Here is a 72,089-nt window from a genome sequence, read left to right as displayed (position 1 = left end):
ACTACTTGCAATAGTGCTTTTTGGAAATAGAAAAAGAAAAGCTGGTAGACTGAAAGGCATTTGTTAACAAATCACTGCCTTAACCATGGTATAATTCCATTCTTCCTCAGCAAGGAATGCTTCTACAAAGCAGGCTGACTTAAGTGGAATTTAAGTGTGTGCTTAATGATAGACAGTTATAAGCAACTTTGTGAACACTAATAGATTTAAGCATGAGAGTATACTTTGCTTTCCAAAATGATCCCACAAATTAGCTAGACATACCCAAAACGGAGAGTCAAAATGCAGCACCGTCCCTTTTGGTTCTGAATTAGAGCAAGGACAATGTCTGGATCTTCACCAGCAAGGAAATAATTTAGTAGAGGTGATAAACAAAACTGTGATCCATAAATGTACTACGTGAATAAGTGGCTCCATGTGCCTTCATTTCAAACATTTAAAAAGAATATGCTGAAATTCTATTTTTGCCACTGGTGTAAACATATATTTATAGCACTATATCATGAAGTAGTGATTCTTGGAACTTTCACCCATTATCTCTTACAGATTAGTCTATGATGCACATATACAAAAGATGATATCATTATGGAAAATATCAGTATCTCAGAAAACTGACCTTCTTAAGGAAATTTGAACCATTTTCTCTCTCCTGTGAAAAAATATTAAGTTAAGTGAACCTGATGTACTAAGGTGATCAACTTGACAAGAAAAGAATAGGAGGGGGTGGAGAAAAAGGCAAACTATGACTATCCCACTCCCTCACTTCTGATCATCCCTCTGATTGCTAATTACAAAACTATCCTTACAAAGGAGAATGGAAAATTATACTTATCTCAAAATTGGGACCTTTATTGTGTAAACTACTGTAGAACAAATATTGTATAATAAAACTATATATTTCTCTAAAAAATAATTTTATTTCACATTGCCATTTAATTGTTGTTGACTAAGCAAAACTCAGAATAAAGCATGGATTAATTAAGGATCCTTAAGCATTTGGCTAAAACAGCATTAGCTTCTCTCAGGCTACTAATTTTTACTGTAAAACAGGTCTGTACAATACCATAAGTAAAGCAAATATTTCTCTGTATCCTATTTTGCACTCTTGAAGGACTTTCTTCAACCAGCATAATTTTGTCTTCATCTGTGAAGGAAGGGTAGATTGGAAAGAAAGGTGAAAATATTTGAAATGGCAATTATTTTTTTTTCTTCATGGTCAAACTTTCCTGTCCAGGAGTGAATGGGTTGATCTGAAGGAAAAGCCTTTGCATATACATATAATCTTTGGCTGAGGCTACATTCTATGTGTTGACAGAATATCTCCTTTCTATTCTCTATGACTTGTGGTATCACATTGTTTATTATCTGCCTACTTGTGGATCAAATAAAAAAGGTCACTTACATTAGTCAAGAGGTCTGTAATGTCCTCAGGAGTCAAAAGTGATTTGAAATTATATATTTGTTCTTTATAAAACTACTTCTTAACAGGCAGAAACAGTGGATGCAAAATATCATTTATGCATTCCTGCTTTGTATGCTATTCAGAGTTTCAATGCACTGCCGTGCCAAATGACTTGGAAATTCTTATCATAATTCTTGGAATTACAATAAAACACACACCTTCATGAGTGAGCCTATTTGGCCTGAATTTTATAAGATGTGCTACATAATTTTAATTTGGCTTTCAAGTAATGCAGCTGGTCTAGCTACACAAAGGTCATTCTCCTGGAAACAGTTTCTCTAAGCTGTACTACCACTTAGATATCTTTCATGGATTCTTTACAAGTAGTCCCCTGAATACTCTCTTATGCCTAAAATTTACTGAGTTAATGAGACATCAGACTAAAGCAGATGCAGGATGGTGATGTACCTGGTCTGGTGATGGAGACTTCTGTCTTTGGATTTCCAGTTCTCCCCCAAATTTTCCAGCTGACCTCAGCAAATGCTAGAGTCAAATTTCTTCCCTGCTGTAAGTTGCAGGTAATAATTCTTCCTTTTCCTATTTACTGTGCCTAAACTGAGCAACAATGGGTGTACATTGCCTGGTGTGGGACAAGATGTGGGGTTACCGTCCCATCTGCTATTCCACATGCACAAGAACTGCTTAGAGGCCTGTGTAGCAGCCTGGAAGAGACTTCTGGTATGCTCCTTGTCACAACTCTGGTTGATGACTGGTCTTTGTGTCTTTAATTTCTGTTGACTGATGGAAAGGTACATTACTAACCCTGCTTTGCTGAGAGGGCTGCATTATTTGTGTTAACCCAAGTATTACTCTTTTCTCTGTATAAATAGAAACAATGCATCTATATTGTCTGCACCCTGGAAGCATTCTTTGAACAGAATTTGGAAATTTAGATTAAAGGAAAAAGACGTTATCTTAAAAAGCAAGCCTACAGTTAACAGCCGTCTCCTATGGCATGGGACTTCAAGACACAAAGTTCTAACAATAGAATACAGCACCACAACATTTACAGTTTCTTTAGGGGGTTGCAGTGTATAATGCAAACAGGTCATCCAAAAAAAGCATTGCTACAGGTATTCTTTATTATTACTATTATTATTGTTATTACTGTGAATCTGTAATGAGTGCTTTACTGCTGTATATTTCCTCCTCTGGCTCACAGGTACAGAAATGACAAAATACTTCAACAGATGAAAGGCTGTCCTTAGGGCATTTCCATCTCAGAAAGAAGTGGGAAGTACAAGACATCTCACAAGAAAGCCTATCTTTTAGCAATTTATAGCTGTATTGTGCACAGCCTGAATCTTTTGAGCAGGATCTTTGGGGCACTCTCCTTTTGTCCATTCTGAGTATATCTCCTTCATCATCCTCCTTCTTTCGTCTTTTTTCTTTATTCTTTAAACAAGGGTTGCTGCAGGCTGCTCCTCTTGTTTCACTAGGGCTTTAAACTTCAGTATTAGGTCAGGTCTGTGAACTCTCCTGTTATGTTAAAAATCCTGAGACAAATCCTAGTTCCCTTGTGGTCCATGAGACTTTTGCCTTTGACTTCAATGGGACAAGATCATACACAGATGCTTTGTGCTTAGATCCAGGAAAGGAAGGCTTTGTTTTCCTTCCCATTTAACTATTTCATGAAAGACACTGAAGGGTTTGCCATCGTTAGTCCTTGGATAAATAACCTCTTTAAAAAAATAAATTTATCTATCTCTGCAGTGTAGACTCTCTCACATATGTTTGCCACTCCACAGAAGAGGGTGAAAGTTATTATTAAACATTAAAACTAAAGGACAGAAGCATTTACTAAAGTTGATCGTAGTGACTGCTAACAGGAAAAGGAGCTAAGTTCAGGCTATGTAATTTCAAGTCCAGCACCTTGCCCTCAGGAGCCAGCCTAGAAGCCGGAGAAAGATGTATTTACTGAGGGTATTTTTATTGTGTTAATCTAGTTTCTGAAAAAACGAATTGGTTTATGGTCTGAAATAGGAGTCAAACTACTACTGCATCCAGTTCTCATGAAACACTGTAGGATAGAACCTCATATTGCAATAACCAAGGGCTACACCTATCTAAACCTGATTGGGATGACCATTGAATTCAAAAGGTAATAATTTCTCAGACGCAATGAATGCAGGATAGCCTTTAATAACATTCAGTCTGAAGTTTTCTTATGGCTCAGAAGTGGGTTAATGAGTCAAGTTCAGAGCTCTCTAAACACCACTGGGGAAAAAAAAAAGATGCTGTGGTACACCCTGTGTCTAGTGGAAGCTCTTAATCTAGTAGCTTCAGTAACAGACCCTCCAAAGTTAAATATCTGTGGGTTCATCAACATCAGAAGTATTTCAAGTGGTAGACGTGACTATGCACTAGGAAACACCAGGACTGGAAGCTAAATAGTGTGACCACAATAATAAAGAACTCATGGCAAGCAGACATTGCATCTTTCTGCAACAAACAGTATGGAGCTGCTTTGTACTACTAGAGTTCTGCACTTCTCTTTCCTCAATTTTTCACTATGTTGTGAAAAAGTATCTGCTGAAGATGCTAGGGCTTTTAGTTTTCCAGTCCAATGCTGCAGAGCAGAAGATCCTGTAGTTTAAATACGCATAAGGATTAGAGGGAGTTCCTGAGAGACACCAAAACTGCAAAAGGAGCAGAAAGGCTTTTTTTTTTTTTTTTTTTTTTTTAAAAAAAGCAAGCATATTACTTCTGGTTTCTTTTTATATTACTTTTATATCTAGTGAATAACAGTATGCTTTTCATTGTTTTCTGTGAATTTCATATTACGGAAGAGTGCATGAATTTGGGAGTATAAGATATGCATTGACAGAAGTACAGGAGAGTAAGCAGCATAGTGGCTGTGATGTTAAAAACTATAATTTACAGTATTGATTGACTGTTGCCCTGACTCATCACTGCTATGCTAGCTGCATGCAGTATTTTGCTGCTAATATCAGACTATCCTACATTCCTATGAGCACCTAGCATTAATGCAACGCTATATTGAGACATTAGGAAAAGAAGAGTAAGCACACATATATTATGAACACAGATATAGATTTTACAGAGAGGGTGAGTTAATGAGTGAAATTTTGCCATTGGCTATTCACCTGTAACAACCACAGAAAGCAAAGAGGCTGCATAGCTGAGATTGCTGAATCTCATAACAATCATAATTTAGCTTGCTTATCCGTACATAAAATTTTACATTGCTGTTACATTTTCAGCCTGCACATTTCCACCCATAAACAAACAAGCCAGTCTGAGTGTCAAAGTTAATTTCTTAAATCCATACCTGGGCTTGTAAATTTGGTCCCTGTTTTTTGTAAGTTTGTTGGAAATACAGTTCCCACTCTTTTTAATAAGACATCACCATTTTTACTGAAAAAGCTGTGAGATAAGACAACCTAGGAAGAGATATCTATAATTTCATATTCTTAGATGCAGTTGTACAATTTCTTTAAAAATTCTGAAGTTCCCCTGGTTTTCCCAGTTGGATGAAAATTTAATGTCCTTGAAATCATAAGTCACGGCATATTCCCATAGTGGGTACACCCTGTTACACAGCATATCGAAGGACAAGGAGAGACTTGGCATAACACAACACAATGCAGGCTGCTTTGCAACCCCGCAGATTCCCTCTGGCTTTGGGGAAACCAAAAAGAAATAAGGCAGGTATGTGTAAGTTCCCTATACCTGGATTAAAGACTAAAGGAGCACCTAGAAGAGTAGGACACTAAAATTACTGTAGTCCAGCTAATCAACCTGTATTTACTTTTTTTTTTTTGGTCTCCAAATTCTATTTGAGTAAGCCTAGTAAAATATTTCAACCAAAAATCTTAATGTTTGACTAAGCTTCAATTCCATTTGGTGATAGTCAAGACCAAGAGTTGTATGAAACTGGTTTAATGACTCTGTAATGGACGTAGACCAGATTTTCCATGCTAATTAAGAATGATTAAGAAAACTTTTATGATACTGTGGACCTCTGAAGTCTTGAAGAAGTGCCTGCAGACTTTCAAGGGAACAAAGTGATAACAAGAAGCTGAGTAAGGCTCGAGAATAATTGGTAAAGGCAGGCCTGTACCATAAGATGATGAGTAAAGGAGAAGAAAACACTGAAAATATTACGTAACATTTTCAGTTTTAAAATTTCTAGTCTTCAGCTATTTTTGCTTTATTTCAAAAGGAAGGAGTTCCGCTTGTGTCTTTGATTGCAAAAATCAGATTTTTCAATCTTATTCACTGCCAATGAAGGAATTGCACATGGCAGTCAAACGTTCATAGGTATAGTGGCAAGAAGCATCAAAACCAAACACAAATTTCTGTGAACAACTTGTGCATTACTCTAAAAACAATCAGTCATGATGTTTATATACTGAGTTTGCAGGTTGTATTATGACGGTTATATCACTATGCAGTAATGGCATCATAATTGATGGGGTTTTTTTAAATAATAATTAAACTCTTAAAGTAGTTGGGATAAATTAGGGGACACATGGAAGATATCAGCACCAGGTAATATTGGTAGAAAACCAAACAAAATAAGAAAATCTCCCCAATTTGGAAGTATATTTATGCCTCATTTCAACTTTACGATGAAATCATCCTGCCATGGTTCAGCCCCATTGGGCAGCTGAGTATTAGGCGCTGCTCACTCCCCCCTCCATCCCGGGGCAGAGGCAAACCGTGGGGTGGGGGAAGGGTGGTGTGCTGGGACAGCCCAGGGAGAGGGGAACTACAACAAGATTTATGACAGAATATACACAATGGTGATAACATAAGGCACTTCACCTACCCAAGAACTGACCAAACACTCAGCCCACAAGCAGACTGTCTCAGAGTCACCCTGAACTTCCCCTTCCTGCCTAACTCCCTTTTATGGTAAACACGACATCATACTCCCTTAGCCAGCTTGGCTCACCTGCCCTGGCTCCTTGTGAAAATTAACTTTGCCCTAGTTCAAACCAGCATACACCCCACAGGTTTTTACTGGCTACTCAATACCAGTCTGAATCTATACCTTCAGAAGTAATCAGAGTCCTGACATTTTCTTCTTGTGTTATCCCCTTCCCAGCCCTTTATGTCTGTCGAATATTTTCAGGCTCCATCTCATTCTTACAACGTGAAGAGCTTTGTGAAACAGCTTTTCAAGTAACAGTTCTGAGAACAGAGCTCTAATGATTTCATTAACATAATGGCTGTTCACAGATTTAACTGTAACTGAGCCAATGCATTGCCATTTTAGTAATGTTTAACAAAGTTCATTAACCCAAGATGTTTTATTTATTACTGCTGCACTTCAATTTTAATGTAAGAAATGCAAAGAACACACATTTACTGGTAAATTTGGCAATTTTCATATGTAAACATTTTCAGAAGTATTTTATGTATTTCTATTTTTATAAAAAATATCTTTAAAGAGAATTGGACATTATTTCATACAGGTCTTTGAACAAATTCTTTATAATAACATGTAAATGTCTAACAAAGGTGAGGATCTTGATCAGTAAAATTACCTTTATTTTCTGTATCAAGTCTGTCAAATGAACAGCAAAGTATTATGCTGACTTCTATTTTATCAACAAGCAGATGTTAGTCACTCATTCACTCATGTATTTTATGAATATTAACAGGAGTGATTAAATTAAAAAAAAAACCCAACTTACAAAACAGACCCATCAAGTTGTTTAAAAGGACTTCACTGCTTTATGATTCAGATTGGATTTTTATTTGGGGTAAATATCATATCAACTGTGGTAAAGAAACCCATTTAATGTTACTGCAGTAGTTGTAACTATAGAGTAGATAAGAACTTCAATTGAAGGATTTAAATTGCTTCAGATGCACTTTGCATTATAATTGCTTGCATAGGTGGCTGGCAGAAACATCGCCCCTATTCTGTGCTCCTTTCTTTATCTTAATGTAGGAATAAACCTTTCCAGATTGTACCAGCTTCTAATAATTATTCGTTCACAAATTGGTCTCATTCACAACCTTTAGAAAAGCCCTAGAAACAAGCTTTAACATGCAGAAAAATGTTAAAGAATGTAAGGATAGCCCCTGATAGCACAACACTTTCAAGTTCCATGTCGCTCTCTTTCTGTAAAGTCAAAATACAGTATTTGATATTTCAGTTGTTATAAAGACTAATCTTCCCAATTTTAAGATTTCTTCTTTCTGTTGTGTCCAAGAAGACAACTTCGCCCCCACCCCCTCCCCAATTGGGAATTAATCATATTATTAAGAGAAAAAGAAACCACAAAATAGGTAAGATCAGATCAAAGAAATTTTAGCACACGTTCTCTGAATTTTGTCCTTTTCAGATGCATCTATGGGCCCACAGACAGCCATCAGCAACCTACAGCAGCTGCTGCATGTCAGTCTCCTTCAGCTGCTGGATGTAATGTGCCACTTCTTGCTGTGCAATATCATTGCTGAGCAAGCCAGCAACACACTGAAAGGGACTTGAGTCCTCCCTTTGCTGATAGTGCACACTGCAGCTGTTTAATACCTCTTGCCATCTTCTCACTGCACCATCTCTTCATCCATAAATGTCCGTTTTAACATTTTCCCTTCTGCAGACATCCAGGACTCCCCGTTTTGCAAAATCCTGCTGATACTGTTGGCCAATAGGAGAAGAAAACAAACCCATTTTCTCCTTTATGAAATTCATTTTATAAGTGCCTGTCACAGCGATGTAATAGTTTTCTCTTTTGAGCTCAGAATCAGATCTTACATAGGGTAGATCAATGTTTAAAAAGCTAAAGCACTCTTTAAAATCCCATCTGGCTTTAATGTAACTTTATCAATTCAGGGCCTTACATTTCCCACATCTTTTCAACACACCTTCACAGGTAAGAAGTTCCTTCATGTTCAAGCTATTGACAATCGTTGTACAGTCTCATTTGCAGTGTGGCATGGATGACTGGAGCTAATACTGTGCGATCTGTGAAACGAGAAGCTCAGCAGCTAGAGAAGAAAACAGAAATCAGCTTCTTATAGCGTTACGTCTCATTGCAACCTACTCAATATTTATACATTTCTGAAAATCTCAGATAGAAGCTCAATATCCTCATTATTCTAGATGTCAGTAGTCCAAGTGACCCAAGTAATCAAACACCATCCTGCTGCTAACACTCCTGGTCCTTCTGCCATTGCTATCACTGGCACCGCTGGGAGGGACTTGCAGCTGTATAGCCCAGTAAATCAGTACTGCCAGGTTAGGGGCAGCCACTGGCACTGGAAGTCCTCATGGCTGACAGCCCTCAGGAATGCTTTGTACAAACTTAGTTTTTGCCTGTCTAGACCTTGGCTTTGGCACATTTAGCAACAACAGCATTTTTTCCAATGACCAGTGGCTATGCCTAATTTATTTTATATCTTTTTATGGTGAAACCATAATTTTTATATGCACAGTAGTAACAAAGAGCAATTCTATATAAACTAGAATATTCAAAAGCGCAGCATAGTGATGCAATGCAAAGAAACACAAACCTGGTATGACAGCAGAGCCCTTCAAAGGGAGCAGAAGGGGAGCCATGTAGGGGAGTGTAAGCATAAAATGGTAATGGTAAGAGAATGGATGACATGGAAGATTGCAGGGATAGAAACAACTCACCAAAAGAAAGTAAAGAAATGCAACTGTGGGAGCCGTGTAAAACCAATTTCAGAGAACAGTGAATGAGTATTCAACATATCTAAAACAGATCTAGGAAATTTGAGTGTGACATCTTCAAGGTCCTTTCCAACCTAAATCATTCAGTGATTCTATGTACTTAGAGACCAAGGAAGATCAGGATATAAAACATGGTAGAAAATATATAAAATTTCCCCAAGTAGACACTAGAGTAAGGAAAATGTTGCCATTGTGATCAATTTCATGCTTTTTCTTACAAGAAAGAGAAAGAAATCCCATCAATAGCATCACTGTCTTCTTGGTGAAGAGTATGGGACACAGTCAGCTCCTTGTAAATCCCCTCTTCCACCTCCAGCCAGACTGATTCACTCACTATATGACTCAGAGGGCTCTGGATCGGTGAGTGTAATGGCAGAGAAAAGGTGTAGTGTTGTGGTTTAACCTGGCAGGCAGCTAAAACAACCATACAGTTGTTCACCTGTCCCCAGTGGGATGAGGGAGAGAACTGAAAAGAAAAAAGGTAAAACTTGTTGGTTGAGAAAACAGCATTTTCAGAGGACAGCAAAGTCACAATCTTAATCTATAAAAAATATTCAAAACAACTGTTGCACATCCAAAGTTTCTGAGCTGCAACACCTCCTGGCCCAGTCCCCAATTATATTCAGAGCATGACATCATATAGGTCAGTTTGGGTCAGCTGTCCTGACGATGTCCCCTCCCAGCTTCTTGGTTGCCCACCGCCTTCTCAGTGGCAGGCCAGTATGAGAAGCTAAATAGTCCTTGACGGCTCTGGCAATGACTAAAAGCATCAGTGTGTTATCTACATTATTCTTGTCCTAAATCTAAACCACAGCACCATACCAGCTGCTAGGAAGAAAACTTACTCTATCCCTACTGAAACCAGGACAGATGGGTATGGACAAATTGTGCATGTAACAATTTTAACTGTATTGTTCATATTTATGTTTGTTAAGCCTTTTTCTGTAATAATTTCTTTACTTACTTTCTCTTTTTATTCCCCAGGCACTAATTAGATCTGTATTAATAATTACTTGATTAAGCTTCTAAGATTTCAATTACATTAACAATAAATTTTTAGCTTCGAATTTAAGGTCTGTTTCTGTTTTGTCAATGCAACATTTTGAGAGTAACATGCTATCTGAATAATGTAGGAATATTCAACCAAAGGTCTATATCTGAACTACTCACCTTAAGCTTCCTTTATAGTCAATAAAAATCTGTCTGTGATCAATGGAGTCAAAAATGTAATTCTTCTTTAAGGAAATATTTAAATCATATCCTTTGTTTCCAGTGTTTATAAAAGGATCTTCAGTTCATAATTTTGATACAACATCTATGCTCAGTACATCTGAAGCTAGATTGATGAGTTTCATTGTGTTTAGTACATGAAAAGTTAGCATGGTTTTTGGTTTTGTATCATCCTAGAAGCTTATATTTTGGTGTGCATTCAGTCCACCTAAAAGAATATAGCTTTGAACTAGCAAATATCATGTTGCAGGGATTCAAGTAATCATACCGCTTCAGTATTTGGATCATTGGGAATGATTCCACTCAGTGTAGCAGCAGAAAAATCAACAGACTGAGCCTCTGTCTGCCCCATACATCATCAGAGTCTTTTGAAACCATGGAAATATACTAACAAATAGGGGAAGGCTGTTTTTTAACATGTTCATGACACCCTTTTCTCTCAAACTTTACTGCAGTTATTGAATTCTTATAGAAGTGTGCCTCATAAGGCAGCACAAGTTAAATCTCGTATGTAATCAGAGTAGGACTGTTAACTGTAATGCTATGTGAGTATTTACTAGTGAAAGATCTAGTCTAGTGTTCAATATAATACACACCAACAAAGGAAAACATAATTACAGGTCACCCAGTCTGGATTATCTTCTCCCTCTTCCAGGCTCCTTAGCAGCAGATCTAAGAAGCAGTCTTATGGTTCCTCCATTTACAAAACACACAAAAATTAATCATTCAGTTGAGTGTGACACTGCTCATCTCACCCCTTTCTATTTCAATAAACGAGGCTTCCAAATCCAAAAAAATAAATAAGAAACAGCAATCTCAAAAAAACCCCACCCTGTGGAATATACCAAATATTTTCAAAAACCTAATTGGTAATTTTGCTCAGGTCTCAAAAAATAAATTAATCTTAATCCTGTATGTACTAAGGCAATCAGCATCCTTTACAAACAGGCCCATTAAGAGAACACTGTAATTATTAAGTGTGGTCACAGCCTTAATTTATAATGAATCATGAAAAAAATACTTTATATATATGAATACAAAACATTTTTGCATACTTACAGTGACTTCAACTTTGCTGCTTCTGAGCAAGTAGCTCAGGTGTTTGACTGAAAGAGTTGCTGGTATTCAAAAAACTTTGCTTATTTTCACTATCTTGCTTTAAGGAGCCAATAAATGTTTCTTGCTTTCATTAACTAATGAAGACTAATTTAAAAATATTGGCAAGGATATTTATTTTACCATTTTGATTAAATTTTAAAACTGCTTACAAGTTGGAAATACCTAGCCTCGTAAGAATTTTATTATCAATTTGTTGCACTAAGTTACAGAGGGTGCTTTATTTTTTACTAGTTTATTAGACTCAAAATCTCCTTATGAGGAAAAGGAACATCCCCAAGAATTATATTGTTAGTCCAATTAAATCTTAACAGACTAACCGGAGAATTGTTACTATTGTTCTTTACTGTGATCCTAAAACTTATAGTTCAAGCCAAATATAGTAAAAACGACACACACAAATCTTCTAGTGCCTACCACTGTTCTTTGCTATTGCTCATCCTTCCACTGCCCCTTTGGTTCCCTGATGAATAATGGCATGATGCCAAGTGTCCCATGACCTGTGCTGGGAGGAGGATGACATTGATCCTGATGATTTTTTCTTTCGCATTATAGGGTCCACTTGTGGTAACTTCTACGTCTTTTCTTGTATCGTATAACCATAGAAACATAAAATGGCCTGGTTTGGAAGGGATCTTAAAGATCATCTAATTCAACACTCCCCCACACCCAGGCAGGGACACCCTCTACTAGCCCAGGCTGTCCAAAGCCCCATCTAATCTGGCCTTGAACACTGCCAGGGAGGGGGCAGCCACTGCCTCTCCGGGCAGTCTGTACTGGGGCCTTACAACCCTCACAGGGAAGAATTTCTTCATTATATCTTATATAAATCTTGGTTCACTTTGTCCTACCTCTACATGTGCTTGTAAACACCCCCTCTCCAACTTTCCTGTAGGACTCTTCAGGTACTGGAATACTGTTAGTAGGTCTCCCCGAAACCTTTTCTTCTCCAGGCTGAGCAAGTCCAACTATTTCAGCCTGTCTTTATAGGAGAGACGCTCCAGCCCTCTGCTTGTCTTTTTGGTTCCTCTGGAGCTGCTCCAACAATTCCATGTCTTTCTTGCACTGTGGCCCCCACAGCTGGATCTGGTATTGCTGGTGTGTATCTCATGAGGATGGCATAAACATGCAGAATCACCTCCCCTGACCTGCTGGTCATGCTGGTTTTGATGCAGTCCAGGATACTGTTGGTATTCTGAAATACAAGTGCACACTGTTTATTTGTGTCTTGGATAGCTCATTTATACAGAATAACTACTTATTATTGCAACCTTTTTCATATAACTATATATATATATTAAAAAAGTATGTAGCTTGTGTGTGTTTATGAGATATATGCACCATAGATTTGTACAAAAGCTTAAACATAGGAGATAACACTTCTCTGATCATTACATAGTTGTTTTTAGCTGTACAAGCTAAAACACAGTTCCAGAAAGGCCAAGAGAAGTCCGAATATAGTCCAACAGCAACTGAAGAATATGCTGTGAGCTTAACCCACAGCCTGTGGTCTATAACTGGCAATGGCAACATCGTATTTGCTGCACTGCAAGCTTATAAATTATTTTTAAATAAAAGCAAAAATTAGTTATGAGAAGGTAATTTCAAAGAATTTTTGGGGGCTGTATTCAGGCCATGTTAAAAAGAAAGCACATTTATAGAGTTCTAAAGTATAACTATCCAATAACAAAAAGAAGAGCTGTGCATGAATAAGAGAAGAGCCAAGGACAGATCAGTATTCTAAGCAGTCACTGATGAAAGAGCTGGTCTTGTATTAGATGGGATGGAAAAATGCGAAGGGGTAGATGTGGAACACCAGTACTTTCCATTGATGAAGAGGATGGACTAAATACTTCCTTCATATCACTAGGGACAGGGCACAACATAGCAGGCATCATTCAAAGAAAGAGAGTTAGATTAGAATTCATATACATATTTAAGTAATATGTCTGCACACATTTAATTCTCATAATGAAGGTTGGGAAGCAGAATACATTGCCTCAGAAGGTTGTAAAATGAAATTCCCAGGTAGACAAGCCATCCAGAATAGGCTGGAGACACATAATTAGATACAGAACAGCATGATCCTCCTTGGAGATAATAGCTGGATTTAGTAATCTTCAGGAATCCTCCTAGTTTTTCTCTCCGTAATTTCTCAGGTAGGCTCTTGTGAATACAAAAAGTGAATTATAATAAAATTAAGAATAATTGTGGACAGTAATAATGATGATAAAGAATGTGAGAACCTGCAATACACCCACAGACCTCTCATTTTCAGGAAACATAATAGATGATTTGTTGATGACCTACAAAGAGGCTACAAAGGCTTTGATTGGTATTGCACATTTTCTCAGATACATTGACCTAAATGGGTGAGCAGTCTTGCTATATTCAGAAGATGACAGCACAAAAGTACTATACTCTTTGTGGTTCATCACTACAGCTCTGCACAATCACCATATGCCCAGTTCTTATTTCACCAGCAGTGCATTAGTTCTAGTTACAGGACTAATTCCAGCGGATATATTCTTGGCACCCTGTAAGCAGATCCTGTAATTTTAAGGATACATAAAGATTCAGTCCCCTCTGAAATAAAATTCACAGACTTTACTAGCAAATAAATTTTTATTATGAAAATGCATTGCTGCAAAGTTTATGTTCCTCAATGTGAATTCTACACCATTATCCACAAACAAGTATGAAGTGGATGTTTAGTGGACAGTCACTTAAAGAACAAGTGACCTTGTTCTCTTGATAAATTCTTGAAAACATGTTGACTAGACTTATGCTTTTCAGTGAATTATTACATTCAAAACATAATTAAGTTACAAAAGCATACAAAGCACGCAGGGTTTTTTCTAAGCAAATTGATGCTAACGAAACTACCATACATAAGAACACACATGAACATCTGCTTATACTAGGCAGGAATACACATCTACTCTTCACTGAAAAATAAATCTAAGGCTAAGAAAATGTATCTTAGTATGTCATATATATGTACTAGCGTTATGACAAAATACACTGAACCATGGCATACTTCTAGAATTTCAGAGCACGTGTTTTCTTTTTCTGCATATCAACGTGGTTACAATGTCAAATTTGCACTCTAAATATAATTTCAAGAGCACCATTATTTCTTTCTTAATTAAGGAGAAGGTGGTTTGAAGTTCAGTGGCTAGAAATGCTTACCCCAGGCAGAGGGTGGGTGGTTAGCTGCTGACAATGTTTGTTGGAGCACTTAGTTTATTACGTCAGGGTTTGAATGTGATCCTCTCCTTTATGGCAAAGCTGGGTGTGTTAATGTATCCTGCGGTGATGTTAAAAGGCTTAAAGTAGTGATGCTGTCAAACTAGCTGTGTCACCACATTCAAAGCTTTAAAGTGCAGTTACAGATTGAAAAATGGTTATGAAAAATACTATATTCTTACCCCAGTGATATAATCCCCATATGCACTTGATGTATATCTGCTTACTTTACTGACTAAAACAAACGTTTTGTACTGTTAACACTGCAAAACCAAGACAGCTCTGAAAGGTTGTACAGGATTTCACTCTGGCTCATATATCACCAACAAACCTGTCAGATGAATTCCAGCTGCAGAATATTTATTACTGGTGACGATATAACAGAGAGGAAGAGCAGATTTCTAGTTGAATTTGCACAGTAGGCATTTAAACAATTCATCTTTTGACTCACATGCAGAAAATGAAAAACAAAAAATCATTACAAGGCAACAGAGAATATTTATCCCAGTTATTTTGGTCTTGAACATTGGTATCATTCGGAAGAACAAAAGTGGGCAGCTCAAGTCCTCTGTCAGTCATCGAGCTCAGGTTTTAGTCTCCCTGAGAAATAAGGAATGTGTGTGTTTTGTGCATGTAAGGTTTCAAGATAGATATTTAAAACAGCCTAAAACTAATGGTGAGGACTAACATTTTTTCCAGTGTACTTAATGACATCAGTTTCTGAAGGCTTTCTTTTAGGGAGTAGGACATGTTATTTTAATAACTACCTAATTACTTATCTACCTGTAATTTGCAATTCCTTCTTAGTACATGTATCAAGAAGTCACATTGCCATAATAAAGACACTTTTATCAGAGTCAGAACAATCTACCAGTGTTCCCTGGCCAATTCTGCATTTCCATATTTCTTCCCACTAAAGGAAAATAAAGGCTATGGAGGCTGTGTATGCCACCTGCAACTATTTTTGAGACTGTTCTCACTGTCTGCAATGCAAGTATCCATACCTGTTCCATTAGATTCTTTGAATCTGGTGCCTCAACGCACTTCACACTGGCTTTTGTCCTTTTTGAACCAAAGGCCTGGAATTCATAGGTCTGTGCCTTAAAGGAGCCTTGACACACCTCATTATAAGGAACAGTGGCAAACCAGTAGCTCACTGTAGAAAAAAAAAACCCTCAAGATATATGTATTTAGTCTACTTCTAAACTCTCCTTAATGTGAGTGTTGTGGTTTAGCCCCAGCCAGCAACTAAGCACTGTGCAGCTGCTCACTCACCTCTGCCACGATAGTGAGGTGGGAAGGAGTCAGAAGGAAAAGGTAAAACTCGTGGGTTGGGATAAGGACAATTTAGTAGGACAGCAAAGGAAGAGGAAAATAACAGCAACATTACTTATAACAATATACAAAACAGGTGATACATAATGCAATTTGCTCACGCAACCCAATGCCCAGCCTGTCCCTGAGCAGTGGCCTCTCTTCCCTAGCTGGCTCCCTTTATATGCTGAGCATGACATCATATGGTATGGAATACCTATTTGTCTTGTTTGAGTGGCATGTCCCAGCTGTGTTCTGTCCCACCTTCAGGTGAAAATTAACTGTATCTTAGCCAAAAAATAAGGCAGTGAAAAAATGAAGCAAACTTTTCCCAGGCTGATGCAATCCACAGCTGAGATCTGAGGGCTTTTTTTTCTTCAAGCTTCTTAATTTCTAACCAGTACCATGAGATATATAATGAAATGAAATTGGATATGTAAGCTACATACAGCAAGAGCTTTTCTTTCTCTCTGGTCAGAAAAGAGATAAACTTGTTCAGTGTCTAAAGTATGAGTTTCTGTCTTAAAAACTGTTAAATTTCATGTTTAAGAGAAAAATAAAGCACACAAAAATGTTATAGACAGCTGAAAACAAGTCTTATGAAGAAATGTATGTGTATTCCTAATCAGCATCAGTTAATCTGCCTTATACTGCTTCTGTGAAGATACAATTCCAGCATCTGGAATTTTCAGTTTAAGACCAATCTGCTGATTTTTGAAGGCCTCCCCGAGATCAGATCTAGCTGCCAGGCACCGGCTCTCACACTGTGACCACAAGATTCTGGCAATAATGTCTTCTCACTGGAATCAATAAATTTGCTGTGCTGCAGAAGGTTTGTGAATATGGGACACAGAATTTTCACAGGTGCTTAGCTGAGAAATGACCCTTTATTGCTTTCAGCACTAAATACAAAATTAATTTATTTCAGCTGAGCTTTCTTCCATCAATTCTTCACACAGGTAATTCCAATATCCCTTACCCCTTACCCCCAAAAAGAATCAATCTGTTTCTCCCAAAGGGTATAAAATAGGTTGTTCATTTCTGGTTTAAAATATTAGGGAGGTTTTACAGGGATCAGAATTTAGAAAGCCTGAAGATTAAAAAAAGACAGAGGCAAAAAGCTAGAATCATCCACAAAATTTAGATGGAACCATATGTTTTCACAAAGAATAGCAGAAGAAATATGTGGCTGACAGTTATTCAATGATTTTCATTCCTTCCTTTCCTTGTTCTTCATTTAGTAGGGAACTTACTTTGCTACTACCATTTTACAAATAGGCAATGTACGATGTGATACACAAGGGAACTTTAGTAGTTTATCTGTGGAAACATGTTAGCTCACACTAGACCAGAAGTCTAGTAAAAGTTTTAAAATCCAACTTTAATAATGTAAAGACTATTTCTTGCTCTAACTGGATGCCTATCAGGGTAATACAGAATCTTATATATATGAGTATGCGCTAGATATAAAGAAAACATGAATAGTGCTCAAACAGTTCAATTTTGAGAAAAAAAAAAAAAGTCTTCAGCAAGCTGACATACCTGACAAAATTTGTTCTAAATTCTATATACAAGCTACATCCCCCTTTTCAAGTCATCACAACTATTCAAGTTTCCGATTCATCTTCCCAAAGCTTCCATTTTTGTATGGTATCATTTTTCGGATGAAAAGGCATAATTGTTTTGCTGTGGGTATCCTAATTCCTCTTTAGAAACATATTCTGAGGCTACAGAAGTGCTAATCTGGAAAACATCAGGCAATCTATAGAAAAAATCAGGAGCACATTCCCCTGACTTTGATGGTGGCACTGAAACTAATGGAGTGCCCCCCTCAAGAATCTTTGACAGATGGCTAGTGACACCAGGTGACTCTGGAGTCCTATCGCCTCTGGCAGACACCATATCATTTGTTGTTCCTAAAATCAGCTGTTAGCAGCTTGGTCCTCAGATTACAAATTACCTTGTCTTTCAATAGAATCAGCAAGGAAAAAAATAAATAAATAAGGTTGCTGATTTTTTCGAAAGTTGAGAGTTTTATGAGTACAGCTAACCTCATTTTCATATTAGCTTGAATGTATATTGCACACATATGCCATCTTAAAAAACACCCTCAGTGACAGAAAATAAAAGCAAATGTCAGACATGAAGAAAAAGTCACCTCTGTAATGTAAATTTATTCTTGGGTTTTTATTACTTGGTCAGATACTTACACATGACCCCTGCCTTACTCAGTGCAAGAATGGATTACATTTGGGAAAATAACGAGGTGTTCAATTTTTTTTTTTATCTTCTTTATTGTAAAGGTCTTGTTGGCCTTAGGTCTTGTTTGTACTGCATTATTCAAATTCTCCTTTGAAGCCATTTGTTTAGACTTCTCTGTGGAGCCCATGACTATATTTCACGAACAGCAATGACTTTACTTTTACAACTGCCTATAAAGTATGACTGTAATATTATCCTCATTTTACACTGGGTAGCTAAAACACCAAGATTAAGAACTACTGATTTGGGGAGCAAGCCATCTAAGATGACTCAGACTAGAGTGCTCTGCCTGCTCCACCCTGCTTAAACAATAGCTCCCAAAGACTGCTGCCTCCTCACCAGCCCATCAGCATCAGCTTCCTTCCCATTTGAGGAATTCCAACCACCTAGTATCAAAGGCAGGTCTTAGAGAAATGGGAAAGGTTATTAGTCAGAACTCTGAAAAATGTGTTTTAAGCAGCTTACCTAGCATCAGGCAAAAATTCTGCAGCAGTGTCAGGGACAGAAATAGAAACCAGCTTTTCAATGACCTCACCATGAGGTAACCTTTGTAGCCTTGCCTCATGCACGGTACAAGTTCCAACTTCTTTAAGAGGGAGGTGGGGGGCCCTCAGGAAGCAGCCTCCCTCATGCTCCATGGCATTTCATTCCCACAGCCCAGGCCATCCTCTCCGAGATTGAAGTTAGGCCCTATGGTATAAAAGAGTGCAGAGATGTGTCATTAAGAACATAATGGGAACTATGCTGGAACAGACCAAAGGTCACTCAGTATCATTTCTGACAATGGTTAGCAGAGGTTGCTTAAATAAGAAAAATTATATATGGATTGACACCACTTTCTGCCTTGCAGAAACAAGTCACCAGTTGCATCAAGGACAGTGCATTTAACACCAATGTGCATTGATGAAGTAAAGCCATCTTATTCATTTCTGAACTTTATCCCCCACTCCACACACACCCCCCTGCCAACAATATATGATGGTAAAAAGCTTCACATTCAAGGACTGAAAGAAATATATTTATCCAAAATAGCATACAGTCCGGTTTAGGACACTCTTCTTGCAGGGTGGGGCTGTATGTATTCAAAATTCTTGGGGTCAGAGGAGAAATTATCATGAACCCTCAACATGAAAGAATGAGTGCTTTAACCCAAAGGCACAAAACAAAATATTGATCACTGTGTGGAACCCAGTGAAACAATGAATGTCAGGCAAATGTTTTTGAATGCTTAGACCCTTCTGGCACCCTAACTCATGTCCATCATTCCTGGTAGCAGTTTCTCTGACATACACCATATACAGGAATGGTTTTTACAACTCCTAACATGAACACAAAATATTCATGTATAGTCAAGAGGCATTATGCACTTGAAAACACCTGGCATAGAGAAACCTTCACTGATAAATACAGACAAATGCCCAGTAGAAAGAGCCCTGCTTTCATTCTTCCCATGTATAAATGTACACATGCACGTGCAAAGAAGATGCAGTCATTTTAATGTTAAAGAAATCATGAATTTATCTCTAGAATAAATTTGGGAAATGTTAACACTATTTTAATTTTTTTTTATTTAAATTGAATCTGGATTCAAGCCAGATGCCTTTTCATCATATGGTGAAACGCTCAACATTAAATACTTTACCAAAGTCAATGGAGGTTGCTAAAATATCAAACCCCAAATGGTTTAGCAAACCAGTAAGGCATTACCCAGCTCACATGATTGGAAAGTTTCTACTGTGTAACCTTGGTACAATTAAATTTTACCAGGAGATCAGGCTAGTAGACATACACCAAAATCATACTGTTAGATATCCATTAAATAAACCACCATTCAAGGAAATTATAAATGAGTAACCTTTATCAGGTAGTCATAAAAAGGAGGAGCAACTATACATCACCCCTGAAAGCTTTCTTCTTAAATCTCAGGCACTGTTCAGCCCATTATAATTATCTTAACTTATAAGCAGTAAAATGTTTAGTGGGACAACTTAGGGAAGCAGAATGTATGAGAGAAATTATGCTGTTAATGGGGAATTGCTCAAGTTGTAATTTACTAAATATTGCAGGTTCCTTGTGTCAGGTTGCAATAAAAGGAAGATCTTCCTAAATTAATTTATACTGGTTAATTAACTCTGAGATAATAAGTAACTATATATCTGTGCAACATGAATCCAGCATTCTAAGCTGGACACCTGATACTAGACCAAAAATCTCGCAGTACTAGTTACTGAACAGAACTTTAGTCTACGTAAGGGCTTAGATCACTGAAAACTGGCAGCTGCAGATGAATATTGATCTGCCACAATACTACTGTGTTGGTTCAACAATTAGCATAATTTGTTACTTCGTTCTGATCAGCCCCTGTACATTTGAGACATTTGCTAAAAATTTGTTTCCTGAAAAAATGAAATTATGGATTATTCCAAACACTGCCCAGAAATACAGTAGGTAGTTATTTATTTGAGTGGCAAGTATTTACTTGAGAGCTCCGGACAGTCTTCAATAATGCATATCACCTCAAGCTAAGAAAGTGTGACTAAGTAAAGGCAGGGATGTAAATGTTGCTGTGTAAGCTTTTTCCTTCCTTTCTTCAGTCTTTTATTTGCAGTGGAGGGGGGGGGGGTGGGGGCAGAGGGGAAAGGATGGAAAGAAATTATAAGAAAGGACCTGGTGTGCTACATTTGCTTCCTGGGCTTGCTCCTGCTGTTTGCCTTTAAGGAGGTCTTACATGGCTGTTGCTTGAAGAATAAATAAATAAAAATAAGCGGAAAAGCCATGTCTTCAAAGAATGTGTTTTGTGAAAAGTCTTGACAGGTTTTTATAACTAATTACGGAAAAGCAGCTTGAGAAAAAGTCACACCTGAACCCCAGATTCAAAGAGAATCCAAACCAAGGCATACTTAATAACTGAAAAGGTTAGCTTTGCTTTTTTGGGGAATCCATTTTCCTGTTCATTATCCTCCCAAAGTACAGAAGAGAAAAGAACATAATAAAAATATTTTTAAAACCTACAGGCAACTGCCTATCTCTGTGCATTTTTAATACTAAGAATCCACAAGATACAAACTGGGGCAACCCACCAAAGCTAACAGGGCTGAGGATTTGACTTGCAGTCTTTTCTGTTTGTTCCTCTGGCATACGACATTTCCATAAAGGGCAGTACCACAGCAGAAAAACTCGGTCAAGCCTTGGCACTACAACACCACCCTCAGAGGAACTGGGCACGACAAGTAATGATACTCTGCTGCCGTAATGGGCAGGTTTAGCAAGAGGCCACTAACAAATTTAACTCGGGACCAATACATCAGCTTTCCTCTGGGACTTCCAGAGGTCTTCAGAGTTATTGTCCTTAACTGAAGCTGGGAAAAAGGACTTCTAATTATATGCAGTGCTCCAAACAAAGCAGAGAAAGACAATGCCAGAACAAGGATCAGAGCTGAGCTCCTTAGAATGCATGCCTGATGGGATTTAAAAAGCAGGCTGAACTGTAGCTTTTAGTAAAAAAAAAAATTACAAAACTGTATTTTGACACCTAGATAGATCACTGGAGGTAATAGCTTCATACTGTGGGTTTGTGTCTCCCCGATACTTCATGGGCACTTCAGGCCACTGTATGAACTTATCACGTGGAGAGGGAGGGAGCCTGGTCCTGTGTTTTATTTGTTGGCAGTTCTCTGGAATTAACTGAGTCTAGCTGTACCCAGTGCTGAGAAAGCCACACAACTGTAGGGGGGAGCCAGTGATTGCTTTGGGACAGTGGCAGAGAGCAAAATCTGTACAATTTCAGAAAAGCACCCAGTAGGCATGGTGTGAAATTTACAAAGCTCTCTGTCTACACACTTTCCCATGGGCTGTGGGGAAAGGCAGTGCACTGTAAACCTCACTTTGCACTTTTCAAGGCCAAGGATGGAGCCATCTTCTTGCACTAATTGCAAGAAATGCTGCGTGAAACTTAACTTCCTTACTGCTTTTCTAAGTACTTTCAGGTACCAGACCAGTGTATTCTGAAAGAAAGTCTATCTTTCTTTGCTTGGTACTTTCACAGACTGTTACAATTTACTAAATGCTCTCCAGGGGTCAACTTGTGTAGTAGGTCTGTGCATTATGCAGTAACTACTATTGCAGTACTCACACCAGCACTGGAGAGAATTATACCTGTAAAGCTCCCTTTGATTCTATAGTATAGAACAGATCCTCTGCAATGCCTCCAACTTTACAGTATAAAGAACAAGAATGACTCACTACTTCAGATTCAAGAAAAGATAAAATTTTCCCTTCCTATTAAAGGGGAAAAAAAAAAAAAACAACCACTTTCAGGCATCTGTTCCAGCTGTAAAGACGTGGCAGGCAATGTAAATTGAGCATTCTTGGCAGGTAGCTTCTTCCTAATGTTTATGGTTGGGTTGTCAGACATGAACAGCAGGGTCAGCCAACCTCTTTTCTACAATAAGTGACATGCATTTTTACTTGTAAAGATCTAAGTGTTTTTGTGCTCTGGTCATTTTATCCCCATGTTTGTCTTCTAAACAAAATTTAAATGAACTTTCAAAATTACGTTCATTCCAACTGGAATTTCCTATATCTAGGAGGAAAATTTGTTTTATTTCTTTGTACCAATAATTCAGGTTTTCTGTACTTTGTACCACACTACTTTGTAGTAATACAGGCTAGCCACCCCTGTCCATATTTCCTTCTACTAGGTGTCAATGAACACAATTAAATGCAAAAACCTTATATAGATGGAAGTTTCCAAATGCCAAAGGAGCCTGTATAGAGGTATGAACGTAGTTCTATTTTTTTTCTCAGGCTCAAATTTTTTTCTTTAGCTATTTACAGAATACTGATAAGAAATTATAGAATCCAGGAGCACAAGGTGCCACTTGAATTCCGGGTGAAACACAAATTGACTTGACATGTCTCTTGGCACCAAGAGGTGAAGCTGTTAGAGGTTGGAGAGATAAATATTTCTACCAAAAACCTACCAAAACTTTCCTGAGGCATATATTAATCTATGAGAGACAGAAGGCAGGATCTCTCGATCTCAGCATCAGAAGAATAATTTTCCCCAAACTTTCCTTTGTTGCTAAAGCTTGATCTGATGGATTTAAGAAGAGAACCAGCACCTTTCTCAGAAAACGTTATTTTCCATCAGGATTTCTTTTGATTTTTTAATGGATTTCAATAGCCCTATTCCATCTGTCATTTCATTAAGTGATTATATGAGTATACATAATTGTTAATTTATTTCTCATGGACTCCTGTTTTCTGGAAGAATTAAGGAAATTATGAGAGTATTGTCTGTCTAAACACAAGCACCTGGTGCCTAAATGGCATCTTAGGATGTCCTTATTTGGGTCTAGCTGCACTCTTGAAAAAGTATAGGATCACTCTAGGTTCTGTTCTGCATCTGCCAACTGATTCCCCCCCCACCCCCTTTTCAATGCAGTGCTAGAAATCCAACTAGCTCCAGTAAAGTCTGGGTTAGAGATGCTACTTTCATAAGCCCTGTACCTAGAATGCAATGGCAGTAGCAGGAGTGAAGTTCAAATACCTCTGGTTCTCCTTTTAAAATACATCTCATGTAGTGAGAGGAAAAACTGACTGTCACTCAAGATATGTCCCAGAATTAGAGAATTACCTTGGACAGCCATTTTTTCACTCTTTCAAATGCTGTATTAATTAAACTGCCTTGTATTCTGCAGCAGTGGCAGCAAAAGGCTGCTTTTGTGGCAACCCTAGATCTGTCCCTCATGAACAAGCTCATGCTGAAATCCTCAGCTTACAATATCGTCTTCTGAACAACCTAGAAACTTGGCTTTAACTGTCATGTGTTGCACTTTTTGGAGTCATTGTGACATTTTATTTGTGTGACTACAGAGAAAACCATAAATATTTCAACAGAGGGACAGAGCCAGTTTCCATTTATATCAATGAAAAATCTTACATTCTTCAGAAATTGTAGCAAGCCCTTAATAAATAAAACTTTATTTTATTTAAATAAAATATGGAATGGAACTATTCTGCAGAAGGTAAAAATAGTCTTTTTCTTTGAAATGCCTGTATCTGCAGGTTCCTTCCATTTCCAACAGACGCATTAGCGTCACATTTCAATTTTGTACTTAATGTCAAAATATGATATTAAAAAAACCCGACCCTGGTTCCTCATTATGCTGAGCTGTACTTGCATAATTATTCTTCAGGCTTCACTTAATTATATGCCCCACCATGTGTTACTTTTCAACATCCTAAGTGGTACCACCTTACTGCTAGGAATATTAAACAATGAAAGGCAACACTCTTTTGTTTGGTTACACAGCATGCTGTGTCTGAATTCAGTCTCTGCTCACAGGTCCCCCCTCCTGGCTTCTGAATTATATCCTTTACAAGTGTTTCAAAGAAGGGCACTTACAGTCATGCTTGCTCTACAATGTTAGGGTTGGTGTGTGGCTTTTTCTATTTCCTGTATCCCAGAATTTTCCCAGTTAGAATGAAATAAAAAAAAAAATTAAAAATTAAAAAAAAAGAAAGAAAGAAAAAAGAGAAGGATGGCAAGAACAGAAAAAGCAAAAGAAACTGCAGAGATTCAGTTTTATTTCAGGTCATTTTTTTCTTACACTGTCAAGATCACAAGGCAGTAATTGGAGTGAGGAAAGAAGCATTGGAAAAACTACTTATGTGCAAACGGTATTACTTAGATGCCTAACACTGTCTTACCCTAAAAGAAGAAGAGCTCTTTAGAATAAGTGAAGAAAAAATAGGCAGTGACTTAAAAGATACAGTGTTCCAGTTCAATTGGATGGGAGTTCGGATCAAACCTTGTATATCCTGAAAGTTTTTTCATCATAGTCCAAAAACATGGGACCTCTTGACCTGACAAATGTCAGACATTGGCAGACTGTCTAACCAACCTCAAAATGTTATTTTTATGTAAGAATGCTTTTTCTGAGAATAATTTAGAAGGGTTTGATTCTGAGAAGCACACTAGCAATATCCAAGTGAGTGAGATAGATGGGATTTCTATATGGTCAACACTATTCTTTATCAGCCAGAGAAGCTGTGAATCTTAGGACAATGGAGTTAAATAAAAGATTCCCATTGATTTAAATCAGCTTTGTGTCAAACTGCAAATGAGGATACAGTAAGATTGTCCCCAAGACTGGAAGGCTAATTTAATAGTTTAGCCCACTAAAAGTTTGCTTTGCATTATTCTATGGCTTGTTTGTTCAACATTATTACAAATTATAGTTCTAACAAACAACCAATCAACCAAGTAAAAAAAAAAAACCCACACCCATGATCAAATTTAATCTTACTGATAAATCATCCTGAAAAACAAAGCAACTTATCAATCATTTCCAATCAACAAATTCTAACATTTAATCACAGGCATTTTCACACTTCAACATGGATCCACTTCTGTCTTTAAGCTTCTAATTAATAAGTGTGTTGTTAAAATGCAGAATCATGAATAGTCCTTAAAGCTTTTCCTGTACAGAAGATGATGAATACTTGTACTTTGGCAATCAAAATTTTATTTACTTGTTAAAGAATATGTCCCTTTAAAGTATGTTCAAACAATCAAAATTGCAGGCTTTGTGCCATTTTAAATCCCATTTTGAATGTTGTAGAAATTGAATAACTGATAAATAATTACTGAAAAGGATAGTTCCCCCTGGGTTGTGCACTGCTGTTCTGTGGATGCTCCCTAGGATAATGGACTGTCTATACCATGATAAGTACCATGGGGTAAATTTTTCACCCTTACACTTCATTCCAAGGATGTAACTTCCTGCACATTGTGGAGTTGAGCACAGAAATGCTGGAACCTACTCTTACTGATTCACTGGACAAAGAAGACTTAGCAAAATGTTTTTTTAAAAAAATTAAGAAAAAGATCATATTGTTTCTAAGGTATGTCAAAGATTGGGTAATTTCTTTTTAACAAAGCTCAGATGAAAACTAGGCTCTGTTGGGCTTCTGCCTGCCAGCCACCTTTGTAACCAAAAGTTCCAGTATCCCTTGTCTTCTTGGTCTGCATTGTGAAGATAGTCTTACTGCTATGGAGTCAACTTGAAAACTACTTCTCATAGGTGGCAAATGTGGTAAATAATGACTTCTTTCCCAAGAAAATAAATCCTTTTCACTGGCTGAAACTGCTATGGCAGCTGTTTCACTGAACTACACAAAAATTAGTACAAAAAGAATACCTGTAGTTAAAATGATGAAAGTGGATTTATCTACTGAAAAAAGAAAAAAAAATGTATCCAAACAGCTGGAGCTATCCCAGTATTTTTCAACATCTCCCCTATGAAGCTTTCCAGTATGTTGAAAGGGCATTATACTAGGCACTCTGTATTGTCACTGGCTTACCTCAAAGGGATATGCAATATTGCATTGTTGACACAAACAGTTTGCTCTATTTTTAAATTCTTATACTTGCTCTCATCAGCAGCATAATGAAAGATTACAGTTTTATGAAATCAGAAAGCTCTCCCTTTTCAAGCTAGTGTACTTCATTGCATGCTTTTGTGAAGGACACTTTTCTCTGGGTTTGTTTTTTGTTGGGATTTTGTTGTTTTGGGAGTAATAAAAAGGCACAAAGGCATTTGGGGAATAGCTGAAATGAATTGAATTCTGAAGATGAGAAGTTTTGTAAATGCCTCATGCTTTTCTGGATTAATAATCCACACAAATAATGTCCAGTCATCTTTTCTTAGTTGACCACAGTCAATGATCAAATGGAACTTTTCAGAGTCAGGCTTGTCTGTGACTGTCCCAGTTTCCCAGGTTCTGACCTTGCTGGGAAAAGTTGCAGACACCTGTCCCTATCCTTAGCTGTTCCTCACCATCTCTTTCCCTAAAGAACTGTCCATAACAGTGCTAGACAGAGCACATCTTAAAAAAAAAAAAAAAAAAAATCCACAAAAAACTTAATCCACAAAAACTTAATGCAGATTCTGATGTCATGCTGGATTTTCATATAGACTGAGATTTTTCTGAAATGGCACAGCTATGGTAGGTAAAAATAATAAAGCTGCAAGACATTTAAATTTGTACAATTTGTGCACATCCACAAGGCTTAATTGACAAGTAGAAATTGCAAGTTAAAAAAATGACCACAGAGCTGTGTTCCTCCTAAGAACTTGTGAGAGTAAGTAGATTTTGTTTCAAAAACCAAATGAACAGATAACACCTACCATGCAACAACAGAAAAAGTATTTTCAAGTGCTAAATAAGGAACTTGTCTTGCAAGAAAACATTTTTTCCCTAAGGCTACTCTCTACCTTCATGATTCATTGTAAAACTTCAAGCTAAAAAAAACCCAACAAAAAAACACGTAATACCTCTTCTGCTTTCTTTGCTGCTATTTCAGTGTGCAGTTGCACCCAATATGCCCATGCCAGTGAAGGCAGGATAAAAAGAAAAACTATAAAAGTGAAAAAGATACATTCTTCAGGAATTTCTTTGTTGTTCCATTAAGAAAAATAAATATGCTCCTTGAGCACTGAGAATATTTTCCCTTCATCAAACTGACAGTAAAGTACTCCAATCAAGTAAATTTGGAGCTACCTCCACAAAAAAAATATTAATTATTTCATGAACAGAGTGTGATTTGCCTTATCATGGTTCAAAGAAAGGAATGAAGTCTTTTATCTGACCAGTCTGACGGCTGTCTCCAGCCCTCCCCATTTTTTTGAAGCTGTTGAGCACACCCCTTACTAACATCACACTAAATAGTGTGGGCAAAACAGCCCTTGAATTTAGAAAAGATGCAGTCAGTCTCCACAGTTTAGACAGTACAAAACCCTACAATAGAATTTTTACATCTTATTTATTTGTTTTGCTAAAAAAACCACAACCCTGACTATATGATCCTAAGCAATTTAGAAACTCAAGCTTATTAAAACTCACTTAAGCCAGAAATATGCAGATACTTGCAAGCTGTCCTGTGTATGAACCAACTGGGAAGAAGGAAAAAAAAAAAGAGAGAGAAGGATGCTTGTAAGAAGAGTAATGCAGCATCAAGTGTCTTTCTGCATAGATTGTTGCTTCTTGTTTTCCATAAACCCAAGGTACAGACTGTGCTTAAAACAGATTTCTTTTTTGTTTTGCGCTTTTTTTTTTCCTTTTTTTTTTTTTTCTAAGAAAACCAAAGAGAAAACCAAGAAAAAAAGCACTTGGATCCATGCCCAAAATCCCATTTTAAGGTTGTGTGAGTTCTTCTCCCAGTTAACCTAATGGTAGAAAGAGACAATAGTAAAGAGAGAGCTATAAAATTTTCACTATACCTAAAAAGCTGTACTGAAAGAGCATTCTTAAAGTTGCAAAATCAAACACTAAAGAGACAGAAAAGCAAGAATAAACCTATCCTCCCTTCATATGCAACATCATGTAGTTTTTAAATACACCATGACATGGGGGTATTTTGTAGAGGTTCCCCCTACCTCGTTCAGTGTATGTGAAGAACAGAGTTCAGGTAATGAGCAGGTCTGTGATATTTTGGTAATTTGTATTGTTCAGTGTGTACTCAGGCCTCACTGATGCACATGACTCAAACCCTGAGCTGAAGACAGAATTATTCATTTCCTTATGGGCTTCCCTATGGTGCTCATCATGCAAAGCTCTGTGAGATTCATGAAGGTTAATTTATCTTAACAAAACCCCTTCAAAGTGACAGGATAGTATATCCCACTTTACAGACAGGTAGCAAAGGCACACAGGCAACAGGCAATGCTGAGCTACCTAGGACCCAGGCTGGGGCTGCGGGAGAGGGGGCTGTTACTTTGCAATAATTTGCCCCTTCAAGCACAGCACCCATTCACTTTAATTGCAGCTGTGACTGCTCAGTGCTTCTCCATCTCAGCCCTCAGGATCTTGAGGTGGGCATTCAGAAATGTGAAGCACACCATTGCTGACCATCTGTGAAATACCTGATGTAAGGGACTGTACAATATCACTCAGGAACTCTGGCAGTCAGAGGTGGACTCTGCTTCTCCAAACCAGAACTTATCTGCCCTGAGGGCAAGGCATCATTTCTCTTCCAATACTTTTAAGAAATAAGGAAGAAGGACCACGTTCAATGGCGTATTTTACTTCCTGGGCCTAAGCAGGAAGCCATTCTTACATTAGGACAATTTTGTCTACTGAATGAAATGTGAGCCCGGTTTAAAAATGTGAGGGCTTCACCTGAAGTAGAACTTTCTCATAATTGCATGCCAATAAAAGGAATGAAATAAGATAATGGACAAACTTAATTATGACATTTTCTAACTTTCAACCCCTTCATTGGTGCTTCAGCTCCTTATCACATATTACTTTTCTCTTGCCTTTCTCCTGGGTTTTTTTTCCACAATCTAATTATAGGGGCATTTGTGCAGCTAGTCCCTTTGTATGTCTGTTCACTCTGTGAAGATGTCGTATATGCTCTTAGTCAACATTCAAGGCTGTGAGGATTTTAGGCATGATGAAAAAATGCAGACATGAAAAAAAAGGATATGAGCTGTTATGGACTATACATTAAGTTTTTTCGGAATTTTGAATATGGCCAAATGTGCAGGAATTTTCCCAAGAGTGGCAAAGGTGCAATGTCCAAACACAAATGGTAACTCTGTAAATATCATGTCCCTGACCCCAAGAGTAAGAATATGAATGTATTTCAAATAAAAGATCCTAAAGATAAAACAGTCCTTAGTTCAACCATTCTTTTAATTATCTCCTCTTCCACCATAGGTTTCATAGATGGTTCATATATGTTTGAATAAAAGTGAGGGGAAAAAACCCACAAACATAACTATCACCTGAAATGCTGAATGACATAGCTAACATAGAAACATCACAGCCCAAATGTTTAGTTTCACAGAATTACACATTTACAAACTAGGAACATGGAGTATAGGGCTTATGTTTATGCAGAACTGTGATTGGAACAGGCAATCCCTCTGAAATAACAGAAAGCATCATTTGGCAAGTATTCCTCAGACTGGTAAGTGTTCCAAATGCTCCTAATTTTGAAAGGTCATACCTTTATTCTCTTTAGTGAATAATGATACGGTATTAGTTTTATTATGAAATAGCTATCACTTGCACTGCCATTTCTGGAAGCCCATGGTGACATCATACATAGATATGAAAAATTCTTGTCCCAGAAGTACAAGAGCTTAACTTTTCTTTCTTCTTCAAAGATTACAAATTCTCTGAGCATAGCCAAGGTTTTCACTGGTCTGGATATTGATAATTCCGTGCATGTGTTATCGACTTAAACTGAATAAATATGTAATTCTGTAAGAAGTCCCACTGATATTCTCAGGTTTGATATTCACACAGTTTTGCAGAATTACTTCCAAAGTAATTGCTACTGAGTTATGGTACTACTAGCTCTACTAAACTTGCAGGTGTAGAAACCCTGAAAAGTGATTGGGTCTTGCTTGGTTTGTTTTCCCCATTACAAATCAAGCTTGTTCATGGACCTCTTGCATATTTTATCTACTTATAGCAAAGATACAGTGACAGTGCTGCAGACAAGCAACAGTGATATATTAGAAGAGGCTTATATGAGCCGTTGGTTAACAAAGCAAAACGGTAGTCCTCAGATAAGAAAACCAACCTCCTTTTTAACTGTTATAAATCAGAAATTTCATCTCAAAATACAAAATTTCTCACAAAATAGTAAACAACCCTTTGAGATAAGGGGAGCAATGAAAAAAAAAGATTAAAATATCAAAAAGAATATGAAAAAACCCACATCTTTTTGGTTTTCATTTTTAATTGAGCTTGTTGGATAGCAATGCTCAGTCACAGTCTCATGCAGAGAGATAAGCCTAAAGCTGACAAGCTTCCTGCGGGGCAAGGCAGCCCATACCAGTGTATGTCTTTGTGGGACCAAAGCACTCCAACTTTACTGCTGACTGGCAGCATAATAGCTTTGATTTTTAACCTTTATGGAGCTTGAAATCATTACCTCCATGGCCACTTTTTCCTCAATATTTGAGATAGATGCACAGACCTGGGGTCTATAAGTGGTGAACATACATGGCTATTTATGGTTTTGAAGGAGCACTTGATCTAGAACACGTACTGAAGTAGTAACAAGACACAGGATGAACTACACAATTCAGCTCCACGGCAGCGTAAATGGGACTTCCGTTCTTACGTCTTGTTGGCGAGTTTGAAAAGTCATTCCCCCTGTGCATTGACCTTCTGGCTATGACCTGGGATAGGGTTCAGTGATGTCTCAGCTATTAGAATCATTGGTAGCAGGGGAAAGAGGCAGAAAAACCTCACATAAACCATACCATTCACATCATAAAGCACAACTGATACTTCTCACATGAGTTAGGGTACATGAAAACTCTTTTTACAGCAGAAAAGGTAGAAATTTCACACAAGTTAACTAGACACATTCACTGCCCAGATTCATACAGCATGGTTGATCGTGGACAGGCCACATCCATCAGGGTGAAACTTAACATTAAAAGCATTATGTGGATTATATCTGTTTTCTGCTTGCAATATTTGACAGAATCATATGGCTTGTTGCAGCATATGAATAAAGTGAAAATAATAAAGATGTAATCAACTTTTAGGATACTTTCAGTTCAATCAATTTCCTAATACATACATCCTCTGATTTGATATTTTTATAACTATATACAGTATTTTGTAACTCCCTGTGACAGTAATTTAAGTTTTGATTGGTTCCATTGACTACAAGGTATTTGGGAGAATTATTCTTGCTTCTAAATTATAAATTGATAAAATTAAATTTACCTATCAAACGTCTTGATTTGAAAAAGGCAAAGAGGAGAAAAAAAAGTGATCTATTTTTGTTTTCTACTTTCTTTCTAAACCCAGGTGATGCTGCTTAGATTCTTTTTCCTCCTGTCTAATTTACATTTAACTTGGCTGCTGATAATATGTCTCTAATTTGTAATTTCAACTGATTACTGATGACGTACATGGGTTTGAAGTGAATCCTATAATCAGTCTTCATTTTCAGGAGTGACTTAGGATTTTGGCTGCCCATCTGAAAAGGATCTGATTTCTTTTATAGAAATTATTGTAACATTCACCATTTGAACCTGCAAATACCCCTACAGTGTGTTTCTAATAACTGAATCACTCACAGTCTTTGGCTACTTCACACAATTTAGGTCCACCACCTTTAAAGATGTGTTTTTCTTCTGGTTTTGCAGGTTTTCTGTGGTTTTGAATACATCTGTCATGACTTCCTTTAAAGTAATTAAAACTCTGTGGTAATAGAAAATCTTTCAGGCAACATAATTGTTTTCCTTTTTGGGGGATCATTTTAATCATGCAAATTATATTTGATTTATTGTACTATTTTTTTTTTATTCAGAATTATTGCTGTGCTTAAGATATGACATCAGTGGAATAGACCATTATCATGGGGAAATGCCTCCCTTATTTTCATCAATAATTATGGGAACTCATGCAATTATAAAACAAATGCATGCTTAAATGTAGACAAAAGGGTTGTTCTACAGGAAAATGGCATTAGTTCTGTGAAAGAGGTCTCCGCAGCTATCTCAGATGCCTGGTATGCATGCAATAATTTGGATGGTGCAGTAAATAAGGTGAAAGTTGCATCTTGTACCATTGTGGAACTGCTGCACTCGCATTGCCAGGACTGACAGAACCTGTCCAGTTCTTCATCCAACAGAAAAATATATTGCACATGTGGATAAAATTCTCCTTAATTTGGTATGTCATATCTTTTCTTGGTCTGTGATTAGCAGTTAAGTTCAGCTATTTGGCAGGCTGACTGATTATCAGGTGCTCTTTTCAGATTCTATTTAGTCTTTGTCTCAGCCTTGTGAAGGTATTTGGTATTTGCTTAGTGCAACAAGCACTTTCTAGATGGCTTCTTTGCTACAAGCAGCATGATGGTTTTAGTCAGAGAACTTCCATCAGTGCAGATGTTTTTCAGGGTGTTTTGAACACCTAATACAGTCAAGGTTATTCTTTTGTCTAAATAGCATTAATATACAAAGGCAGAAAAAAAGGAGGAGAGAGGGATGCATTCACTGCAGAAGGAAGCATTCTTTAATATGCTGTAAACACTTTCTCTGGTGTACATAAATATATATTACTGTGAGTAATCTGTAGGACATCAAAATCCATTTTTATCTAGATAAATATTTTTTTTTCAGAGAAAACTATAGAAATACATGTATCCTAAGCACACTCTATGTATCATCCTCTTATTCTGTCTTTGAAGGCACAATGAACAACATTTTAATGTAAAATGCTAGAAGCATAGTTATTTAGAGCAGGCAATCACGAGTGCAGTAGGACTACTGAGTAACTATTTTCCCCTCAGACCCTGTAAGAGGGAGAAAAAAAAGGAGAAAACTGAAACAGCTTAACTCACCAAAAAATCAAACCACTGCATTGCCCTCTTAGCCACTGAGTGTTTTGGGATGTAAGAACGAAGATTACATCAGTGCAATAAAGGCTCCCTGATCTGTCTACAATCACAAGCTGTACACTATGGAAAGAAGGAAAAAAAAAAAAAAAAAAAAAAGAAAAAAAAAGTGCTGCTTTACCCCACCATCAGAGCCAGCAGAAGTCAGAACAGGTAGAGAGGAGGTGTAGAGTACAGTACAGAATAGGCAGAGAGAGGAAAGGGTTAAAGGCATCATCGCAGCCATTAGAGGGAAAAGTTGAAGCAATACAAGCACAGTAGACTTCTCTCTCTAGCCCCCCCCCCCCCCTTTTCTTTTCCCCTCTCCCCTCTTCCCAAGCTGGATCAGTGTGTAGGGAGGGCAGTCATCACGCCATCCTGAGCAGCAGGAGCTGACGTTGGACGAAGCTGCCAGGTAGCTGAAAAAAGGCACAGAAGGCAGCTGATACCCACTTTTCAACGTGGTGTGTTTTTTTTTTTTTTTTTTTAGTCTGAATCTGGACTTCAAGCAACACAGCGCCTGAGACAGCTCATCTGAACCACACTGTATTGCAATACTGGCTCTTCCCAAAGAAAAAGACTCCACTGAGTAGCAGAATGCTGCCAGTGTCGCAGCTAGGGCTACAATACAGAGCCCTTTTCTAACATTTTAAGATCTCTCTCTGTTCATATATTTAGAGATACATACATACACTCATACATCATTTCTTCCTTTTTTGAGGGCACGTTTGGTTTTTGTTACCCTGATGTGACTTCTGCTTCTTCGTCTTGGAATGATGGGGATCTTTCTAGCTTATGTTGGATTCATTTTCTTTTCAGTTATGTATATTCAACAAGGACTTTCTTCCCAAGGTAAGATCACTTATATACGTGTGTTTTTCTATGCTATAACAGACTGAGAAGGGGGGGGGGGGGGGTAGTATGAAGAAGAGGACAATAAAAAGAAGGAAAACAACCACAATGGGTAAGAGATGAGGACAGCAAGCATCAGGTTTATATTTAGCTTAAAAATTGTCTGTAAATAAGAACAGTGGTGTGAAGTTTCCCCTAAGTGGGAATAAAACAGGCTTCCCTTACTTGACTGCAAAGAGAAAAATAACAGGCACCTTGTGGGAGAGTAAAGGGGGATTGGTGAATGGACATACATGTGTTTTGGTTGTGCATGTTTGTATATATGCATGTAAGCACGCAATAAACACCTACCCATGCATGCATAATTATTTCATTCAAACCAAGTACCGGAGGACTAAATCTACTGCCTCCCTTAAAACATTGCAGTCTCTTTCCACGCTGCGTCCCCTCTCCTCTCCTATTATCTTTAATCCTCAGAGTCAGACCTTCATTGCAATTCAGTGACTATGTGCATATCTACTCCCCCCCCCCCCCCAAAAAAAAAAAGGTGGAGGGGGGGAGAAAAGACAAAACCGACTTCTTTGAAGACCTTCCCCCCCCCAAGCCCCCAACCCCTTTGCCTCCTTCCTCCCTCCTCGCCGAAAGGCGCGCCTTGCATTTCAAGCAGCCCCGGCGCTGCAGGAGCCAGTTGTTTGGGACCTCGAGGCTGCGGCGACGCGATCAGCACCATGGACAGATCGCGCGGGGCCGCCCCCTGCTACCCTGCCCGCTGCCCCCCGCCCCCTGCCCGCTGCCCCCGCCCGCTGCTCCCCCTCCCTGCTGTCCTCACACCCCTCCCGCCACCCCACACTTCCCCCCCCCCCCCCCCCCCCGCCTTCCCCCCTTCGCCTCCTGCCCGCCGTCCTCCGCTCCTTGCCGCTGCCACCCGCCCGACACCCCCTGCTCCCTGCGGGCAGGTCCCCGCCGGCTTTACGAGCCTGTGCCGGGCTGCGCTTGGCGGGGAGGTCGGGGAGGATGCTGGCAGTACTCCCCCTCCGCGTCTCCACACCGCTCACACGCACTGACCAGGAGGGGAGGGGAGGGATGAAAACAAACAAACAAACAGAAAAAAAGAAAAAAAAAAAAAAAAACAAACCACAACAAACTTACAAGCCCCGAATAGACAAAATGCACGGTCCTTGTGTCAGTTTAACTGGGCGACCAGCAATCGCTGACTGGTGGGGGCGCGGGGGAGGGAGGGGGTGTTGGGGGTGGTGGGAGACAGAGAAAGGAATGTCGTGAAATACAGATCTAGTAGCTTTGCTAAGTACCCGTTGCCAAGCGCAAATGAAAGGGGAAAAAGAAGTAACACTGGTTGAGTGTACTGCTGGATTATCCCACCAGTTCCAGGTTATCTGGAGTCCTCAGGAGGACTGGGGCGAGAAAGAGGGAAGGAGAAAACAAGAAATACTTCCTTTGCATTATAATATGTTCTAGTCAGTTTGTAACAATGCATAACAGAAAGCCACGCTGCAAAATTTCCACATTTTCCTCTTCTTGAAACGCAGGTTTTATTTATTACGTTGTAGGTCTGTATTGTGTGTCCCCCCTCACTTGACTACCTTTGCTTCATTGTGTTGCATAATTTCAGAGTGAGTTATAGGAAAGGATGAGAAGGAACTAAAGACTGAGACTTGAATAAATACTGGTGTCCTGGAGTATGTCAATCAGGATTAGCTTTTAAACCTGGCAGTGTTACACTGTTTGTTAAATGACTGGGATAAAAAGGTGAAAGGTAGCTCTAGAAAGTGTCTGCCAGAAATGAGAAACAGAAAATGTATTGCTTCTTGGTCTCATTATGCAAGAAGGGGTTCTCAGAAAGAGTAACCAACTCAGGAAAAACCTTCGAAATGGGCATTTTGATGAGTGGTCATAATCTGTGCCTCAGAAGAGTGCCCATTCCAACAGCTGCTCCAGCCGGCTGTGGAAGGTCTAACGATTCACGGGTCTCCAGCTCAGCCCTAAGAAATACAATAAATCAGTCTGATATTTTTTTCTTCTTCCAAATTGGTCTTGCACAAAATCCCTCAGTGAGTCTGGTGAAATACTGCATTCTACCCAAGGGTATTTGGACCTAATTACATGAAACTTTACTAGCCCAAGGGAGCAAGCAGGGGAGTCTACAGCATTTCCCATGAGCAGAGCTGAGAGTGTAAAGAAAGTGCATTTGTGCATAAGGGAGGAAAGGCATACCTGGGTGTGAGAGAAACTGGGGGAAGATAACACATGGGGAAACTGGAAAATCTGAAAAGAGGGGGAATGAGGAAAGAAAAAGGAAAATTAATTAAAAAGGGGGGAGGTGGGGAAGGAGGAAGAGACAAAAGAAAAAAGGCAACACAAAAGCAGAGAATGAACAATAAATAGGTAGCAGGACATCCCAAAATGTTATGCATTTTTTTTTGCAGCAAAATTCACTGAGTTTCCCCGAAATGTCACGGCCACTGAAGGGCAGAATGTGGAGATGTCTTGTGCTTTCCAAAGTGGCTCTGCTTCAGTGTACCTCGAAATCCAGTGGTGGTTTCTGCGGGCAGCTGAGGACCAAGAGGCTGGAGCTGAGGTGACAGGCACTCAGGTACTGATCCTCTGCCACGGGGTCCCCAAACCACCTGGGGAATGCCACAGGAGAAAGGGGTGGAAAGGAACAGACGGAAAGAGAGAAAAGGGGGTGGGAGGAGAGGGAGGGAGCAGAGATAGGTTCTGGATTTCCCCAGGGACTTAGTTTTGACCATGAAATAACAGTCAGGAACCTGCAGAGAAAAATGCCTACCTCATGGGATGGTGCCTTTGGTGCCTGTCACTCTCAGGATGCAGCTAGCTAAGGATGTTCACAAAACCACACGGGTTTTCAAAGACTATTTTTTTTTCTCCCCCCCCCTCCTCCTTTTCCCTTTGGAAAGCAGCTGCTCAGAGACAGCTCCTTGTGGGAATTTTTTGTTTCCCAATGGCAAGATCCTACACACGCCCTCCAATTTACAGCTGGTGCAGTCGAGCTGGCAGCTTGAAGTCTTGGTGCAGCTGCCACCGGAGGGCACACGCTTGGGGTGGGGAGCAAGGGGGAGCCAATGCACCAAAGAAGAAGGAAAAAAAAAATCTTACAACAGCGCAATTCCAGCCTTCCGAGCGGGACAGAGAGGGGCCATGTCCACTTGCACTGCCATCCAGGGACGCTTCTCCCCTCCTCCGCTGCCACCTCCGCACCGGTCTCGGCGTTCACTCAGCAGCCCCGAAAAGACGCCTACGCGTGTGGGGCGGGTGTCGGGCGGCGGGTCGGACGGGCTACGACCCTCTGCCACGCTGTGCGGGGGATCCCCCGCAGCCTGCGCCGGCTCTCCCCGGCGCGACCCGCAGGTGGCACACGCGGCGCGCCGCTCCACGGGCTCCGCGGCGGGGAGCGGGGTTGCAGAGCGGGGCGCCCGCGGCGGCGGGTCTGGGGGCCGGCGACCCACGGCGGCGCTCCTTTCCCCGCAGGTGGAGCTCCTGCCCGAGCGGGACCTGGACAGCGACGGCACGAAGATCAGCGTAAGTGGCGCGGCACGGCGCGGGCAGCCCCCGCCGGCCCGGGTGGGTCCTTCCTGAGCCAGGGCCCGCCCCGGGCGCTGCCGGCAGCCGCCTTGCAGCAGGCGCGGCGGGGCGGCGAGGTTACTTGCTGTCTCCCACCCCTCGCAGCCTTTCCCCGGGCGCACCGCAAGCTGAGGCGGGCGAGCAGCTGGCAGCTCGTTCCGCCCCGGCTCTGGCAAGAGGGTGCCAGGACAGCCCTGCCCCATGCAGCCTGCACTTCTGCAGACCCCCTGCCATCGCTAAGTGAGGCCCAGGCAGCAGACTTTGGGCAGACTGTGTTCCCATCCCCTGCAGCACACAGCCCGCGCTCACCCCTGAATCTTGTTTTCATTTGCCCTGGGTGACTTCACTGCTGAGTCTGCCTTCGCACTCACACACTGGGTTTAAGGCTGAAATTTGGCTGTGAAGCTGCACGTTCCCTCAGCCGGGTGTGCAGCTATTTAAATGGTCCCAGGTTCATATCCTCTGGCAGAAAAGCAATCTCAGAAAGTCCTTGGCCAAGATGCCCCTCTTGGGAGCAATCTCTACTCCTGGCCACTGAGAGTGTCAGGAAAGTGGGGTTCTGACACCAGAGTTATTGATCCGCTGTTCGGAGATTAAACCAGTAAATTGCCACGAAATTGCCATCAGCATTGCTCCGACCCTTGTCCAAGGAAGGGATGCCTTCCTCAACAGACCCATATCCTGAGTTGGGCACAGCCACAGCCCCCGACCTCAGAAAAGTTCAGACCCTCCTCCCTCAGCATTCCAAGAAATGTAAGGTGGTGGGGTCATGGTGTGGTGCTCACTGCAGTGGAAAGACACAGGTACTGAGCAGATGCTGCATCATGAGTATTCCTTATGAGCCCAAAGGGGTTTTCCCATTCTCAGGCTCAATCCCTACAGAAGTGCCTTTCAGCTGCAGCCAAGGTTGTAAGTATCAGCAAAGCTTCAAACAGTAACAGATAGAGGTGATTTTTTTCCTGTTAAATCCTTCACTCTGCTGCTCTTCGATGCCTACAAATAACTAACCAAGTCATTACATCAAGTCAAAGTGCAGCTAGGTGTAGATGAAGGGCATTTAAAAATTAAAATTCAGATAAGTTACATTCAAAACGACACATATTCTAGCCATTCTTACATTTTCCAAGGTACTTCTCACCATGGACTATTAATGATTTGTGTCATGGAGTGTGTCATCAGTTACATTTGTAGACTATCTTACAAATGAGGCCCACATGTGGTCTTTGGATACTATTTCACTGGACATAGTGCTAGCAACCAATTCAGTCCTTGTTCAAAATGCCTGCAGTGATCCATAAGATCTGTGACACAATATAGGCTGTAAAGCTTCTCCCATCTTTCAAGTTAAAAATTCTCTTTCTCTCATTATGTATGATAATAACTCACAATGGGGTATTTATACAGTGTTTTTATAAGCTTGCATAAAACATTTTATAATTGCAATAAAGAGTCAACACAGAGTTGACAGTCTAAATACACTTGTTACAAATGTTTTTGGGATTTTTTTTTTCTTGAAGGCTCAATCTCCATGAGCACTGCTAGAAAGTATCTTCATGAAGGGGAGAGCCAACTTTTAAGTGCATTGAGTAGTTTCTTTAAAGAAATTGTAGAAAATACATAAAACTGTTTTTAAACTATGCTGAAATACACCACTTCGATTGGTTTTAAAATTATAATCAGGCATAAATTGAAAACATGCGTATATGCTAACTGCATCAATCCAAACCAAATTCTGTTTTTCCTTAAGTTCTAAGCAACACTATTAACTTTGTAGATGTTGCATGGGGGTAAATGAAGGTAGAACATGACCTACAGATCCTATTCCCATTCATATGAAAGTTCTTTAATCCTTTAGCTGAACATGAGCTGTTCAGTAGAGATATATTATTATTGAATATGGTTTAAATAGCTATCCAACACTTTCTGTGTAATTAATATTGCATACATTATGCCTGAAAGTATGCAATCCATACTTTCAACTCGATTTGCCAAGTATAAATTCAGAGCTGGATACAACACAACAGGCTGTGAAGTCCATCCAGAACCTTAAAGCAGTAATGCATTCCCAAGTATTGCTCTTTAATTTATCAAGCAGGCAGAACAGGTGTGTTGCCAACACTGATCACTACATCACACCAAGCTATCAGAAGCAACGTGTTGTATAATCACCTGCAACACGTGCCCCTGCTTCAATCGAACAGTATTGCAGTTTTCTGATCTACCGTATATTCATCATCCTGATGCTTTCTCATTGCTTGTCACTGATGTGACACAAACCAACGTTTGCATCCATGTTTACGTAATGGTGGAAGTAAATCAGGTTTAGGAGTTCTTCAAAGCTGAAGTTTTCTCTTCCACTGAACCCTTTTTAACTGGCTTCCTGTGGGGCAACAGATATTAATCCAGATAGAGATTAATAGCCAAATGATTAAATATAAATTCTTTAAAGTGATGAAAATACAGAAGGAAATCTGTGTTAGCTTTCCTAATGGATCTTAATACCTATCACACATTTCTGAATGTATAATTTACTTGTGTGGTTTAATTATGAGAGGCAAAAAAAGTTAAGTTACCCTCAGATATTAAAAGCAATTAAAAATAAATCAGGAGTCTTATTTTAGCTGATAACTTTTAAAATGATCTTGAATATGGGCTACTTAAATATGTGGTGCAGAAATTATATATGACTTCCAATAAATGCACACCTATGCAAATGAGAAAAAAGAACTACTTGACACAAGATGCCTTGTTAAGGTTATTAAACAAAAAATACCAAAGGTTTGGACACACATGAAGGAGACAAATTCAGTGTCAAATATGGAGTCTCAATGTAATGAAGACTACAAGCTACTCTAATAAATTGTTATTAAAGATGTTTAAATATTGGCAAACATCTCCAACAAAATTGTTAATGCACTAGTTAAACAACTGGACTGTTCAGTAATGCCAAATAACTCGAAAGATTTGACCAATGAAGTGCATGGATATTAGGTTTATAGAAGGAAGCTCATTAAGAATGTTCATGATCTTAAGCAATTAATTGGAATGAGCATGATAGTTTGCGTTGTTTGTCTGAGGCCAATCAGTACTTCAGAGCAAACCATCCAAACAGTTTTGGGAAGAAGATGTCAGAGATCTTCATAGATACAAATAGTCATACTTATCCTTGATGCAACGTCCCTGCAGTAAGCACAGTCACACCACTAAATAATTTGGCACTTGAGTTCTCTGGACAGGCTCTACATGAAGTAGGGTCTTACCAGAGAAAGAATAATACCTGACAACATGTTTGTTTTCTTTCTTTTCCTGGCAAATTTGCAGACAGTGAAAGTACAAGGGAATGACATCTCCCACAAGCTGCAGATTTCAAAAGTGAGGAAAAAGGATGAAGGCTTGTATGAGTGCAGGGTGACCGATGCCAACTATGGAGACCTTCAGGAATACAAGGCCCAGGCATTTCTCAAAGTCAACGCTAACAGCCACTCTCGGCGAATGCAAGCCTTTGAGGCATCTCCTATGTGGTTGCAAGACATGAAACCTCGCAAAAACATCTCAGCAGCTGTTCCAAGTAGCATCCATAACTCTGCCAATCAGCGTGTGCGTGCCACCTCCAGCCCTGAAGCAGCAGCCAAAATCCCCAAACAAAGTCCACAATCAGGTATGGTAAAGCATTTTGAGCTTTCATTTGATTGCTTACCGGCATGTAAAAGGAGGCTAACTCGACAAGGTAACCAGGAATTTTAACTAGGAAGAGTGTGGTGCTCATTTATTCCTCCTTCTTTCTGGCTCTATTCATCCTGGTATCTCCTTATTTCCTAAAAGCTGAAGAATAAGTTTCTGGGCACAAGAAGCAAAAAAGCCTTAAATTCCGATATGTGTGTTTTACTTCTACTGGCTTTATGCACCTAAGGTTAGCTCTGTATTCAAAGCTTAGCATTTCCTGTAGTGTGTGTGGAGAGAGAGGGGCATGTCAGCGAATGACTCATCTCATTTTAAGATGGCTGTGCATGATAAATTAAATAAAACACCCATCCAGAAGTGTTTCTTCCTAAGTTAATTTATACCGGTCACCTAACTTTTATATTTCTAACATTTGGTGAAATTAATCTACTTTTAGTATCAATCCTATTTTCACAAGGAACTTGACTTCTAAATCTAAGCAGATTTTAGATATACCAGATATTGTTTCTCTGTTGTGTAGGGTTTTCGAAGACCATGAGTTTTTCAGAGAATGTGGGTTTGTCATCTTCATCTGCTTGACCATTGGCTTTGAATCAAGTCTTAAAATGGCAATGCCTCAATTTTCTGTCATGCAGAAATTCACTTATTACATATTTTGTTTGGGAGATTTTGTACAGCACTGTATAAATAACATAGCAAGTCTGCATTTTCTACACTGACACAGTAAAATCCAGCTATACAAAGGTGCATGAATACTCAGGAGGCTCAGCTCTTGGCCTCTCTACGATGGCAATAGAGAGATGGACGGGATAAAAAGTCGGGACATTTTGTAAATGATTAAAAATCCTCTGGAAAACAAATGGTGCAAGTTTAAGGGTTTCTGGGTTATAAGAGGTCCCAATGTAGATAAGGCAGGAGATCACAAGCTAGCTTGAAATTTGTAACAGAATCTAACCTAGTTTCTTCTGATGCATCATTTTTCTGCTAAAAATGCTATGTCATCAAAACTAAAACTGGGAATACAATAAATTTCATAGTACATCTATTGTGAAATCACTTTCATCTTACAGACAGGCTATTAGAAAACATTTGATAAGGAAAATACATTTTATTACAGATCGGAACAACATGATTATTCATAGGAAAATTCTTACTGCTTTTAGAGAAGATAATGCACATACTACCACCATTTTATGTCTGTATACTAATTTTTTAAAAAATTAAATTCCGTTGTCTTTCCCTGAAATGCAGCTACTTTCATTTTTTTAGCTCTTAAAAAAATGTTTAAGTTGTTAAAAGAAAATAAATATTTTGGTTGATTTAAAACCAACATTCTACCATGACTTTCTTTTCAGAGAAATGTATATACTGCTTACAATGCATTTCAAAGTGACACAGTTGTCCATAAAATGTAAACTTTGGTTTCTGTTCAGTTCCATCTGAAATTCATTAAAATAGCAACAAGTTTATGAAATATGTAGCTACAACCTATGCTGCATTATGGCCAAAGTGTGCACACAGCAGCTAATTCACTAAATCACCTTGGATATATAATTTAATCTATAATATTGTTTATGTCTTTCATCCAAGCAATGTCTTGCCTGGTTATTGCACATCTGTTATTTGAGAGCGAGGAGGTTATTACACCTGAAAGATCCCTGTAAAAAAAAGAAAAGAAAAACTTAATCCTTTTTACATGAGCAAAGATTACTTCAGATCAAGTACCGACAATCCCAATCATAAATAATTTAAAAGTTAAACAGATTAAAATATAATTTAGTTTATTAATTCATTTATTTTATGATGAAGCACAGATTAATGCTGTATTCATCAAAGGTGAACCTCATCTACTGAAGAAACAAAGAGTACAAAGAATCCATTTTAGGCTTGATTTCAATTTAACAATCACTTGATACACCACAACTACTGGTGATTTTTTTGAAAACATCAGTTTAACTCTTAAGAACCAAAATTTACTTTCCCTTTCTTGAGAAATTCTTGTCCTGATTTTCCAGCCATGGTGTGATTTGGATTTTCACTCCATTGTACACTCACTCTACACCAATAGAAATACCCACAGGAGCACAAGGCAGAGGGGTTTTAGGTCTCTGTAAATTGGAGGAGCAACTTCAGCTGAGGAAGGAGGAGAGACATCCGTTGTGAGACCTCAGAAAAGCAGAAAGGAGGTGTCATAGTAACAGTCTTTCTTTTTATGCTATCAAATTCAATATATACTTATACTATCAAGTGAGAAACTCTTCCCTTCTTCAACATCATGCAAACTATATGTGCATGCACAAGAGTGCTGAGTAATTACATGTGAGCAATGTATCCATCCGCCCTAGAACACAGAGACATGACTGAATACAAATTTGTCATTATTAACCACACGTTTGTATTTGAAAGGTGTGGGAGGAGTGACTGTGAAGTGTTTGCTCGTGTTGAGTAATACATTGACTTCAGCAATACTGTTTGAAGAGATAAGTACTAATAACCATAGGTAATTGTATCAAATATTCTCCAAAATTAAAAAGCTGGTACATAGTTATTGGCAAGCAATAAATTTTGCTGCCATGCTCACAGACTATTGTGAAACATGTTTGCAGGAGAGGGGAGCATGACACTGCAAAATTATTGGGAAATCTGTAGTTACCTATTTCTGAAGAACTTGGCTACTGATATAAGAAATATTGACTCTGATTACATTAATATTTTGTCCCCAAAATTTATTTTTGAAAGGTAGACAGCACTCTACTCAACTCCTTATATCCTGAAGCACACTGCATAATTTCATTTATTTCTTAACTGTAGATATTTAATAGGTAGCTCTAGAATAGCAGTTTACAGTTATTGCCATTTTTAAAATAGCAGCATTTCCTAACTGAACAGATATTTCTGCCATTCTCCTCTTTGACTCAAAAGAATATCTGTGATAACTATGAGGGAGCTATATAGCCAGGCCTGAGAAACTAAAAGTGATATGAATTCCATTCAGCATTTTCCACTAAAATGTCATGTGAGGGTCAAACAGGTATTTGTTATTATTAGTGTAATGGAGATTCAGTATAGGAAGAAAGAGTTAAAGAGTACATCTTCCACAGCCAATCTTCAGATAATTTACTGAGAAGCACCAAACACCTACCTCAAAGTCAAAAAATTCAAGAAAGCAAAAGTCAGACCTAACACAGTTTGACCCTTTTATTTCATATTCATAGGCTGCAGCAAATGAAGTAAGCCATCACAGCTTAACAGGAATCTGAGTAATTTGACAGGATAATCTGCATACATCCAGAAAATGTCCTATGTAGGTGGAGTGACAGACAATTTTTCCCTGCATAATTCATAACAACGTGTCTTCGTCCAAAGATAAAAGTACAGAGTTATCACAGAGCCTTGTAACTCCCAAGTCCATGAGTTGTAATAAATTCAGTCAAAAGGAAGCTAAATAATCTACAGGCTGCACCAAAACTCGCTGTTTCATGGATATACATCCAGACAAATTTGTTTACCTGCATTCAAGTAGTAATTCAACATTTATAACTGCACAGAGGGCTGCAGAATTTGATGTTCTGTATACGCCCATACTCTTCCCATTCTGCCAATTCTCTGTTAAAGCACTCAAAACTGTTAGCTGCTTTTCAGACTCAGGAAGATCAGGCTCAGAGAACTCAAGAGGAAATACCTAAACAAAGAATTGATGGTAGGTCCATTTTTGGACTGCTTGCATACAGACTGTTCATTGCTAGCAACCTTTCGTTCTTTCCTGAAGTAACAAATTCAACTATTGACCTAACGACATGACAAATAACTCTTTCTGTGATGATGGCATAGTTGCAGTGAGTGACTTGAAAAGCAACAGAAAGGGGAAGGTGATCGTTACCTAAGACAGAATGACCTGGATTCTTGGTATCATAAATCACACCGAGAAGATGATCATCAGGAGTGAAGGCAAAAGGAGAGGGTGAAAATGTATTTCTCAGTGACATTCCTTCCAGCCTACATTTTTATCTATAGGATCCAGGAATTTTTTATTAGCAACTTAATGTAAGCAGAAATTTTACATTGTTTGGAATCATCTGGGATATAAATCATTTGGGTTTTTTTTTTTTTCTTTTATGGTATGTCTTCTCTTAAAGTGAAGGGTCAAAAAGTCTGCTTTAGCGTTCATCAAAGTGACAACCAACATTACTAAAAGAAACACTTCAGCTTTTTCAACTGTTGTTTTAGAAACTATGAATGCCCATAACTCTGGGAGGCACCAACCGTTACTGTGATTGTTGCACAGCAAATAGTCAAGTCTATATTTCCTTAGGACCACATTAAAGCAAAAACAAATGAGGGTTTTTTTCTACTTGTTCTGAACCTTATTCAGCCATTCTTGCAAAAAGATGGTGCAAGGACTATCCCATTTTACACCTGTGTACACTACAATCTCTGCTTTGCTTAAAACTCACACTCCGGTTCTCTTCCTGAATTGAAGCCACTACAGTTTTTTACCCTCTCTATGGAATAAATTCTAACCATGTTAAATTATGTAGCCCTGTTAGCCAGTTAGTTGTTGACCTTGACACTTAAAATACCCACATCTTAATTTCTTATATTTGAACACTTACTGACAGAACAAAATGCTTACAAGCATTTAAACTTCTGTTCCTAGTGCTTAGTCCAAATGAACCCAGTAACAAATTGGTTTTGATGGCTCTGAAGTTCTAACTCCAGTAGCAAGCAAATTGGTACCTACTTTCTGTGACCTTCCCTCACTGCCATTGCCAATTGTCGATGCTATACCACTGCCACCTTTCTATTCATTTCTATTCCTCTTACAAAAACCCAGGTTCAGGAACTAAGAAGAGAAAGAATGCACCCACAAAAAATGTGTTCTTTTTTGTTTGTTTGTGTGTTTGTTCTAAAAGTCTTAGCAGCTGTTCAGTCCCACATGCTCATACCAGACACTGAGTACTGGGTATGCTGGATATCCTCTCTGAAGTAAGAGATATTACTTTCATCCTTACTTATGCCCGTGCTTAAGCACTAATAATGAATCATAGAAGGAAATCATGGACCTCTCAGATTTGTTGAGATAATTGTTGATTCTGTCCTTAAACATATGATATCTCCACTGAAAATCACATTCCTGTAAATGTGACGGTGTTTGGAATTAAATGTTAAATAAGCTTTGCTAATCAGAAGCAGGGGTAGGAGGGAATTTGAGAAAGCAGGTAGTGGCAAATAAGAAACAGCCTACTACAGGAAAAGGGACTCCATGGCATATTTCCATTTTTATTTTCAAATATAGCCTGGGCTACTCTTGAGCAATTGTTTTTTTGGATACCACACAGGCTATATGCATGAAAACATGGAAAGCTATCACTGGACGCTGCACTGCATATTTTCCTCCTACGAAGCCAATCCGGAAAAATTGAGGAAAGACAGAGCAGGAACTAAATGCACAAAAGTGGAAGAAATCAGTTTTGCCCTTTCTCCATCTGCATCGTTGTTTACCTACACACATATATGCTGAAATCTTTCCTATTCTTTTGGTTACCTTACTAGTATATTTCATTTTCCATCTGCCACTGCTGTGTATGCCCTTTATCATGTCTCTTCCTGGCTTTTAGCTATTTAAAAATGAACATTTCAGACCAATCTCATCTTAAGAGCACAAATGACATATAAAGATCAGGCAGGTTACCCATAGGAGTTCCCCAAGTAGCAGAATCAGAGTCATCCTGTCCTGCATGCTTGATATAACTTTCTTGGGTAATTAAGCACTAGGAAGATTGCAGATGGGTCACATCGTTGTTTAATAAAGAGAAGAAAAGAAAGGAAGAAAAGAAAAACAGGGAGGAAAGAAAAGCTGTTTATGAGTCGTTTGTCAGTGCACTCAAATTGCTTTTCATTGCTACACAATCAGGCAGCTTGCACTGGGTCATCAGAGATTGCAGCATATGTGACAGGGCCTGCTCTTGAAATAACTGATGGGATTTCCTTGCTTCAAAACACAACCCATTTGTTATTTGACACATGTACAGCAAAGCAGGATATTTTGGCTTTTTTTCACGAGAAGCAGGAAGTTTCCTGTCTATGGTACCCTACTTCATTATGAAAATCCTTTGTGTCACTTGAAATTAAAAAGAATGGGTAGAATTATGTTCTGGTTGGAATGGATATAAGCCTGCTGAAGCCAAAAGAATGGCATTAATTCACAAAAGCAAAAGATTTGGCTCAAGCACGAGAATGCGGGTGAATTGTCTCCTCATAAAGTGAGAGTGAATTATATGAAGGATCTAAGCTTTACCACCTTGTACCATCTGAAGAATTGTAAGACAGTGAAGCTGTCTGGGAGTAGAATGAAGGGAAGGAAAATAACTGAAAACTGCCATTTTCAGCTCATTCATATTCAGGCAGAGGGGGCATTCTTTGTGGTGGGGTTTGTTGCTTCAGTTTTTTTGTGTTTTTTTCCTTTAACTTTTTGTTATAGTGTTTAACTTAGAAACATTAGGCCAGACACCCTTAGTATTTTCTTATTGTCTGGACAGGGATTTTTCATTTGATTAAATAATTCATGAACTACAAAGATATTCCAGACACATAACCTTCTTTACAGCTACAGTAATAATTAATCCTGCTTTGCTGATAGTAAAGCTGGATGTCATTTGAAGAGCAGATGATGATCTTTACACTAGTCTTGCAAAGAGAAGACTCTGGCCCAAACCTTTCTTTTTAACTTACTGTTAGGAAGTTGCTGTCATACTTTTTGATAGTGTTACTCCTGTCCTGTCTATGTGTGGGTGTTCTAGTCTGATCCACCCCCCTGAAGTTTGTTCCCCCACCTAATGACAAACATTACGGTCTTGGAACAAAGCTGCCTAATGTGCTGAGAAGAATAAAAATGTGAAAGTTAACTGCTACAACCAGCATTCTTGGTGCTGCAAACATACAATATGTGTGTTCATCAATGGCAACAAAAATACAGATAGCAAATCTGGATTCTACTTCTGCTGCCAGTCCTATTCCTACTGCTGTTATACCCTCGGCTGCTGCAGTTGCCTGTGACAATGACTGAGGCTTTTGGCCACCAAAAGATGTAATGACTATAAAAGTGACTTCTACGTGGCTACGGAAGATGCTGTATCCATCTCCAGCTCATTCAGTGCAACTGGAAAAAAAAAGTTTAAAGGGCAAGATGTTCTGTCAAGGTGCAATAATAAATCAATCCAAAAGCTAGCAGTAGGTCTTGCAGAGAGATAGATGTTCAGATGGTACAAAGTCTTCAGTAGAATAATATGGCAACATATTCTGCCAAAAAAACAGGTCAGATACCTATTTTGTACTCTGTTAAATGATTCACATGCATACACTATGTACTGATCAGTGATGATCGTATTTCTGAAGAGTCTTTGAATAATGATGAATGATATTTCATCATTATGATTGATCCCACATCTTAGAATTGTAACAAGAAAGGTTAAAAAGTCTGAAATAAAAGTAGAAAAAATCCACAGTATATAATACAAAGGAGATCGAATTAATAGAGGATTTGGCACAAGCACTTCAAGCTTCATTCTCACAATCTACCATTTCAAATTAGTGCACTGTGGCTGTATAGGTGATTACATTGTTATGGTTTGGGTTTTTTATTATTATTTGTATCAGAGTAAGAGCAAGAATGAAGGCTTTGACTTGTGAACTGTGATTTAGCTTTTACAGTTTAAAATTTTGCCACCCAAAGTCTGTCTTGCCCCGGTCAGAATTTATTGACTGTTTTGGACAATATCCTTCTGGATGGCAGAAGGAAACAGGTGCCTGCTCTTCAGCTTTCCCAGTTTACAATGTTGAGCATTAAATTAAGCCTCTTTGACCTCTGAAAAACTAAAATATCAGATTGTTGAATTGAGATAGTGAAGAGATAGCATAGAGTTTGCTGGTATCACTCCTACTTCTGGGGGTTTAATTTCCATAGGAGGAGGAGGTAGAGAGATGGAGGCACTATCATCTTAAACTGCTTCAGCTAAAACCATTAAGAGCTCGTGAGTCATAGCCCTTAGACAGAGGTATGTTCTGTTAGTCAGAGGCATTGTTCTAATCTCTGTAACAACTGCATTATCCACCAGGCAAACAAAGGATCAGAAGAATGGTCCCTGCCTCAAAACACTTACCCTCTAGGAATCAGTCTGAAGAAAACAGACTCATCCAGTCAGATGGGTACAGATAAATGGGAGCTTAGCTGGGTTCCACAAAAATAGCTCTTATATAAATGATATAAATAGAAGGAGATCAGGTTGACTGCATGTCAAACATAAGCCTAAGCAGTGTCAGGTGTGAAAAGCGAGAAAAGGGATTGAATATCTCATGCTGAAATATTTACAAAGAATGATAATTTTCCTTCTGTCTCTGTTATAATAACCATCCTTGTATATGTTTTTCTTGGTGTGACAGTGCTGTTGAAAATGATAGAGTAATATTAAGTATCATCCCACTTAAGATTTTTTTTCTGATAGATGAAAGGATGAACAGGATACAAAAAGCACAGGAGGAAAAAGACAAGTTCAATTCTATTTTTCTTAAAAAACCCTCTTGTTGCAACTTTATGATATCTTTTATAAATGGCTCTGTTAATTACAATGGGGCATATATCAAATATACACATATTTGTATATTATAAAATTGCTGAGCAATTTGTGCTGCAGCACTGTTTAGTTACTACAGCAGAAACCAGTTACTGACAAAAGAGTAAGTACAAGAAGAATTTTTGTAAATAGCCTAAGTTCCCAACCTCATTTGGAGGCATAGCCTTATACATGTGAATGCATTTGATTTGGAATCAGCCATTTCACACAGATAAATAGAAATCACCTGACATATATTTTTTTCTGATACATAATAATAAAATAAAAAATCTAAGACATTTTATATCCATGGTTTTCAGGGATAGGATGAGAGAGAAAGATGTCAGGTGCTGATAAGAGCAGTCATAAAGCATGCTACCAGTGCTTCTCAAACAATACCAATTAACAAATTTAGGGCTTGCATTTGCTTGTGCTTGCCCTTGCCCTCTCAGCTATTAACTCTTGCAATGGGCACTGGATATTGGACTAGTTTTATTTAAATAGCTAACACTGGCATTACACAGACTATTTGCAAATAGGTCTCTTAGCAATTCTTTTCGCAAAAAGTACTGTCTCACTGAAATAGAAACAGCTGAAGTCAATGCATTAATTATACATGTGAAGAGATATTCAATATAAAGAAAAAACCTCACAACACAAATACAGAAACAAAAATACTTTAAAACTTTTCAGGCTCAAACATCAACTAAAGTGAGGAAGAGAGTTAGGGTATCTGCTACAAATGGCTGATGCCTGAACATTTATGACTGAGAGCCCCAGATAGGCAGAATGTCATTCTCCTAAGACAAAAAAGTCATCAAGAGATTCAAGTATCAAGACAAAAAGTCTTCCATAATATAAGAAATATATAGTGATGAAACTATTCACAGTTGCACACTAAAAACATCAGAGACATCAAGAACTCACTGTATCCTTGACTAACTCATGAAATTTGAGGTAGCTGAGTACAAAAAATGTTTTAAGCTGCTAGAAGGAAGAATAAGCTTTTGGGTATATATACAGCTGAAAGCTGTGTGCCTTAGGTTCAAAAATAATTTTAACTCTGACATGCTTTACTCAACATATCACCTGCAGAGACAATTCATCCACACTTCATTTCACCAAATGGATATCTAACTCACTGCTACTTGCCTACTGTAAACTTATTTATGAGAATATCACATGAAAATGCTAGGGATATTAGTATTTAAAATATTAAAATTTAGGAAGCTGTGTTTTTGGTTGCATAGTCTGTCCAGATAGACTCACTTTCAGATCAAAACAGCCTAAATAATTTTCCAAGAAGCATAAGCATTTTAACAAAACTTAGAATCACTCTACAGAAATGAATGACACTCGTGAAATCAATGCAAAACTCTATCAAGATTTCCTAATCATGCTAGTATGTAAAATATTATTTAGTCCTAAACTACATATCAATACTATTTAAACAAAGCTGCATATGAAAACAGAAGAAAATATGTAGATGAGAATGGATGTTGTGAATTACAGGATAAAGGACATAGGAGAACACAAAAATTACACTAGAGGTGAACTAAGCCATCTACACTATCCAGCTTATCTTCCTGAAAAACTGTGTTCAAACTCAACAGTAATTTTTATCTATTTTCAACAGAAGAGTATAAAAATCTAAAAATGTTGATGCACTTCCCATTTCAGCTAAATGTTTAGGGACCTCACCCCTCCCTCTTGCCTGCTCAAGGTAAAAAAGATGACAGGGTCAGATCTTTATGATGATCTCATTTTCATCTTTGCGAATGACATTAGAGACATTATTAGCTTCTTGATAGGGCATGATGGCCCAATTAGGAAGCCTGGTTCTAGTCCAGAGGTTAAAGAATGAAAGATGAACAAGAGCACTGAAGAACTATAAAGAAAACTGTGATTCTCAGATACGTTACAGAAAAGAACAAGATTCACATGTTTTCCTATTTATGGGTAGATGTAAAGGATTATGTAGAAAGTGGACCAAAAGTAAAATCCCATGTTGTTTCACACCAGTCTACCCATGATTCCATTTCTGTCCATCTTGGCATTGTGAAATTACAGAAGTTATTCAAAGTCCCACTCTATTACTTTCTTTCACCCTTCATTCTGCTGTCTATTATCCTTTTATAGTTTATTATGACTTGTTCTGGACTACTGCCTGAAGCCAAATACTATTTACTACATGCTACCTATATTTGAAGTCTGCTTGGGTTTTTCCTCTTCCAAATATCTCCATCTCAAATTTGCATTAGAACATGGCTCTAAGTGTAGCTGGTACCAAGTTAGAGGCTGTGACCTGGCTTAGCCCAGAAAGAGCTCCATGAGTTGCTGTGGCTCAAACCTCTGGCAGAATTCTCTCTGCTACTCAGGGTTGGAAAGTTGCCAGTTGTTTTTGGCCTGTGGCAAGACTGAACACCTCTGTTCACCTGGGAACCTTACCTAGTGAAAGCTAGGGAATAATCGTCCATTTAGGTTCCCATCCCTCCTCCTCACTTGCTCTTCTGGCATCACTGGCAGAAAAGGAGTACACAGCAGATGAACAGAGCTACACACCAGACATAAAGCCTAGGTAGGCTACTGGAAAATTCAAGGTATAACCTATTCTAAATTTCCACCAATTTGGAAGCAGTATTTTCTTTCAATATGACACACAAAAAAAATCAGAAATTCAGACTTTTCCTTCTGGAAAGTAAGATAAATTCCTTTTCCCTCTGTGGTATTTTTTCTCAAGACAGGGATGGGCAATTCACACTATGGTAGGCGGCCTACTCTACAGCCAATGGAGAAAGATGGACTGCAAGCCTAAGCAAAAGTGTTAGGAGGCTTGAATATGATACTGCTTGTTTTTTTTTTTTGTCATTCAGTTCCCCAAAATCAAACACAAGTGTTTGAACCATCAAACATGCATGAGACATAATTCCCCTGAGGAGGGAAAGGGGGACCTTACATTTGTGGAAAGGAAATTTTCTTCCTGAGTGTGCCTGTATATTCCAGTAGTAGAGAACTACAGATAACTGTGATTTCTGCAATTCAGAGGAATAAAACCAACAGCAATTGGTAGTAAGAGAGGAAGAATATATTTATTTAAAACCTGTGTGAGACATAATCATATAAAACTTCAAATAAAATAAACCATACCTGGTTTCACCTATATTTATGGATGTAAAACTGCAAGCATATTCCAGTATGGTTCATTAATATCCCCAGCAAAATTAAGACAGGCATTTCAAGAACTTTTACTTACTTTACATGGAAATAATACAAAATTATGATTTCATGTGGCCTCAACTGAGGCTGAAAAGAAGGCTATTTCAAATCCAACACTATAAAATAAAGCCTAGTGTTGCAAAACAGCAAACCAGGCACTTAAAGATGTAAAATATCAGCACAGATTCCTGAAAAATGATACTTCAAAGGTTTCAACACCTCTGTGATTTCAGAAACCAGTAGTACAACAAAATTAACTCATATTCAGCACAAGCTGAATGTACATCCACCATATATATATATATGGAGGAATATTTTGGTGTCATGTAATACATACAGAGAATTTAGGAAGGACCTTTGTGTGAATGACTATTTCAGTTGTACTGGTCAGCGCAAAATCAGGACTTGGGTATTAGTCTTCTCTTGTGATTAGTGGCTTACTAATTAAGAAACTCAGGAATATCCTCACTAAATTTAATATTAAGACAGTGTTGTTGAATTCACAGCTTTGTTGTGTTATTTATATGATAAGCTACTCTTTGCAAGCGTAAGCATCCAGTTTCAGTGGCTCGGATGGATACTGAGGCTCAGAATGCAGGAGGTACATCTCAGACAACCTTAGGAAATACAAGGAATGCCAAACTTGCTAAATTTTAATTCTTGCAGATGCAAACTGCTTGAGACCCAAGGTAGTTAACTGAATGAGGTACTCTTACAGAGATGCTAAAACTGTACGGCCTGAAGCAGCTGCTTACGTTACAAATCATTGTTTTGACCAGTTGTGAAAAGTAACAGGCAAAATTATGAAACCAGCATTTGATTTTCCCTGATTGCATCCTAAAGTCCCATGTATTTTTACACAAATTTTGTCTGATAAATATCTTATTGAAAGCAAGGGATTATAGTCATTCAGGCATGCAATTAGTAACTAGTTTTTGATCAGTTAGGGTATACAATAATTTATAACTTCTGTTATTTTATACTTAGGTGCTCTAAAAATTATCTCAACAAAGGAACAAGATTGATGTCTAGCTATTATGTCCATGCCTTATGAGCCATGAAATATGGTCCAGCATTTGTGTCAGAGATTATTTTATTATTTTAAACCCTAAGATCACAATTATTTATCACTATTATTTTCTCTTTTTCCCTAGCATTTAAGTAAGCTACATACTTGAATAAATCATGTGGCACAAACTACTCTTTCATGCTGTTGCACAAAAACTTATGATCATATGCCGTTGACAGTACTGCATTTGTTTACTGGAGAAGGCTAAATATTTCATGGACATTTGCTCTTTTGGACATAAATCAGTGGCAGGGAACAAAAGACAACACAGCATTTACATCTCATAGGAAGAATTTAAGTGAATCCCATTTATTGATAAGTCAAAATGTGAGCATCCCTGACCTGCCCATCAAGTAGAGTTTAATTAATACTGTAGAAATAATATACGCGTGCATACTACTGTTCTTCCAGGTTACTGTCTTTGAGGGTAACATAATTGCATTCCAGCTTTGCCCAGTGTTCTTGACCTGCAATAAAATTTCTTTTAGCTCTCATTATGTTAATTAGAAAATAATGCTAGAAATGCTGAGGAAATTAGTAATCGATTTAGCAGATCCACAGCTCGAATGGCACAGTTTTGCTTCCATTATGGTGCCCATCATTCCAGCGGTACTATTTGAGTCCTGGTCAAAACTATACACCAAAACCTCATCTGTGTGAATTTGGATACTCTGTATTTTCAAGATATTTTAATTCTGATCTGTGCTTTGCCTTTGATTTAAGTCTACAACTAGTGAAATTGAATCTCATTTAAACACCTTATGACTTTTAGAGTTGCAGTCAAAATGGACATTCCTGACTCTTTCTGGTTGCTTATCCTTTATCAAGATGGAAACCAAAATAGAATATGAGTAAATACGACACAACAGAAGGAATCTAAAAGGGCTACTTTCAGTTTTGCTGTTGTTGTTTTACATTTGAAGCTTTCGCCATTCTAAAATCTGAAGAAATACTTGGGTTCATTAGAGATCAAATACAGTTATTTTACACATCTCCAGGGGAAAAAAAAAAATTAAAAACCCTGAGTATATTTAAATACTAAATTTCATAAGGAAGCACTTAAAAGATGGCAGCATACCTAACAGTCATATATGTCACTGCATACTGCAAATCATTTTTATTGGAGTTGATATATATTACTGAAAATGTGTCACTTTGGGTTAGACAACATTTTGGAAACTATTAAGCCAGTAAATAGAGACCTTATATGACATTAGTATATACTTATCAGTTTCTAAAACCGTGCAGAGGACACTGTTTATGGCAGTGATTTCCAACAATTCTAACACTCTCTTTACTCACCTAGAAGCTGAAATTTATTTAGTTAATTTCCCTTAATTTTTTCTCATGTGTTCAGTATTGCTTTATCTTGTACTTACTGAATGTATTCTAACCCAAATCCCTTGCTAGATAAAGAAAAACAAACTTGCTGTTTGCAAAAGAGCATTCATGTAGAACATGAATTGGAAGGAAGTTGTAATTTATAAAGAGACTGGACATTATAAATAAAAAGGTTGTCATGTGCATGTAATGTAATACCCCTGATTTGGGGACAACAAATTGTCATATTAAAAAAAGCAAAACAAAACAAAAATCAAAGCATGCTTTGCCTCCAAATATTACAGTACAACTTTTCCCACTGTGAAACAGTTTAAGTGAAATTTATTTTGTATCATACCGTTTCTCTTCCACACATCACAGCTTTCAAATTCTGAAATTATAATGCCACTAATCATTAGAAAAGCATTGTAAAAAATAGGTATGAAACAGTTCTAAGTATCCTTATATATCCTTATTTGCATTCTACCTATTTTGTGCAAAGGAAATGTATCTCTAAAGACCTCTTTAGAATTGTCTTGAGCAATGTATTTCTCTAGTTCAATCAAAAAAAAAAAAAAAAAAAAAAAAACCCAAAAAATTAAGGGCACAAACTGAGTGAAAATAATTAAATACATCATGAAATGATCCAACACTAACAAAGGCTCTAAATAAGCTCTACTCACCTAATTAGGGAAAGGAAAGGTGTTTTAGAACTCTGACAAATTTTAATCCTTATATAAAAGGGAGAACAAAGCCATGCTACAATAAAACCAAAACCAGACATGTAACTCAACCCTTTTGTACAAGCTTGTAAATACAACCTGTATGAGAATAACCCACAGGAAGAAGATACAGGAAATGTGATTGCATGTTTTCTTGTTCCTGATACCAAACAAGTGTTTTGAGAACAGCAAACTACTGCAGCATAGTAGAGGAAGGCTACTATTATCAGATGGGCAAGAGAAAAGAAGTCTTTTCATCCGTGTCTCCATACAGTAGGATCTAAGCTCAGAGTTCCCTTGGATTTCTTTGAAAATTTTGGTGATGTCTTCAAGACCTGTTTCTATTTACAAGTAAATAATAATTTAGAAGTTCAGTTCACATGGGAATAATTTAAATATCACTGTTACTTAGAAGCTCTTTTGTATGTGACAGAGGATGAGGAATGTTCTACGGCAACTACTATGTATTCAATGTCTCACACTATGTATTTACAAAAGCAACCAATGTTCAGAAATGTGGGATTTAGTAATCCCCATTTTTGAAGGGAAAAAATTACTAAAGACAGAAAGAGAAGAACTTGCTACACTTATAAACATAGTTAGCAGATGCAGAGAAATGTTCTCCTGAGAAATGTCTGAAAAATTTTTAAAATGAGTGTTTGCCTTGAGTTATTTTTGCTTTCGTTGTATATATTCTTGATAAAAAGCTAAATGTACTTTTTGGGGCTACAGTGGAATCCAGATTCAGTTTAATATTAAATTATTTTCAAAAAATAGCTTATACATGATTAATAGATATTTAAAAATTAACCAGTTACTGAAAGTCCATCATATTGTGGACTGCTTGTAACACCATTGTTATTTTGTTACAGGATTGATGCCTGTAACCAGCAATAACATTCATCCTTTTCAAGTGTACAACACAGATATAAAATCTATTAATCATGCATTAACCTGTTATAATTCCAACTTTTCTCTATAGTGTAACAAAATTTAATTTATGGTGTTCACCTCAAGTAATACGTTTCAAATTCTGAATGTAATTTTTATGATAAGGGGAGTTATCAAGCACTGAGAGTTGGTATGTGTGACATCTAAACACTCATGTCTTTGGAGTGCAAATATTTTGGTTTAATTAGTCTAGTGATAAATGTTTTTATTCTGATAACATACTTAAAATATAAAGTCATGTCTTTAAAAGGAATATGTACCATTGTTTTTCACAGTTTAAGAAAAAAATCTGGGAAAATATAATTTCTCTAAAATAAATACTCCAAAACTTTCAGCATTTTGTAAATAGCTCATGTAAAATAGCACGGCCATTTGCCACTATCTCCTCTGTTTTACAAGAAAACACTCTCTAGCCTCTAGATGATAATTTTGTTATAAGTCAATGGTATGATGTTGGAAATGATATTGTAAAGAACCCTCTGAGGTGAAAGGTGTTTGGGTGTATTCCTTTCGGTATATGATTTCACTGGATAACATTGTTTAAAAAGACAAGAAACAAAAGCAAAGCAAAACAAAACCAAACCCAAAAAACAATAAAGGAAAAAAACCAAAACAACAAAAACTAAACCAAAGCAAACCTCCCTGGGACTGAAATACTTTGTATGTGTTGTTATTTGCAGTGCATGCCAAGACATTCATGGGCACCAGAGCCAACATGGCGAGCTAATTAAATATATAAATGTATGTGTTTAAAACAGCCTTATAAGGAGCATTGGAAATCTGCAAGATGAGCGAATATCTTATAACTTCTTCCGCAGGTGCGAGGATAGCTACAAGCCATGGACTTTCTGTCCTGCTTCTTGTTTGTGGCTTTGTGAAGGGTGCTTTGCTTTAATCTAAAAGTGCTGACTTTTTCCAATATCACTTTCTCTTCTTAAAGCAAAGAGCAAATCGCCTGTAAAATCCACGGAGCGGACAGCAAAGTTGACCCTAACCTCCAACCACCACTCTGCACCCAATGTACTCTAAATCTCTACACAAGGAGCACCTTCTGCAGGAAGTACAAACAAAAATACTAAACAAATAAATAAATAAAAAATTAAAATAAATATTATAAAAAAGAAGAGGATACCACATGTTTTCTTGATATATCTTATTTTCTTTGGCGTATCACTGATCTATTATTTGACGAGAACTGGTGTGATGTAATCAAACGTTTTGTAACAGCAAGACCTAGTTTCCTTTTCTTTCGGCAAGGAGAAGCCTCATCCTTGACTTCTCAGGGGTTGGCCTGCAAGTCATCAGTATTACAGAATTAACCATGGATGACATTTCGTTTCCTACACTGAAAGAACTGTTCCAGCCTGGAAGCAAACAGAGGCCAAATAATGAAAAAAACCATAGTGATTTAACATCGACCCAAATAAAACACCCCACAAACTTTATCAAAAAGCCTTTTTTTTCTTTCCTTTTTTTTTTTTTTTTGTGTGAGAAATAGAAAGGAGAGAAGAAATTCTACAAAGCAGCTAAGCAGACTAGAGGACGTTGTTTCTGGAAAACAAGCGAGGATATTTTTCTTTTGTGTTGTTTGGGATATTTTTATTACTATTCTTTTTCCCTGCGGGTATTTTCCCTGTCCTTTTTTGTTTGTTTCTTGTTCAATGGTGGCAGTTACTGACTTAGGCCAACCCCTGATGATTGCCTGGAGGTTTATATATATATATACATCTTTTTTTTTGTGTGTGCGTTATATATTTCAGTGTGTTTTCTCTAATTTTGCAACTACTGTATATGCAAAACTAAATTCTGTAAATTGCTTACAGTCTGTGTGATATAACTTCAGAGTAGACATACTTTGGTCCTCATGCAAGCCAGTTTTTAATATTATCTATATGTCGTGCCACCAATAGACATCTTTATTTCCTTTTTTGACAAAACACCACTTTTTAGTTTGTAATTCAGTACTGTGTGTATTTTGTAATACATACCTTCACTTCCACTGGTTTGACCCCTTTCAGCCCTCTGTTTACTCTGTAAATGCACATTAAAATTTGTTATGGTCTCTAGACAATGAATTATTTTAGTTTTGTGTATGTTGTGTTGGAGTTCAGATGCCGAAAGCTCTTTTAATTTGTGATGTTTATAGAGGATGAAGTGATTTGATCACTAGAGACTGTAAAATGCAGGTTTGCAGCCAAAAACTGCATGTAAAAGAACATTAGAAGGGGAAAACAGACAAATAAAACAGAACATGGCTTAAAGGATGTTCTTTTCTTAAACAGTTTTAGGAAAGAATTCATTGTGCTGATAAACTGTATTCACATCACAGTTCCTTCTACATGGCCAAAGAAGCTTCTTTCCTTGATTTTTCTGGAAGCGGATTGTCATTACTCATTGATATTCTTAATTAAAACACTTTATGTCTGGGAACTGAACGTGAAATTTTGCTGTTGGGTGAAGTAATATGCATTACATGAATTACATTCATTAATGCAGGAAGGAAAAATTGCTACCATTTGCAGCTGCAATCAGGAAGGGTTTTTGCTTCTTCCCCTCCTTCCACTAATGCTGAACAATCCACACCCTTTCATTTATGAGTACAGACAATCACGTATACCACATGCTTATTACGATCTATTTAGAGCAGCATTAAGTAGCTGCAGTGTGGTCAGCTGTGTGATTTCTTCTCATTCTGTAAGTAATGTAGAAGGAAGTAAAAATAGTATGTTTAATATCTCACAGGCCCATGGCCTACAGGCCTAACATTTTATTTCAAAATACTTGTAAGTCTGAAGGCTTATCCCATTGATTTCAAAGGAGACAGAACAAATAGTAGCATAGAATCAAAGAGTAACACAGTAACGCTTTGGAAGAGGACAACATATTTGTGCAAATCTCTTTTCCTTTAGCCATACATTCTGTAAAGTAAGCTTGGCTTAGAATAGCCATTCTTTGATTTTAGAAAAGTTTTAGCAGGAGTGAAGAAAGTAGAAGTTTGGTCGAATACAGACAAATTGGGAATAACTCAGGAGAAAAAGGTAAAAAAGTTCTTTCATTTGAACATAAAGTTAGTGACCCACTAGGAATCTTGTGTATTGCAAAGGTTTTACTCCATAGCAGTAACAATTTGTCAGCCTACTGACAAAGAAAACAGAAACAGTCCACATTAAAGTGTTCTGAATCAAAAATAGTATTGTGGATCAAAGAGGAACTAAATGAAAAAAGAGCTGGAGCTTTTTGAAATCTGATTTTCTGAACACACCTCTGGAAGCAAACTTTCAGAGCTCTGGAGGAATGGTTACATTTTCCTTGTGAAATAGTTAATTTTGACTGGATGCTGTGAGAATCTCCCATGTGAAGTTCAGAAACCTCAGTTTCTGTTGGTTAATTGGAACCAAATGCTTAAGATTACACATATTTCATATGCTTATTGTATACATATATCTTGTATGAATATTCTGTGTTTGCACATAGTCATATAGACAATGTGCAGTGACATACGGAATTTTTCAGAAGCAATTTAGCCTCTCATTGTTAAAGTTGGCCTCTGATTACTGTTAAACTGATACTGTGCTTGCTTTATGCTGCTAGCTGCTTAGATATAAATCACTGTGTTCTAGGAAGTAAAATTAAAGAATCAACTGAGACTAAAACCAGAGTTCTAGACCACTTGGACTAGTGTGATAAAACAACCAAGAAGACATTACCAAGCAAAGTGCCATATTGTGATCAGCTATTGTTCTTCAACATTGTCAGAAAAAAATGGACAGAAGAAATCTGTAGGACTTTTGAAAAGCCTTTACATCTTGCGTGAGATGCTAAGGTTATCCTCCTTCCCACCCTTCCCAAGATAATAACCCAAATTCTTCTGAGGTGGCTGGTTCACTCCTTCTGATTGCAGGTCTAGAGCCTAGCTTTACAGTTTCTGCCAAGCTGTGTGGATACAGCAGCAACATCTCCTAAGAGGATCAAGTATTACATTTCTAAATGCCATGCTGTGTCTTAACAGCTGTTCTTTGAATAAGGATTCTGCCAGAAGCTCCAAGAAATTCACAAAACAGAAATTAAGCTGCAGGAGCCCCCCCTTTTTCCTAAGAATTTAGGAAATATACCAAATATGTGGTATAAGAATGAAACTATTTCCACTTTCTGCCCTGGTCCAGTTCTAGTTTGGTTTTATCACTGAGAGAGAAAAAAACCCAAACAACTGGCTTAAAGGCTCCATTGAGTTAAGTATCTAAACCAGCAACTTACATCTAGCAGTGGTAAGATCTCTCAAAACCCAATGCCCTTAATCTTTCTACAAAAATAGTCTAATTTTGAAACATTTACAAGACCCATGCTTCTCATAGGATGTCCCCAAGGCCTTACTGCATCTATAACTTTCTTCAGATTGTTCCAACAGTTTTCAGTTTTAGTAGAAGCACAAACATGGGTAAGTATGAAACATTTTTCATGTTTGAAGGTATATACCATGTAAATGCAGCTCACACACTGTGAGATGTTATGTCTTGTGAAGCTGAAAGAAGCATATTCCTACTCCATTAAATGTCAATGACAACTTTTGTTTTACACACACACACGCACACACAAAGACCTGTAGCATTTTTGTACTACTCTCAAGGATTATTACTGCTACAGAGCCTGTCCCATAAATTCTCCTTTTTAGTCATTACTGACATTCTTTTAATCTCTGGAACTTCTTGCATGCATTCCCTTCTTAATAGCCTTGCAGATTATGCTAAGAAACCTATGGAGCAAGAGAGGTCCTCAAACCATACATTTAAAAAAGCTTGGCAGACTAATTAGATTGACCGTTCCTCAGAACTTCAGTTAAAAAAAGTATTAGAAAATTTGAGTGGAAAACACTGAATCTACCATGAATTATTGCTACTTCTTTTTCATTCTCAATATTGAATAGTTATATTGCAGCACTACCTGAAGGCAAAGACCAGAATAGGTATAAACATATGAGGCATCATATCAAAAGCAATAGGACTGCTTGGAGGTTCATGCCTATGCACGTGATTCGGTGCCACTCTGATTGAAGTTCAGAATACACACGTGAAACAGATTTTCTCACATTCATTCTTCAAAGTATTTTTGCTTCATTTAAATAAAATAAGGAAACCGTAACAACTGGAAAAAACTGAATGCTTGCCTAACATTTTTCAGTGTTAAACACTTAACTTCTAACGATATCTACAGTGATGTCATCATTTAATTCATGATTAAAAAAAAAAAAGACACTGTACTGCTGCCAATCTTCAACTCCTTTCTTAAAAAAGGGAGAGAAAACAATTTAAACCTTTGTTATTTGCGGGATGGAGGAACATTTGTCCATGACATTACTATTGGTAAATGTCAAATGCTGTTTACAGAGCTAAAAGCATTAAGAACCAAGAATGGGATCAACATACTTTGCAATATAAATTTTTAAAGGTTAATCTTCCATGATTAGCTTAGCTAAACAATGCTAAGCACAAAGTAAATTGCTTAATACAAGTGACCACAAATGGCTCAGTCTTTTGTTCTGAACTTCCTAAATATTGATTTATTTGATTTCAGTCATAAAGTTTGCACATACATTCACATACTTGAAAGATTATACATAGTTTTCCTAGTGGTCTTCATCTAAACAGCACAGGAAGACAATAGCAAAGAAGAAAGTTAAATTTGTCTGTAATAATGATTCACAATCAATTGGTAGAGTTACTTGCAAAGAGAGAGAAGTGTACTTGCTTGAGAATGAAGTGTAATTGCAATTTTATTTCATTTTCTCCTTTCTGTGATATTCTTTTTTTGCCAACTCTTCACACGGGGAAGCATGGCATTACTTTGTTTCTTGCTACTCACTTCTGATAAGGTGAGAAAGGCCAAAATAATGTCATCTTTGTTATGAAAGAAGCTGGTGGGAAAAAAGAGTCTTCTCATTTAATGACAATCCTAACATTTACAGTGTCCTATGACCTCAAAATATAGGTTTCTGTGGAACGAGCAACAGAGAAAGTGATTTGTGTTTCAGCTTGACTTCCCAGCTCTAACAAAGTTCTCAGTTAATTGCCATCCTACAGCTGAGGATAGGGTCTTCTGTAAGTTTCACAAATATAGTAATCTTTCCTGTAACTACCAGTGACAGATTGGTTTGAATTTTGAAATGATAAATACTTGCAACTCAGAATATTCTGTTTCCATACAGTTATAAATGTTATGAGGAACGGCAACTATTAAAGCCATAAACAAGTCTGGAAGAATATCAATAACTGTTAATCTCTCAAAAGTTTCAAAATATAACAAACACTTTAATAAAAAAAAGGCTTTTTGTGGGATTTTTTCTTTTAAAGTCTTATTGCAACACATTCTTATCCAAATGGCTATAAATACTCTGGATTTGAATTCCAACTATATAGTGCTAACAGTACAGAGGGCCTTCAGATGGGAGCAAATGAAATTTTCACTTACTGAACTGTGCCTTTACATTGACATTACAGCACAGAAAGTGGTCTTATATGTATATGGGTCTATTTAGAGTGATAGATTATAAGGAAGCCAAAATGTACATAATAGACTATTAATTCCTTTCCTCTTTTTATATACCATGAATTTGAAAAACAAGAGAGAAGATTGGTTTTGAACAACTAGCTGCTTAAAATAAACTATTTCATTAAAGTCTTTGTAGAAGCAGTCTCAAATGTTCCTTATAAAAAAAGACTGATATAACTCTAACTTTTTAAATTATACAGAGGTTAGATTTTTAATATATGAAATATATAACACATTGTGGAAATAGGGCTAAGTGCTGAAAAAAGAGATGTGGAAACGTGGGTTCTAGTTGTTTCACCTATTAATTGTATTCCTATGTAAGAGACAGAAACAGAAGGTGTGATTTTGTTTCCCTACAACAGCCAACAGTGAAGGATCTTTACAGGGGCTACCAAACCAAATCACTGCTGTAAAATGAAACATTGATAGTTCAACTCTGCAATAAGGTGAAACACTCAATGAAATTAAATGCAATTTCCCCGGCAAAATGCAAAGGTTAGGTTTTTCTTCCAAAATTATGACTCTGATCTGAAAGGAAGTCTTGCAATTACCTCTTTGAACAGGGAAAAGTTTTTGTCTACCTTTTGCAACTGCACAATGGGAGCCCTGAAGAGACTGTCAGCTGCTTCCTCTCCGCTATCACTGTCCTACATTTGATTATCAATGATGAGGGCACTCAGAAGATGAATATATATTACACAAAAATAATTTTCTGTAGTTAAAAAAAGGAGGGGGGTTGACTATTTTTTTGTTTGATAGCAGAAAAACCTTATTATGTCACTTAGTTAATTTTCTTTTTAAAAGTAAGTTAATGGTTACATGATTTCATAAGTATTGTAGTTTGTGGGATTTTGTTGTTTGAGTTTGTTTTTTGGGTTGGGTTTTTTTTTTTTTAATACTTCTCAGCACTCATGATAACAGAAAAGGCCTAAAAAGTGACCCAGTAGCATTCTAAAGTTGTGTATATGGCAAGAGCTACTTGCACCAATGGAAAAAAAAACCCAACAACCAACCAATCAAAAAAACCCCAAAGCTCCTGGCCTGGAGTTTGTTCTAGTCTGGTACGCAAAATGTTGGTGGAAGGAGACAGCCAGAAGAAAACTGTTGTAGCAACTCTACGGATGTTGACCTGGATCTTTATCTTTAACCTTTACAATTTACTTCTTGGACCCAGCAAGGGGATAAATCCTGAAGGGACTTACTATGCACACGCATAATAAAACACGCTGTGCTGCTGGCCACCCTGCGTGAAGCACGGGACTCACTGAGTTTCCACAGTGGTGCTGTGCACAGTGGGGCATTGGCTGAATTCTAAAAGTGCTGAACGCCTGGTGTGTACGTGAGAGCTCCTCACACATCGCAGAAGGAGCTGCTAGATACAGGCGGCTCCCTGCTCTGGACGGGCTTTGAATAACTGGAAAAGTTATTCCCTTTCGAAGGCTCCTAAGCCGTAGGACAAATAAAGTGTAGAATACTGAAAAATTAAGAATATTAAACAGAATTCCTCAATATTCTCCCTCAGTTTCTGTGTTTGTGCTTAACTCTTCTCCAATGAAAGTTCAAGAAAACTGCTTTCATCAGTGATAATCTTCACAGAGGGACTTAGAGAGTACTGTTCCACCTGAAGTTACAGTCCAACTTTACTGCTTTAAATTTTGAAATTTCTTTCAACTTTTTAATAGAATATAAGCAAGTAAAGAGAAGCAAAAGTGGCACGGTGTACAAAAATAATCAGTCAAAACAATATGAAACCTAAATTATTAAGTATATTTAATACTAAAACAAACTCTTTTAATGGATGCATTAAAGAGTCACTGATTTATCATCATGGACTTTAAGGAGCCATCTGGGAATTTATGTTCTATTATTCACTTGTTTTGAAAAATAACAACCTTAGAGCTGCTTGCAATTTGCTAAATTAAATGCCATTCAGTATGTATAATGTTAATCAATATATGTATAAGAAATTTGTCATGAAGATGTACACAGAGCACACAGAATTATAAAGACAAACCTGATAATTGTAACACTTCTTTTTCTCAGCAGATGGATGAAGCAGATGGATGACTTGTGTTTTCTTCACACTTTTCCTATTGATCTGTAGTTGTCAGCAGTAATATCAATGTCTACCCTGGAAATATATACATGCAGTGATATTTAATTTTTTACTAGCCCCTTTTCCTCCTTCATCAGACTAGGCTTTTGGTAGCCCTCAGAAATACATAGCACACAAGAAAGCACAGGGAGTTGGATAGAAGTATGTGGGTCTTCAGTATTTTCACTGGAAAAATAAAATTAGGCTAAACATTTCTTTAGGAGAAGAAGGAAATTGCTTATTCTTTAAGATGAGTTTGTTATATAAATTCTATATTTGAGACAGTGTCCAGGAAGATTTGCCATGTCATATGCCACAAAGGAGGCCCTACTTGAAACATTCCCATTGAACAATTCTAAAATTACCTGTTTATCCTAATTTACTTGTGGATTTCTGTATTATGCTATGTATTCTGTTTCAGCAATTTAAGCTACTAAGCCATACAACATTACTGAAGTGAATGAGAAGCACATGCATAATCTGTTTGACCAGGTTACCCCTGAGGGCTCAGCTGTGGGGTAGTAACACACAGGTGGAGGGGCAGAATCTTTTTTAAACAGTCACAGCTATCTCTGGTCATCCAAAAAACCCTAAACTGTACCATCTAGGGGGATGTGGAGAGTTTCAAAGGAATGTCATTTAGGAAGCTGGAGCAAGATCTGCTGATGAGCCAGCATACAAAGCACCTACTGTAGGTGAAGCTGTGCTGATGAAAGAAGTCACCTCTGGGGAGGCAGGATGAAGATGCCAGGAACTCCTTTACTCTATCCAAGTTCCATCTACGGTAGAGGGCTCTTCCAGTGACATTTATGTTAACATGGGTGTAGATAACAGAATGTGGCAGTGAGATAGAGCCCCATCTCAAAATGGAGCTGTGGCGTCTGAAGCCACTATATCCTAAGAAGTAATCACACAAGTAGTTAAGGCAGATAACAAAATTACAAATGAAACTGGACATTTGTAAAGATAATAATAAAATCTACAGATCAAATAGAGTTTTTCTAAAAGACTTATGTGGGTTTGTAGCCAGGAGAACTAGGAAAGTGACCATCACCCTGTACTCCATAGTGGTGAGGCCACACCTCAAGTACTGCATTCCGTTTTGAGCACCTCACTGCAAGACAGACATTGAGCTGCTGGAGTCTGTCCAAAGGGAGGCAACAAAGCTGGTGAGGTGTCTAGAGCACAAGTCTTAGGAGAAATAGCTGAGGAAACTGGGGTTGTTTACCCCAAAGAAAAGGAGGTTGAGGGGAGACAGTGTTAGGTTAGGGTTTGGATTCAGTAATCTTAAAAAACTTTTCCAAACTAAACTATTATATTATTCCATTAATATAACTCTTCATATTTCAGGACTGAATGTGGCAAACATCTACTGATGGTGAGGAATAAAATAGGCTTTGGCAATATTATTCCATGAAGACAATATTCCATGAGATTTCTTTTGCTTATCTCTGCAATAATGTCGTCTCAAGTTTTTTACCAATACGTCCTACACCCCAAGAGGTATCTTTTGAAGAGAACTGTGAAAACCAAGATTTCCTTTTACAGCCTTCTCTACAGTAATTTTCAAACTCCAAAAGGAAGACTTTGGTGTTTTAAGAACTTAAAATAATTTTTTAAAAATTTGCTTCTATCAATTCTTAGTGGGAAGAAAGGTAGATGTGGTGGTTATTTCAATACGTGACAAGTAGGGCTTTAGCATTCTGATTTTGAAATTCATTAGATGATGCAATGAACTTGATTGATAGTATTTTGCTCTGGTTGGAAGTACAAGAAAATATTTGTCACATACCAAGAAAATTCAGCCAAAGTCATAGGGCTGTGCTGGTAAATACACAGCATCCTATCTCAGAGCAACATACTTTTATTGACTTTTAAACTAATTTCTATCCTCACTACACAGCACATATTTTAGCAGAAATAAGCAGTCTAGCCTTAATCCTAAGGCAGTTACAACAATTTTGTCAGTGATTCACTTGAACAAGAGAGAACAGGTCATGTATGAAAATGAAGATACGTAGAAATTAAAACATAAATACTAAACACAGGTATATTGGCAGAAAAGTTATTATGGCTACCAGCTCACGTCTTTCTTGTAGGATCTACTGTGGCAGCACATTTTTGATTTTTTCGTTTCCTAAGTTGTTCATCCTTTTCCTCTCCTGCCTTCTTCGTTTTCTGTTTTCTTCTCATGCTTCTATTGTAAATGAATGTTTAAATATTGCATGCTCAATTATTAATCATGTATCATTCAAGCCTGGCAAGCAGCTTCAGAAATAAAAATGCAGAGACGACTTAGAATTAAATCCCTCTTCAGGAGTTTTACCTAAAAATAGCTAGTTCCGGTATCAGCTACATCCTGTTGACTTTTATCACTGAAGTACCAGGCTGGAATTCTAAGTATTCATGAACTGTAAGACATATTTACTTTTAAAAAAAAATTAATTGAATGAGTGAAGCTGGCCCAACCCAAACTCAGTTTCTTTCCTCTGCTGCACTGGTACAAAGAAGCTATTGGCCATTGAAACCACATGTAAAGTCATGCAGTAATAGGATTTGTTTGTCTAGATTACAGAGGACTGACGTTAAGAAGGAAACAAAGCAAAGCTTTAAATCATACCCTACTTTCAAGAGACCAGCTTGAAGAGGCCTGATTAGAATTTACTAAAAGATTGTTTCAGCATTGTAAAAGATCATATCATTTAAAGTGTCACCAATGTAGCACCTACTAAAATTAAGAGGAAACAAGCTCCATTTACTTTTCAAAATACAGGTCAATTTGGAGAGAGGGAAGGAGAAGTGGGAGAACTGTAATTGCTGCTGATAATAGCAAGGGCAAAGTAGAACACTACAATCCTAGGGTGTATTTTTTTCCTAATGTCTCCTCTATAAAGAACTTCTTATTGCATAAGGAAACATTTCTTCCCTTGCTCTCAGATGGGCTGCAAATGGCAAGGGTTTTGGTAGCTGGGGGTCTGGAGTGGTGGTCTCTGTAGAAGATGGTCAATGACTGCCCTGTGCTGGACACAGTGATTCCAGCTGGCTCTGCAGCAGATCCACTGCTGGCCAAAGCTGAACATCAGCCACATGTATAGTGCCTCTGGGAAAACATGTTTAAGAAAAGTCAGACAATGCTGGAGAGAAAAAGGAGGAGTGAACAAAAGAATAAGAAACAGCAAAGGTAACACCAAGGTCAGAAGAGAAGGAGCTACTCCATGGAAAAAAACAGGTACTTCACTGAAAAGACTGCAGCCAATGAGTATCCACATCAGGGAAAAAATTGAGAAGTAAGGAGTAGCAGAGGGAAACTGCTATGTACTGAATGTAACTCCCTCCCAACAACAACCTTGCATGGTGCATTGCCTTGCTGAAGGGACTGAGTGTAACCTATGTAATAGGAAGGAAAGGAATTTGAAATGAAGCCGAGCATGGAAAAAAAGGAAGGAAAAGTGTTTGACCTAGGTTTATACTTGTTTGGGTTGGGATTTTTTTTCCCAATACAGAAATCAGTAATTACATATTTATTTTGTCAATAAATTAATTTACCCCAAAGCAAGTCCATTTTGCCCACAATGACAATTGGTAAGTCATCTTTCCATCTCTGTCTTGATCCAAAAGGTTTCTCATTCCTGTTCTTCCTCTTCTTATCCTGCCCCATTGAGAAGGGAAAGTCAGAGAGTGTCTCAGTGGGAGTTTGCTTTCCTGTTGGGACTAACCCATCACAGCTCTCCTTGTTGTTCTGGAAAATGGGAGTGGAAAAAAAAGAGAGAATCCCTCCCCCCCCCCGATCTTCTGACATACTCTGAGTTGCAGTATTCATGAGAAAACATGTGGCTGAGTTGTTTAATTTCAGCAAAACCTCTCTGGTTGCATCTAAGGTTTTTGGTAAATTTTCAGGAGTGCAGAGTTGGACTTTACAGGCAAAAGACTTGTCATCATATGTGAGACACTTATTAAACAATGTCTTGCTACCTTGTTCATTCCAGGTTAGAGCAAATCCCATAATGTTCATATTGTTGAAACAGTCCTGAAATTTGCATTCAAGTGCAATCTGTGATTGATCTCATTCCCATCCTGTAAGCAACAAATGGGCAACCTCCTCCTTTGTCAGTGTAAGAGTTTTGGACCACTTGGCAATAAACCTCACAAATAGAAGGTCTCTCAGGTTTTGGCTTCTTGTTTCCTTACATTCAGTTACAACAACTTTGGAAAAAAAACAGTAATCTTTATCCATCTGCAATATATCTTTATAATTTCTCAAGAGAGTTGGTGTTAAAATATAGCAGGCTAAATGGCAGAAGCTATAGTGGAGGTTGGTCAACAAACTGGTTGTCTGTGAAACACAGCCTTCATAAGCAACAATCACAGAAATAAACAAAGTTTATCAAGAAATCACTGCCATATACTGGATTGACTACCTCAAAGGAGCTAATGTTTCCCTGATCACTGACTGTCACTGTCTGCTGAAAGGATGACAGTTCTTCTCAATTTCCTTCCCTGTATTACTTTCCTTTAGGGTGATGTGTAACTGTTGGGTCCTCTGAATGTTTATTTATTCATGCATTTATTTTTCATAGCAGTTCTTTATGTCTCTTGTGTGAAGGAAGGAAAGAAAAGCTAAGAAGTGGCTTTGATGTGCTTCTTGACTAGAAATATTTGTCCCCTGATGGAAATGAGAAAGGCTGTTTAGCATGTGGAGCTGGGGTGAGAAGATAGTCAGTGTCAGATCAGAGAGAGAAATTAAGACTATTTTTCCTTAGAACACTGCCATTTAAAAATGAGAGTGTAGTAGTACTGAAACTGCCTAGAAGTCTCTCAGGGACTAAGATTTTGAGAGCAGGGAGCTCAAAAGCCAGCCAGAGGCTGTAGCTTTTTATCAGTGAGGCAATCTTGTCAATATAAACCAATCCCTTCATTAGTCATTATGAGATAAGAAAAGATGTGACAAAGAGTATTTCAAGTCTTTCAAATAGTACAGTGACCAAATTAATAAACTCCTAAAATATCACTAGGCAAGAAAGGTCATTTAGAAGGCATTTAGAAGAAATATGAAACAAGTTATATTTAGAATTTAGCCTTGAAAACAAAAATTCTTAGGTCTTTGAATGACTGTATACTCGGGCCACAGTTTTTCCTTGGTTAGGCAAGAGCCTTCAAGATAAGAGAGAATTTTTTAGCTAATGTGAGGATTTCCAGTGTCAAATTCTCCTCTTAGAATCTGTTCCAAAGCTGATTTTGTAGTGACAAATGACTGGCATCGTGAACTGCCTCCCATACTGCTATAACATCAGATTTGACTTTTCTTCAGAGTCATTCTGAGCAATGATAATAATTGTGTTAAATATCATGGGGGAAGTCACTAAAATGACCTCATACAGACAAGGGTAAAAAAAAATATAAAAGGAAGGAGTTCAGGCTGTGTAAAATAAAAAAAAATTAAAAAAGATTGGTAGTTCTGTATTGAAGGGAAGAAAAGCAGAAGATGAGGAAAATTCCTATAATAAACCTAGAACAGTGGTTTGGAACAGAAGAAAAATTAAACAAAAAAACATTTCAGTCTATCTGATGGGAAAGTTCATTAGCTCAACAATCGACTGCCTCTGTCCTTAACCCAGTTTTGTGGCGCTAGTTAAACTGTATAACACACAAAGGAAGACAGAGATAAAAAGACAACACTCTTCATCATTTGCTCAATTATG

General features: G+C 37.8%; 1 protein-coding gene across 2 annotated transcripts; it reads left to right on the top strand.

Annotated features, from left to right (window-relative positions):
* Positions 1 to 34,505: 34,505 nt before the first annotated feature.
* VSTM2A (V-set and transmembrane domain containing 2A) lies at positions 34,506 to 58,781 on the top strand (the record flags this gene model as incomplete). 2 transcript variants are annotated; one of them, XM_084260340.1, is made up of 5 exons in its annotated part: positions 34,506 to 34,584; positions 37,029 to 37,195; positions 38,092 to 38,142; positions 41,506 to 41,842; positions 58,693 to 58,781. In XM_084260340.1, 5 exons carry the CDS (start codon positions 34,506 to 34,508, stop codon positions 58,779 to 58,781), a joined length of 723 nt encoding a protein of 240 aa, XP_084116466.1. The 2 variants fall into 2 exon arrangements, with proteins under 2 accessions (XP_084116466.1, XP_084116467.1); XM_084260341.1 differs by lacking the exon at positions 58,693 to 58,781 and adding an exon at positions 58,571 to 58,647.
* Positions 58,782 to 72,089: the final 13,308 nt, after the last annotated feature.

The sequence above is a fragment of the Gallinula chloropus genome, assembly GCF_964237585.1.
Source record: "Gallinula chloropus genome assembly, chromosome: 2".
Classification (NCBI taxonomy): Eukaryota; Metazoa; Chordata; class Aves; order Gruiformes; family Rallidae; genus Gallinula; species Gallinula chloropus.
This window is presented reverse-complemented; position numbering and strand designations above follow the sequence as displayed.